Source organism: Oryza glaberrima, chromosome 10 (genome assembly GCF_000147395.1).
Source record: "Oryza glaberrima chromosome 10, OglaRS2, whole genome shotgun sequence".
Lineage (NCBI taxonomy): Eukaryota > Viridiplantae > Streptophyta > Magnoliopsida > Poales > Poaceae > Oryza > Oryza glaberrima.
Window position 1 is genome coordinate 8,555,058 of NC_068335.1, and position 72,089 is coordinate 8,627,146.

Genomic DNA, 72,089 nt, shown 5'->3' on the forward strand with positions numbered 1-72,089 from the left:
AACTACTATTTATAAATGCTCGCTTTATGCAAATGAACCGCTCTAGCTATCCTTTGGTTATATCCTGCATCATACCCCCTATTCCGGTATGACTTGCTGAGTACGATGGTTGTACTCAGTCTTGCTCTACTTTTCCCCAACCCCAGAGTTTGATTATGCGTCAGATGGTGGCTATTCCGAGGAGTAGGCTTCGTCCGTGCCGTCGAGGATGCCTGTGGAGTGGTGTTCCCGCTGCAATCCAAGTCAAGGCTTAGCTCCAGTTATCTTTTATTTTTCCGCTGCATTTATGTAAGCCTTTTACAATGTTTGTAAGACATGGATCTATATGTCAACTTTGTCGTTTGTGTACCCTGGCCGGTCCTGGACAGGGGTTTTAATGCACATTCTGCTTGAAATTCTATTCGGGAATTTCTAGGCGTGACAAGTTGGTATCGGAGCCGACCTTGACCGTAGGACAAGCCAAACGGAAACCCTAAGAGCCCCCTGAATCCTTTTCATTTGCATATGTTCTTTGTAATTGGATTTGTTTCGGGAAAATTTGGATTTGTTCCTTTGGTTCATGGGAAAAATCTTGATCGCTCGTTCAATTGAGATTTGTTCAAATGAGGTCAGTCAGTTCGGATTTAATGGGAGGTATGCATTAGGTCCTAACTAAGGAATATGGGTTGCAAAGTTTACTTATGCTACTATTATTATTATGTATCTAATTTATGCATTACCTTATTGCTTAACTATGTCGGTCGTATTTATTCGCTCATGCAAAATATCCTATGCACAAAATTCTGCTCTTATTTGTTTATCTCGCTTGAGTCCTTTATCGTTTACTTACATTTGGGTTTGAGCATGCATTGATTCCCCCTCCTTTTATCTTCTATAGATGGCCAACCGCCCCAACACGCACAGTGGTCAGGAGATGGGAGGTTTTGTCGCCGAGCTCGCCTGCATGGCATTCGTGATTGGTTTTACCCGGGAGCCGGAGTACACCTGGATTCACCCCCTAAGTGGCGAGTTTCCGCATCAGGTTCGCTTGGAGGTCCATGGCATCCCTTCCTACCTGCCCAACATGACGGTCACAGCTAGTGGGGGCACGTTTGATCATGCCTGTGAAGAAGCTACTCTCATGATGATGGCAAGACTGCGAGACCTGCATGACAACGACCTTCGTAGCACCGCCTACCGCTACCATCCCCGCCGTGGCGTCAATGATGACACCAGCACCTTCAGGTCTTGCAGGGGAGAGGTCGACACCACCTTTGGTCACATGCGAGGGGTGATGTGCAGCTACGACAGGGTCTATGCTGTGCTTCACAAGGCGTCCAAGGCCCTCAACAATCAGAAGCTAGTTAGGATTGCCAGCCTGCAGGATGAGGTCACTCGCCTCAAGAGGGAGAATGCTAGGCTGCAGGGACGTCCAGCAGTGGTAGGAACCCGCATCCGCACCATGCCGAGGAAGTCTACTATAGCACCTGTGCGCATCCAGTTGGTGCCCAGGAACCCACCATCCGGGAACCTGCCTCCTCCACCTTCAGCATCTCCTGTAGCGCCCGCAGCTCCCACTCCAGCCCTAGCTCCAGCACCAGCATCATCTTCAGCTCCCGCGCCTGAGTTCGTCTTCACCTTTGCTCCAGCTTCAGCCTACAGGGGCCCAACCAGTGGCAGTGGAGGTTGGTTGCCTGCTACTCCCAGTGGCAGCCGCGACCACAGCAGCAGTTCCAGCAGCTCAGAGCCGGGCAGTGGCGAGACGTACGTGCAGGACTCCAGGAGCCGCTCAGAGGGACTAGGAGATGAGCAGGAGGACGCCTTCGACTCCATCGACCGCAGGAGCCGTTCCGAGCACTAGGCTCGTTTTCCCTTAGCATATCGTTCTGTTTAGTAATTGTCTATTAGTTTGCGTGTTTAGGTTTGTTCGCTTGTGGAGTCAGTTACCAAGTGGACCCCACCAAAGACAGTATCTCAGAATCCGAAGTTTTCTTGGACTTGCGGGCTATAACCATCGGTTCATTGAAAACTTCTCCAAGATTGCCAAACCAATGACTTAGTTACTGAATAAAGATGACAAATTTAAATGGTCAGCTGAGTGTGACAGCAGCTTCGAGGAGCTCAAGAAGAAGCTAGTATCAGCACCGGTCTTAATTTTGCCCGACCAAACGAAAGATTTTCAAGTTTATTGCGACGCGTCCCGCCACGGGCTTGGATGTGTTCTGATGCAACAGGGCAGAGTGGTCGCTTATGCCTCGTGGCAGTTGCGTCCAAATGAAGGAAACTATCCAACTCATGACCTAGAATTGGCAGCGGTGGTTCACGCTTTGAAAATCTGGAGGCATTAGCTGATTGGCAACCACTGTGAAGTCTATATTGATCACAAGAGTTTGAAATATATCATCACCCAGCCTGACCTGAATCTCTGACAGCGAAGATGGTTGGAGTTAATCAAAGATTATGACATGGGCATTCACTACCATCCAGGCAAAGCCAATGTGGTGGCAGATGCCTTGAGCAGGAAAAGCTACTGCAATGCTTTATGCACCGAAGGCATGTGTAATGAATTGCAGCAGGAGCTTGAACATCTCAACTTGGGGATTGTAGAACACGGGTACGTGGCTGCCCTAGAGGCACGACCTACGCTCGTGGACCAAGTCCGAGCAGCTCAGGTAAATGATCCTGAAATAGCTGAGCTGAAAAAGAATATGAGGGTCGGAAAAGCCCGGGATTTCCACGAGGATGAACATGGCACAATCTGGTTGGGAGAAAGATTGTGCGTACCTGATGACAAAGAGTTGAAAGACCTAATACTCACTGAAGCTCATCAGACCCAGTACTCTATTCATCCCGGCAGTACCAAGATGTATCAGGATCTCAAAGAAAAATTCTGGTGGGCCAGCATGAGAAGGGAAATAGCGGAGTTTGTCGCGCTCTGCGATGTTTGTCAGCGAGTTAAGGCAGAACATTAGAGGCCTACGGGATTGCTTCAACCCCTCTAGATCCCGGAGTAGAAATGGGAAGAAATCGGAATGGACTTCATCACAGGTTTGCCCCGGACATCGTCAGGGCATGATTCCATATGGGTGGTGGTTGATCGTCTCACCAAGGTTGCTCACTTCATCTCGGTTAACACCACGTATACGGGAAAAAATTGGCAGAGCTGTACTTAGCAAGGATCATGTGTCTGCATGGGGTACCTAAGAAGATTGTATCTGATCGAGGGAGTCAGTTTACCTCAAAATTTTGGCAGAAGCTGCAAGAAGAATTGGGGACCTGTTTGAATTTCAGCACAGCCTACCATCCGCAGACAGATAGCCAGACTGAGAGGGTCAATCAGATGTTGGAGGATATGCTGCGAGCCTGTGCACTTGATTTTGGCGGAGCTTGGGATAAAAGCCTGCCTTATGCTGAATTCTCTTACAACAACAGCTACCAGGCCAGTTTACAAATGGCACCCTTTGAAGCATTGTATGGCCGGAAGTGCCGCACACATATCTTCTGGGATCAAACAGGCGAACGTCAACTGTTCGGGACAGAAGTGCTAACTGAGGCAGAGGAGAAAGTCATAACTATTAGAGAAAGGCTAAGAATTGCACAATCTCGACAGAAAAGCTATGCAGACAACCGCCGAAGAGAGCTCACTTTTGAAGCAGGGGATTATGTATACCTTCGTGTCACTCCGCTCCGGGGAGTACACTGTTTCCAGACGAAAGGCAAGTTGGCACCACGCTTCATGGGACCATACAAGATCTTGGAACAAAGAGGAGAAGTTGCATATCAGCTAGAACTCCCATCCAACATGGCGGGTATCCATGATGTGTTCCATGTGCCTCAGTTAAAGAGGTGCTTGAGGGTACCAGAAGAACAAGCCGATTCAGAGCACATCGATATTCAAGAAGATCTGACTTATGTGGAGAAGCCAGTTTGCATCCTTGAGACCAGTGAAAGAAGAACCAGAAACAAGGTTACCAGGTTCTGCAGGTTCAGTGGAGCCACCACTCAAAGGAAGAAGCAACATGGGAAAGGGAAGATGAGTTGAAGGCTACCCATCCACATCTCTTCGCCAGCTCTTCCGAATCTCGGGGTCGAGATTCCGTTTAAGGGGGGTAGGTTTGTCACACCCTGAAGTTCTTCTCCCAGGCCTAAATTGAATTAATAAGTGGTCGCAAGAAATTACCTGTGTTAATGCAAGAGAGAAACCCTAATTGAATTAATGCAAGTAATAATCGGAATCGGCATGTGGGATTTTTCTTGAGTTCTACATGTCAAAATATGCTAACAGGATTTTTAGTGGAATTTTCAGAGCTCTAGAAATAATTTTAACCAATTAAAAATGAGCACGAGCAATTATTTAATCCCTGGAAATTCCTTTTCCCTTCTTCTTTTTCTTTTTCCCCTCCTTTTTCCTAATGGGCCGCCGGCCCATTCCCTTTCCCTTTCCCTCTCGTGCCCTTGCTGGGCCGGCCGAAGGCCACGGCCCAGCAAGCGCCCGCGCCTCCTCCCTCACCCGGGGTCACTGACAGGTGGGGCCCACCTGTCGGGTCCTCTCCCAACCTCCGGCCGGCGCCGCCGCACCCCGTAACCGCCGCTCCCGCTCTCTCCCGGGCCACGTCGCCCACATCGCCCGCGTCGTCGCCTTTCCTGCGCCTCCCCGCGCCCACTCCCTCTCTCTCCCGCCCGTGCCCGCGTTCGAGATGGCTGGGATTCAATTTTTGAATCCCGCCTCTCTCTACACCTCCACCTCCCCATGTCGGCCGGCGAAATCTGGCCGCTCCCGGCCACGTCCGAACCCCTCTTCCCCTATTTAAGCACCACCGCCACTCCCTCTCTCTTTTTCCCCATTTCACCGAGCTCCCCCCGAGCCCTCTTTTGCTCTAGCACCGTGCACCCACTGCCGCCACCACTTTTCCGCTCTCCAGCCGCCGCTAGCCATCGCTAGCCGCCACGCCAAACCTCGCCGCCTACACCACCGCATTCGCCATCGCGTGAAGCACCCCGGCCATCGCCCGATCGTCGCCGTCCGTCGCCGGAACCCCGTCCGCCCCATGCGCCGGTGAGTTCGGCCATGGCCACCGCCTTCGGCCGGCGTTCCTACCCTCGATGATCTCTCTCTCCCTCTCTAACTTCCCCCATTTTGTTCCTTAGGTCCTCTCGAAGCCCGTCCGCCTCTCGCCGTCTGCAACCGTCGTTCATCGCGCCGTTCGCCGTCGGTGAGGAACTCCCCTCCCATCCTTCTCTCTCTCCCATACTGCCACCACTGTTATTGCCGCACCGCCTCGCTTTGGGGCCGTGCCGCCGTGTGCCGCCGCGCTACCGCCGTTCACCGCGCTACCCCAGAGTTTGAGTATGCGTCAGATGGTCGCTATTCCGAGGAGTAGGCTTCGTCCGTGCCGTCGAGGATGCCTGTGGAGTGGTGTTCCCGCTGCAATCCAAGTCAAGGCTTAGCTCCAGTTATCTTTTATTTTTCCGCTGCATTTATGTAAGACTTTTATAATGTTTGTAAGACGTGGATCTGTATGTCAACTTTGTCTTTTGTGTACCCTGGCCAGTCCTGGGCAGGGGTTTTAATGCACATTCTGCTTGAAATTCTATTCAGGAATTTCTAGGCGTGACAGATCTCTAGAAAGAAATTTCTGGGTTCGAGAGAAATAGGTTTTGGGAAGACATTTCTGGTGCTCCAATTTGCAAGAAATCTAGGATGAATGATATCCATAATCCTATACTTAGGTTAATGCACAAATGGATTGCTATGACTTTGTTTCCTAGAGGTGATCTGAGACCCATTAGGGGAGATGAATTAATTATCATGTTTGCTATGGTTAGAAAGATCAAAATTGCTCCTGTGAAATGTATGATAAGACAATGGTTAGAAAGTATAAAGTTCTCTGCTCCTGTTGAGTGCACTTCTCTGATTACTCGGATAGCAAAAGGGCTAGGGGTCGTTAGCAACCAAATTGCTTTTATCTCAGCCACTCGTCCGCGTATTGATGAGGCTTATCTAGTGCAATGGCATATTCTGAAACATGGAGTAGATGGATCTTTGATATACTTTTTTCCCGGTTGTACAAATGAAATCCCGTTGGCAAATGTGGGGTATCATTTGTACAACTGCCATGAACTAACCATTGCCCTGTAGACCATAGAAGAGTCTCATGCAGGTAGAGCATACAGGGAGACGAGCAACACGACAAGGAACGAACGAGAAAGTTCATCATCCTCAACACCCATACGGATGTATGAGGCAGGATGGGCACCAACTGGGGATGCACCCGGATGGACCCAAGCTCCACGCCATAGCATCAGAGTCTCAACCTGGACAAGTGCCAGTGAGGACCGGTGGCATGTGCCTCATGACATCCAATGGGGGGATAATCAACCTCCCAGATCAAGTGGTGTGCCTCTATCTCCAAGTGAATGGCGCTCGAGTTCCTCTCGTTGGGACTTGGGTGAAATCACTAGGAGAATGGACACCTTTGATATGCAGACGGGGGAGATCCAGTACAACCTCACAGAACACATAGCTCAAACGCAAGAATGGCAACAATCTGCTAATGCTCAGTTCGCCAACATCAACAACATGATGCAGCAACAGCACGATGACCTTCAGGCGTACTTTCATTTTCAGGGATTCAATCCTTATCAAGGACCCTGAGCGAAAGCCAAGCTTGGGAGGGGGGGGAGACATCGCTCCCCCTACTGAGGTAACTTGTATCACATTGCATATTTCCCTTTCCAATTGCATATTTGCTTTTCAATTGCATCTTATAAAACTTGAAAACAACATAAAAATTTGCAAAATAGAAAATACCAAAAAAATAGGATAGGTTTGAGTCATGCTAGGTAAGACAAGCTAGTCCTCTTTGTTGAAATGATGAATAGTTGCTCTGTTTTATATCTCTTATATATGGATTCTTGGTAAATGCTCTCTCAAAAGTTAAATATAAGTAGCCAACAATTATCCGGGAACCTGAGGTAAATGAGCTACACTTGCTGATCTAAGTCTAGGTTGTTGCGAGATATCAGATAGTAAATATGAGTTGCTGTGATCCGGATACTAGTTTGACTTGAATTCCGGATGTTTTGTCTTTCAAAATGATAAAATTGAGAGTTCCTCATTTGATATAAATTCCTACCAGAGCCAAAAATCTGCTATCATGATTAAACCATATACATTTTGGTTACTTGTCATTCCATTGAACTTTGTCAAACTCTTGTGACTTGTGTAGATACTTCTCATGCTCTATGATCAAGATCATACACCCACATTTATGCACATGCTAAACTCCTACACTGGGAGCTAAGCAATATTCCATTCCATTTCCATATTACCACCAAAATAAATTCTCCATGCTTTCAGGTGCTTTCTTCTCCTGAAAAGAAAAGAAAAAAAAAGGGAGGGAAAGGCGTGGTTATGAGAAATAAAGTTATGCTCCATCAAACATGAGCATGATGATGAAAAAAAAATTGTAACCATGCCCTCTCCTAATCAATAAAAGAAGGATTTTTGGGAGAAGAAAGTAAGCACAAAGGAGAAGCATTTTTTCTTTTATTTTTCCTCATATACCATTTCCACCATATACCACACACACATTTTGCACGATCTTGATCTTGAATATGTTTAGTTATCTGCTCTAGTCTAAGTTTTTGACTTAGTGATAAGTGTGAATGCAAGTATGCCATGTCTGATTCCTACCGAGCTCTACATATCAAACCTTAGAGTAGGAATCAAAAAGGCAACATTTGGTGAGAAATTCAAATTGATACACTTGGAGAGACTGAGTGAATCATTTGAGCAACTTGGCTTTCTTTTGCAAAATCATTTGAAACCTTCCGAAATAAAAGTTGAATAAAAATTGGGTGATTGGTGTTCTAATTGTTGTTCTGTCTTTCAACCACCCAAGGCAAGGAGAAGCAGTGTCTCGTGGGAATCAGGGGTAAGAGTAAGCCACCGTGCCAAAGATTATTTAATCTGAGATAGAGTACATATACCTTACACATGTATCTTTGAGATATGCAGCATAGTAGCAACTCCTGATCAACAACCAAGTTTTTGTTTCCTTTCGTCCTTCACTAGGGACGAGCAAAGGTTCAAGCTTGGGGGGTTTTGTTGACGGTCGTTATCGATCAGTTTCGACCGTCAATATTACCAAAATAGAGGAGAACTAGTGATGCTTGCAATGCATATATATATGTTAGAATAATAATATTCCACTAGTATTAGGTATACTAACCTCTTGCAGGGAATGACACTAAAGTGGAGGAGAATCGACATCAACTCAGACGATAAATCAATCGGACGATGTCGAGAACTAGACTTGTGTATGAATGGGCCAAGAACTCAGAATTGACACGATGAATTGGGCAAAAATTCACAAGTCTGCGGAGAAGAACAACGGAGAAGGCCGCCAGCCGAAATTGGGCTGGATTGAACCGGCCCCAGGTTCGGCCGAACCTCCCTCGCCACTGTTGAGATGAAGCCCCAATGACGGTTGGAGGCTATTACTGACCATTCCAACCGTCACAACCGTCATAGTTCAGCTATAAAAGGACTTCACCTTCTCACTTCACTCACACACCTCAAGCAATAGCTCTCTCATTTGTCTTAAGTTTAGTTTAGTAGTATCTAGCTAGTGGAATAGGAATAGAGTAGAAATCAGGAGTCCGGAAGCCTTCGGAAGAGTTCGGGTATGGCTCAGCTTTCCTTTCCTCTTTTGTAAGCTTTGTACTTTTATTAAAATACTCTTCTAAATACATTTATGGTATTGAAATACTAATACTTTCCGAGTATATGAGTACCTACTTTACATTATGTTCATGTTATACTGAATATACGGCTAGCTTATCTGGGAGATGCTTTGGTGCGGGTATAATGTTTGCTTATGCAATTGCTCTATGTCATGATGATGATATTAGAGTAGTATCTGGTAGTTTAGACGGGGTGTCTAGATTATGGGATATCATTATTTGAGGTTATATATTGTGGATGAGAGGTGGGCCGCTGATGGTGACAGCTCAGTACGGGTATTCCTCCCCACCGGTATATAATCCTAAGTTAATTCCCTGGGGAGGGTGTTCCTCCGTATTTAGCCCTGGTTGTAAGGTCATGACGAGCTGTCGTAAGGAACTCGGCAGTCAGGGGTGGCTTCTCGAAGTACCAGGAGGGCATCGGATAGAGGGTATTAGCTAGTATATCAGTTAACTAGAATGTACGTATACTATGTATATTAGAAGTATAGGAATAGATTCTCTTTCTCTTTTCTTTCCACTTAGCTTAGATAATTTATTATGAGAATGAGTAGTAATGCTTGTGTGTCACTCTACCCTTGGATTATCTTAACCCCTGCTTAGAATATGATTATCACAAGTAATATACAAATTATTAGTTGAGTTCTCTCTACATGATCTTCCCACGGGATAAAATAAATACGATACCCTTGGAATACTCTCGGGTGAAATGCTATAATGGTATATCCGTGCGCTTGCGGATGAACTCTGTAACCATAATATACCAGAAGTATTTCTGCGCCATTGCTGGGAATTATATTTCTTGTAATGTCGTTAAGAAATACCAACAAGAGGCGTCCTCCTTAGCATGGCTTCATCACCGGTGGACTTCTCGCCGGTTCATTGACATGGAGCTGCAGGTGTGTTGTCCTCTCGGACGCAGCTTCACCGCTTTCATCGTCTTCATCGTCGTTCGCGCTTCGACACCCTCATCATCCCCACTGGTCATCGTCAGCCACTCGGGTCTTCTTTATCTACTTCGAGCATCACCGCCGCATCTCCAAGTTGCCACTGTCGCAGATCTAGGCTGGTGGTCCAGCTACCTTTACATGGCTACCGATGACGCCGTCTAGACCGTTGGTCCTGCTACTTCGCCTTCAACTTCATCCAGCATGATTCATCGCTAGCATCGCCGTATCTTCCTCGATTACACTTCGCTCTTCTTCGGCAACTGCGTGCTGCTCCGGCAATTCTCCCTCTACGCCGTTCTCGTGCCGCGACCGTCTCGGAGGCCTTCTCTGCTAGTCTCTTCCGACATTGGCGTATGATTCATGGTGGTCCCCTGCCTCGCCCGCATGGTATTGGCAACACCGGCGCGCTCGTTTGTCTCGAGTTGTCCCCAAGTCTGGCAAACCTAGCGTGACATCTCATCCTTGACGGTTCGACTACATCAGCTCTTCGGCACCATCTTCCTCAACGACTGCCGCAATTGTGTCACTATCTTCATCTCCAGCGCGTCCTCACGCACATTGGTCCACAACGCACTCCCGTGCGTCCACGACCACTCTACGACGCCCCATGCGTGCTCTGCGGCTCTGCTACCTCGACATCAACTTCCCGACTTTGGCTATATCGACCACAGCTACTCTACGCACGACTTCATCGACCACGGCTCTCTCGCACCCTTCGCTTTGGCTACATCGACTATGGCACAAAGGGCTATCCCGTGTTGAGCACTCTTGCCAGTTTCTTCTCTAGTCCAAGTGTCCGTGTTGCTCACGGTTGGACTACGGGGGGATGCTAGAGTATATGGTAGTTAGAGTCATATTAGGATAGGATTGATTTGTGTGGACTCCTTCCATATCTGTAATCCTTCCTTATCTTCTCCCCATGTACTCCTATATATACCGGCCCCCTGAGGCTCAATACAAGTACTGATCCATGTTACGCAGTATTTCTCTCCTCCCTATACTATCCAACAGACAAGCGTTCGACTTCGCAACTCTCTTTTTTCACTTTGGTCACATGTTTGCAAGAACTTGCATGCTAACATGCCTTTTAGTGAGTGATCATATTTCTTGTCACGCCCAGAAATTCACTAGTAATTTCCGAACTAATTTGTGCATTAAATCCTCGTCCAGGAATCAGCCGAGGTACACAAACTGACAATTTAATATACAGATTCATCATAATAATAACGTAAATACTTACAAAAGAAAAGAAAAACAGCAGCGGAATTACGGTCTAGCGAAACTCTGGCTCCACTCCCACAGGCAGCTCAATTGGGGTATAAGCCAAACGTCTTCTCCTTCTGGATCCTTTTTCTTCTACTGAGGTTTGATTGATTATTGCAAGGTAAGTCACACAGATCCCAAACACAATTCCTTTGAGCATGCTGATCCTATATTTAAATTCTCTATTTATTTCAACTGTGCATTTATTTTCGAATGTCATTGGGTGGTGAGCCTTTCCCATTTAATTATGGCCGAAGATGACTTTATTTTCCTATGGGTTATAATTTGATTAGCTAGAACCTTATATATTGTTTTGGTTCAGCTAGATGCTTATAATAGATGCTTAGCCATGCTTAGAAACAATAGCTCACTAATGGGATAAATCATGCTTCACTATCACTTATGGATATTTAATGGAAGCTCACGATGGTCAATCGTGATTGGTTAATTAATTACTTGCCATTTAAAACTTGATAATGGTGGGTTGTGAGCACATGGTTTTGATGGTCGTGCTCATGACAATTAAGGACCGGTTCACGAGTTTCGGTTGTGAACCATTAACCGTGCCAACCACAAGCCAGCATGGGCAACGGCTTTATCTTTTGTATAGCATGGTTCATTGCGGGGCACCAGACTGAGAAGTGGCGGAGACAAGCCCACGGGGGTCGCTGGGGAGTCCATGCCTTGTTTGTAAGGGGGTGATTATGATCCAGGAATGGTGCACTGTGGTGGATTGTGTTGTGCGAGGGGTACTGTCACAGCTCCTTTCCGAGGTACCGTGGTGGTATTGAGGCGCATGGTGACATGTTCTGGGGTTGTGTCTTGTGGGTATAGTGGTACACCTCTAGCCAGAGTAAAACTATTCGAATAGCCGTGCCCGCGGTTATGGGCGGGTCGAATAATGTCTTTCGTGATTAGTCTCACACTTCTCACCATAATAAATGATGCTATAACTGGTAATAATTTGATTAGCTCCTGGTTTGGAATGGTGCATTCCTGGTTTGGAGATAGATCTGTACAGCTGGGTATGGTTGTTCAGGATGGTTGGGCCTGTGCAACATGGGTGTGCTGTTCAGTGTTGATTAATATTGATGATTAATTACTCTACTGTTTTACAATTCTCAAATGTTTGCTAAATGCTGCTTTTGCAAATGAACCCTATATTATGCCATTCTTTGGTATCCTTGTGCACTTGCATATTTGCTGTGTGGCTTGCTGAGTATGTCATATGCTCACCTTGCAATAATCAATCAAATCTCAGTTGAAGAAAAGGATCCAGATGGAGAAGACGTTTGGCTTATACCTCAGTTGAGCTGCCTATGTGAGTGGAGCCGGAGCTTCGATAGACCGTAATTCCGCTGCTGTTTTTCTTTTCTTTTGTAAGTATGTAACGTTATTATTATAATGAATCTGTATATTAAATTGTCAGTTTGTTTACCTCGGCTGATTCCTGGACGAGGATTTCATGCACAAATTAGTTCGGAAATTACTAGTGAATTTTTGGGCGTGTCATTTCTTAACTACACTACTAGAAATATAATTCCTAGTAATGGCGCTCGAAATATTACTCAGTATTCTTACGGTTACAGATATAATCCGCAAGTGAATGGATATACCGTTGTAGCATTTCACCTGGAAGTATTTCCATGGTATCGTATTTGTTTAATCCCAATGAAAGATATGATAAGAGAGTATTATGCTAATAATTTTTAGGGGCAATTGCATATTTGATCCTATTTAAAAGGTTAACTACCAACTTGACCCTGTTCTAATAAGTTTGCTCATTTGACCCTCTTTTTCAAAACTGAAGCTACGGTTTGACCCTCTTCTGTCAAGAGCACTTATCCATGTAAACAAAAATCGCAATGCCATTTTTGCCCTTTCTCATTGTCACCTATTTTTGGTTATTTTGTTAGATTGGTCCGGTTTTTTCATGGCAAAGATATTGCGAAAAATTTATGTACTTATTGTAGGTTTGATAGATTTATGATAAATTTGACTTAGTTTTTGTCATCTTTTTGACAAATTCGACTTTGATTTGACAAAGTTGACTACAGTTTGTATTATTTTACTATAATTTGATAACTTTCACTTCAAGTTGGTAGATGTTTGAAAATTTTTTTTATTTGACAAAAATATATGAATTAAGTTTAATAAAAATTTAACAAATCCATCCCAAATTGCATATACTGAAGAAATAAACACACACATGTAGTATATTAGTGTCTAACAATGTTCCTGAGCAGCAATCCAACAAAGAGGAGATGAAGATGGGCAAGCAATAGCCATGGAGGTCTCATAGCCATGCCCCTTGCCTGCCTTATGCTGAGGTCCCCGTGTGCACCGCACTAGGTGAGATGCAGCCTCCCCCATGACCATGCAGCACACCAGCGAGCCGTGCTCCTCAATCGCAAAGAGCACCGGCGAGCAGCTAGCCTATACTTTCTCAGCACCGTGCATGGGCGAGCCGCTGCCTCTCCTCCCAATCATGAAGAACGCCGGCGAGCCGCTGGCCTCTCACTTCTCAGCACTGCATCGACTGCGCGGCACAGCGGCGAACCACACCTCCCTTCTCAGCGCCAAGCGACGAGCAAGCCGCTGCCACCCTGCTCCCACCCTCAGCGCGTGCTGCCGCGATGACCGCCGTTGCTCTCTCTCCGCGCGCTGCAAACGCCACTCCCGCCCTCCGAGCGCGCCGCCGCTCCCGTCCTTCGTGCGCGCCACCACCGCCGCTCCCACCTTCCGCTCGTGCCGCCGTGGCCGCTCCCTCCCACGCACGCCACAGCCGCCGCCACCCCCTTCGCGCATGCAGCAGGCATCGCCCCCTCCGCGTGTGTGGCAGCCGCCTAGATAAGGTTGGGGATAATGTTGTAGAATCAGGGGGCATTTTAGTCATTTTCGGCTAGTAAATTTATTTTTTCTTTTAATTAAATGAAAATTTGACGGGGGAGTGAAAGTAGGGTCAGACAGCAAGTACGGTTTTGAAAAACAAGGTCAAATGAGCAAACCTGAAAAAGTAGGGTCAGATTAAAAATTAAACTTCAAAATAGGCAGTAATACAAGTACCATGAAAGAATGCAAGGCAGAATCTGTCTCGCAATTCATTCCAGCTACTGCTCACACTCCCAACGGTGTAAATGTACCATTGTTTTGCTCTCTCTAGAAGAGAGAACGAAAACAATTTCCATTTAACAGTCTCATGTGTTATGCCTTGAATCAGGAGGCACGAACACAGCTGCTAAAACTCTCAGAGGTGATGGTAGAGGTTTTCCTGGTCTAGACTAGAGAAAGATTTATCCCAAACCATACTTATGAATTCGGGACAAATTTCATAGCCAGGTGTTAAAATAGGCTCCGATGAATAATAATCTAAGCTAAGTGGACTAAGAATAAGAAAAGCATCAGTTCTATACTTCTAGTATATAGTCATTTTAGTCTACACTTGCTATTGTCCAATTATGCAGGCAACACCCCCTAACTATTTGATGATATTTCTTAACGACATTACTAGAAATATAATTCCCAGTAATGGCGCAGAAATACTCCTGGTATATTATGGTTACAGAGTTCATCTGCAAGCGCATGGATATACCATTTTAGCATTTCACCCGAGAGTATTCCAAGGGTATCGTATTTGTTTAATCCCGTGGGAAGATTATAATAGAGAGAACCGTAGTAATAATTTATATATTATTTGTAATAACCAAAGTCTAAGCAGGGGTTAATATAATTCATAAGGTAGAGTGACACTAAGCAGAAGCATTCATCCTCTTACTCATGATTATCTAAGCTAAGTAGAAAGAACATAGAAACATCATATTCCTATACTTCTAGTATACATACATATTATACGTACATCCTAATTATTTTACTACTTAGCTAATACCCTCTATCTGATGCCCTCCTGGTGTTTCGAGAAGCCACCCCTGATTGCCGAGTTCCTTACGACAATCCGTCTTGAGCATACAACCGAGGCTAAATACGGAGGAGTACCCTCCCCAGGAAATTAACTTAGGACTATATACACGTGCGGAGGAATACCCGTACTAAGCTGTCACCTTCAGCGGCCCACCTCGCTTCCACAGCATATAACCCCAAATAATGATATCCAGTAATCTAAACACCACGCTTAAATTACCAAATACTACTCTAATATCATCGTCATGACATAGAGCCATCGTAAATACGATCATTATACCCACACCATTGCATCTCCCAGATAAGCTAGCATCATAATAAATATATTTGAATATATAGTAAAGCTGGTATTCATATACTCGGAAAGTAATACAATACCAGAGTAGTATAAAGAAGAGTATTCGAAATAAAGTACAAGTCTTACAAAAGAAGGAAAAGCTACTAGAGCCATACCCGAATTCTTCCGAAGACTCTGAGGACTAAAGATTCTATTCTATTTCTATTCCACTATACTCTAGAAACTATACTAAACTTGAGAGATGAAATGAACTTCTTGCTTGAGGTGTGTGGAGGAATGGAGAGAGTGAGCTCCTTAAATAGGCAGGTAATTAATGACGGTTATGGCGGTTGGAAAGGTCGGTAATACCCTCCAACCGCCATAGGGAGTGAATCTCCACCGTCCAGAAGAAGCCCTGCATCCAACGGCGATGAGAAGGGTTCGGCCGAACCCCCTGGTTCGGCCCAACCAGCCCGGGCTTTGGCTGGTGGCCTCCTCTTTTGCTCCCATGTGTAGACTTGTGAATTTTGGACCAATTGGTCGTGTCCTTTCTACATTCTTGGCCCATTCATTGATAAGTCTGATTCTCGACATCGTCTAATTGATAGATCGCCTGTTTTGATGTCGATTCTCCTCCATTTTATGTTCATTCTCTGCAAGAGGTTAGTAATCCTAGTGCTAGTGGAATATTTATTATTCTAACACAAATATGCATTGTAAGCATAACTAGTTCTCCTTTATTTTGGTAGTATTGACGGGCGAAGCTGATCGATAACGACCGTCAACACTATTCCCTCCACCTAGCCCAAGCTACACCTATTGATTCTTTATTATTCCGTCGAAAGCTGAGGACTTCGACCCAGAGGGGAAGTAATACGAGTAACAGGAAAGAAGGCAAGGCAGAATCTGGCTCGCAACTCATTCTAGCTACTGCTCACACTCCCAACGGTGTAAATGTACCATTGGTTTGCTCTCTCTTGGAGAGAGAACGGAAACAATTTATATTTAACAGTCTCCTATGTCATGCCTTCAATCAAGAGGCACGAACTTAACTGCTGAAACTCTCACAGGTGATGGTAGGGGTTTTCCTAGTCTAGACCATAGAAATATTTCTCCCTAACCATACTGATGAATTTGGGACATATTTCATAGCCAGGTATTAAAATAGGCTCCGATGAAGGAGGTGGCTCATAAAATTCGCCCCGAGGAGCAAATAATTGGAAGATAGATAGTGGCTCCATAGGCGAGAAAAGTTTTACGAGGATGAAGGTAGCAGGGGTGAAGGTATAAGAAAGAAAAGTAAAAAGGATACGAGGATGAACAAGGTTCGGAGATAAACAGTAACCGTTCCCCGGCAACGGCGCTAGAAATGCTTGTTGGTATTTCTTGACGTCACAGATAAAATCCGCAAGCGCACGGAAGATACCGATATAGCCCTTCACATGGGAGTACTCCAAGGTATCAATTTCCTCAGGGAACATGTGTGTTCAGCTCCTCTTCAGGCTCATCCAAGGACACGAAGCAAATGTAGGCGAAGCTCTTCAGGCTCATCCAAGGACACGAAGCAAATGCAGGCGAAGGGTGGAGAGGATTTCCGAGTGAGAAATAGTGTTTAGGGAAAGTTCAATTTAATACTAACGCAATACTTCAGTCACTGGCCAGCCCGCTGCTCCCAGATGTCGCTCTACTGTGTACTCGGACAGGGAGGACTTTAGTATATTTGAGGGTTGTCACCACCTCTACACCAACCTTAAACCTACTATGAGATATGAAGCAATCACCGGAAATTAATTACCCAGACACCGCGTCTACGCAATTAATAACTACTATAGTGTTTATAACTCACTAAAACAATCACTATAAATTAATGAACTATAGTGAACAATGATCCCGCACGCTAATTAGGAACTAACCAAAAATAATTCTCACGAAGTAAACCTTCATTACTTAGAATGATATTTCTATTAAAGCGGAATAATTAACAAGGTACAAAAAGGTAAGAGGAGAATTACCGACAACTCCAGAATTCCTCCGATTTCTTCTACCTTATTCTCTCCCTAAATCTAGTATACAATAAAGTACAATAGAGCCTCTTGTAATTCAGCTCATACTTTGGTGTGTGTTGGAATGAATGACATAAGGGGTATTTATAGGCTTGGATGTGCCTTGGAAATGTGGAGATGCTAAGCATGCAAGGAGCATCTTCACTCTTGAGCTTCCATATGTCCTCTATGACGGTTTCTACCAGTAGAAACGGTCTTGGATAGTCGGTAACTACCGACTTGTGAACATTGGGGCTGATTGGGCTGTTTTTGGGTTCGGCAGAACCCTTGCTGGCTCTATCTGCCCTGAATTTTCTCGTGGGCTCTGGTAAAGATCCCTCAACCCATATGTATGGTGGATTTGCCCATTTGAATGTGTTTCGATTGGTTTGTGGGTCCAAAACTCCATAGGCTTGAATATGGATGTTTAATTCACCTCCTTCTTTATGTATATTTTGTCTCAACTTTGATAGTTTGTCACCTGCATCCAAATATACACCAACACTCGTGGAAATTATTAGAAATAAACCCTACCACTATGTTGTATGTTTTATTTTTTCAGATTTATGCAGGTATTGACGGTGTAAATTTGGCATTTAACAGCCGTCAACAAACCCCCACACTTAGCTCTTTACTCGTCCCGAGTAAAGGTTAAGGATTAATGTGGAATAAAATTTCCCAAGATACAATACAAGTATACAGATTATTCTAAGCCATACCTGTACCTGTGAACTTTTGCAGTGTCTAACTTACTATCTTAGGTAATTGATGAACGGAATAGTCGTGACTCAAGTCCTTGTTCTACCTACCAATCTCTTGGGATTTTCATATATTTTCGCAAAGTAGCTTTACTCCTCAGATGACCTTCTCTCGGATCACTCGTGCGGTTTTATTTATGGATCCTCACTAAGGCATATCTTGCCGATTTGTCCCTATTCTAAAAAAAGGGTGAAGGTAGAGTAGTTAGCCTACCAGAGAGGTGCAGTGGTGTGGGTTTTGTGTCCGATTATTCGGTTGCTCTATGTTATCTCGGGGGATGTAGAGTAGTATTTAATAATGTAAACGTGGTGTCTAGATTATTAAGTATCATTATCTGGGCATATATGCTATGAGTCAGTCGAGGTGGGCCGCACATGGTGACAGCTCAGTATGGGTATTCCTCCATGATAGCATATATTCTTAAGAAACTTTCCTGGGGAGGATACTCTATGATAGGTCGTTGTAAGGAACTCGGCAACCCGGGGTGGTCTCTCGAAACACCAGGAGGGCACTGTTATGGGGTATTGGCTATATGGTTGTATACTAGCAGATGTACACTAAGATTAAGGTGTATACTAGAATTATAGGAATTGATTGATTTTCTATTTCTTCTTCCACATAGTTTAGGATTGATTAATGAGAGATATGAGTTCTTTGCTTCGTGTCACTCTACCCTTATAAATATATTAACCCCTGTTTAAACACTCTAATCATACAAGTGGCATGTTTACATTATTAGCATAGTTCTCTCTTACAACCTTCCCTTGGGATTAAATAAATACGATACCTTGGAATACTCCCGGGTGAAATGCTACAATGGTATATCCGTGCGCTTGCGAATTTCTTCTGTAACCATATATATATACCAGGACCATTTCTAGCTCCATTGCTTGGAATTTATATTTCTAGTAATGTAAGAAATACCAACAATACTCTACTTTGTTGTGTTGTGTTGAGCTCCTCCTTTTATAGCCTTCATATGATGGTTGGAATGGCAGTTGTGGATGTCAGTACGCCCACAATCGTCACTGGGGAGCAACCAGGGACTGCGACGTGTAGGGTGGAGATGGGGGGCACAATGTTGGTTCGACCGACCTGAGGGTCCCACCAATCTCCATTGCCTTTCTCCAGAGGTTCACAGGTGTGCCCCTATGGCGGTTAAGGATGGTTTGGCCCCACTTTAGGTCGATTTTAACAGTCATGTGGGCCCTCCAATCCTTGTACTCACGTGGATTGGCCGGAGGTTCATTTTGTCGCTTAACAAGTGCATTTTCATCCATGAATGACTTGCATAAATATTTACCAAAGCTAGTGGAAAATGATTAGTAGTTTATCTATACAATCACAATGCTACTTTAGATAGATTTGTTATATCCATCACATTAGACAGATTTATTGACTTATTGAGTATTAGATTATCATATACAGTCTCATGTGGCATCGGTAAGGTTCGACCTACTAGATTGTTATAGATAATCTAAATCTTATTAAGCCGATAGGTTCATGCTAATGTTTCGTCGGAGGGTTAGCCAATCTTATCTTATGTGTTAAGTTTCTCTCAGCTAGTTTTACTGTCTTAGTTAAATTTAATGCATGAACACTTTGATCGATGTCATATCAGCTTGCTTAAATCTATCGAGCAATTATCAACCTTATATTGCATCGGTTTGGTTTGACCTATGGGGTTGTGGTTGTAAGTTAAATTTATTTATGTTAGTAGGCATCAATCATTGTTTCATCGGAATTTCAGCCGATGAGTTATCTGGATATTGTTTAAGTGTTGCATCGACTTATAAGGATTATATACAAGTTGGTTTTAGTCGATTGTAGCAAAGGCTTTATTGATTACTTAATCATTTGTATTTAATGACATCGGATTTTTAGCCGATGCATATTTTAACCATCGAATCAACATCGATCGATTGGTTCATTGGGTATTTATTTAATTACTTTATCATCAGTCAATTGCCTTTATATCATTATTTATACAAGTGCCATAATCATCAATTTATTGTTCTTTATTTTATGAATATTCCAACTATTTTGCAAGATGAAAAGCAGTTTGAGGCTTTGAATCCAAGCAAGTTTGTTTTTACTGTTCTGATGGTACACCTTATTTCATTTGTCGTTACAGACTACAGTCCGAAATTTCTGATTATTTAGGCAGTTAGATGTCCCAGGCAGCGGAAACCGGGTCTTCCCCAGCCTCAGCTCGCAACGCTTTGAGATTTGAGAATCCTGGGCATAAGCAGTGGAGGCTGAGGGTGCCGCCGTTCGCAACTGATGTCGTCATCCTTCCCACAACCGTTGTGCGATAGCCACCACCACCAGATCGAGCGGTCAAGCACCCTGATAGTGCAAGGGAAGTGCATATATACTCTCTGATGGTCTCTTGTAAATTTCTTTCTTGCATTGTCTACTGTACATTCGTCTTGAATCTGAGTTGTTTTTAGGTTCCTTGTTTTATCCTGCACTTTCTTTAGAAATTTCGATCTAATACTCTAATTTATTTTGAATCCTATTGTTACTTGGGGCACTGTTGAGGAGTGACGGTGTTGGAACTGCCACTGAGGCTGAGCTCCAAGTGATCTACCGTGTATTCATTCATTGGCGAGATTGGCCTCAAGCTGCAACTGTGAAAATTTAACTAACATCCTACGGGCCTGTTGACTTGGTGTTGTCATATTCTGTTAGCAATAGTTTTTTACTAGCCCAAAAATCATATCGAATGATTATGTAAAACCAAATCATTTCTAGCTTTGTTTTGTAATGCTAAATATGGTAATTGATGTGATCCGTAACTTTGGTCACATTGCCACGTAAGATAACATTTGATATATGAAGACAGTTAATAATGCATATTTTGTATCGAATCATAAGGTAGCTCCTATATATTTCAGCTCTTTGGTCCTTTGACATCTGATGCTTTAGTTTGTCAAGATTAACTATAACTGACTAATCAATATGTCAATGTTGCTAAAAAAACAAAATAAAAGGAAATAACTTAATTTTTTTAATGAAATGGATAAGTTTTTTAATAACATGGATTTACTTAAATATTACCGTAGCGTTAGCGCGGACAAATTACTAGTATACATAAAAAGAATAACATCATGATTTATTCAGAAAGGGTAAAAACGGATGGAGTATTAAATTTGTTGATATCCGGGACAATCTCGTGTCAATGATGAAATTTTCTTTGATAAAAAAGGTGAAAGTTGCACCACTACATGCTGTGACATATTTTCTTTACTCATTTGAAACAAGATTTCTATGATATGTGCCAAGTAGTCGAGAGCCAAATAAAATAAAATTATTAGTGATTGCAACAGGTGGGCTGGTTTTGCGTCATTTGACCAGTACACAGCCACACATGCAATGAGGAGAAAAGGAATCAAGCAAACAACCTTTGGTACCTGTTCGGTGGTAGGTACGAAGGGTAGTTTGTTAGCTGCACAGCACGCGGGGGTACCGTGTATATATCAACTACCCAGTCCGCGTTTTCCTCTCTAAACCCGCATTTCCCATCGTACAACGAGCGAGCGGATCATACGGTCATGGACGTTGTGCCTCTCCCGCTGCTGCTCGGCTCCCTGGCCGTGTCCGCCGCCGTGTGGTACCTTGTGTACTTCCTCCGCGGCGGCAGCGGCGGCGACGCGGCGAGGAAGCGGCGGCCTTTGCCACCCGGGCCACGCGGGTGGCCCGTGCTGGGCAACCTGCCGCAGCTCGGCGACAAGCCGCACCACACCATGTGCGCCCTGGCGCGGCAGTACGGCCCGCTGTTCCGGCTCCGGTTCGGCTGCGCCGAGGTGGTGGTGGCCGCGTCGGCGCCCGTGGCTGCGCAGTTCCTGCGCGGGCACGATGCCAACTTCAGCAACCGCCCGCCCAACTCGGGCGCCGAGCACGTCGCGTACAACTACCAGGACCTCGTCTTCGCGCCCTACGGTGCGCGCTGGCGCGCCCTGCGGAAGCTGTGCGCTCTCCACCTCTTCTCGGCCAAGGCGCTCGACGACCTCCGAGCCGTCCGGGAGGGCGAGGTCGCGCTCATGGTGAGGAACCTCGCTCGGCAGCAGGCGGCGTCAGTGGCGCTGGGGCAGGAAGCGAACGTCTGCGCCACGAACACGCTGGCCCGCGCCACCATCGGTCACCGGGTGTTCGCCGTCGACGGCGGGGAAGGCGCAAGGGAGTTCAAGGAGATGGTTGTGGAGCTGATGCAGCTCGCCGGCGTTTTCAACGTCGGGGACTTCGTGCCGGCGCTCCGGTGGCTCGACCCGCAGGGCGTCGTGGCAAAGATGAAGAGGCTGCACCGTCGGTACGACAACATGATGAACGGATTCATCAACGAAAGGAAGGCCGGGGCGCAGCCCGACGGGGTCGCCGCTGGCGAGCACGGCAACGACCTTCTAAGCGTGCTGCTGGCGAGGATGCAGGAGGAGCAGAAGCTGGACGGCGACGGCGAAAAGATCACCGAGACTGACATCAAAGCTCTGCTCCTGGTAAGTTCCTGATGACCGTGCCTTTTCAGATTATCGCAACACCACTTCCATGTTGACATGATCTTTCTTCTTTCTTTTTGTGGATCGTGATAGAACCTATTCACTGCGGGGACGGATACGACATCGAGCACGGTGGAGTGGGCACTGGCGGAGCTGATCCGGCACCCGGACGTCCTCAAGGAGGCCCAGCATGAGCTTGACACCGTCGTCGGTAGGGGTCGTCTCGTGTCCGAGTCTGACCTTCCACGCCTCCCCTACCTCACCGCGGTGATCAAGGAGACGTTTCGGCTTCACCCGTCAACGCCGCTCTCACTGCCTCGGGAGGCTGCAGAGGAGTGTGAGGTGGACGGCTACCGTATCCCCAAGGGCGCTACCCTCCTAGTCAACGTCTGGGCTATAGCCCGTGACCCGACCCAATGGCCCGACCCGCTACAGTACCAGCCTTCTCGGTTTCTCCCCGGCAGGATGCATGCAGACGTGGATGTCAAGGGTGCTGATTTCGGCCTGATACCATTCGGAGCAGGACGGAGAATATGCGCTGGCCTTAGTTGGGGCTTGCGGATGGTCACACTGATGACTGCCACGCTAGTGCACGGGTTCGACTGGACCTTGGCTAACGGCGCGACTCCGGACAAGCTCAACATGGAGGAGGCCTATGGGCTCACCTTGCAGAGGGCCGTGCCGTTGATGGTCCAGCCCGTGCCAAGGCTGCTTCCATCGGCTTATGGAGTATAAAACCGGTCTACTTACTAGTACCACTTTAAATTAAGGTCAGAAATCGGTGGAGACTACTTGCAGTGTTGACCGCATTATATGACGTATTATTTTGTTTTGTTTGTTGGTGGAAAAATAAAGTAGTCTATCTCGGTGTTATCTGGCACTAAAGGAACTCTAGAAATGGTGGCAAAATAGAGTACTATCGTGGAATCATAAAAAAGGATTATTTGGTATATAATACAGAAAAATTTATGAACACGCTGGTATATATGAGTTACTTGCTCCGTATTACGTTATAAGTCGTTTGACTTTTTTCCTAGTTAAATTTCTTTAAGTTTAACCAAGTATATAGAAAAATATAATAGTATTTTCAACCCAAAACAAACATATTATTTCCTCCGTTACATTATGTAAGACTTTCTAGCATTCCCCAAATTCATAGAGATGTTAATAAATTAGACACATATATAAAACATATACATTGATCAATGGATGAATCTAGATAAGACCAAAAAATCTTACAATATAAAACGGAGGGAGTATTAAAATATGTTCAATGATAAATTTAATAAAACTAGTTTGATATTTTAGATGTTGCTAAATTTTTCTGTAAATTTAATCAAACTTAATAAAGTTTGACTAGGAAAAAAAATCAAACGACTTATAATATGAAACGGAAGAAGTACTAGCAAAAATGTCGGTGCGTTGCAACAGGTGAAGACACTTTTCGATTGATAAAAACACTGCCATTTTAAATGACAAACCAAAACAAGTCAAACAAAATAATATGGCAAAACAAAGTTAGAAATCATATATAGCATTGAATCCGGTTGCGCTCGCTTCATGCGTCATCACACGAAGAATTAAATTGAGACATCGACTTAAATTAACTAAGATATATGATAGGTGTTTACATCGACAAGATTAGAGTGTCGAAGCCCTAGCCCCGTAGATAAAACCAACCATAACAAGCCTTACTCCTCATCGGAAATCGAAGCCGATGCAGCCCAACTCGAAACAATAACTCGTCGAGAAAGATGAAAATAAAAAGGGTGGTGATACACCGAAGTTGTATTGATCGAGAGATATTTTACAAGGGCCCTGAGTGTACATATTTATACTCATGGGTAGGTACTAGTCCTTATTGGGTAAGATACAAACTTTCCTAAAGATAAAATAAAATATACAAGTCATAATCGGACTCTAAACAATCTTTCCTAAAAATAAAAGGAAACTAACTGACTCTGCATAATTAATATAATTAATGGACAGAATTAAACTGCCATGTCGTGGTCTTCACGATTCCTCCTTGAACTTGGTTTGCTCGGGATAGGTTTCCATCGGCTAATTGACTTCTTTTCTTAACCGAATCCACTATAGAATCTTACCAAATTTTGACGTTAACACCAATACCTCGTGTATTGACCTACCTCTTGTTGTTGTTTTTAGTCTTATTTGCAGGAAGCAGGTGTTTGAGCCGGTTACCGGAGTTTCTATGGATAGTTCTTTTTAGGATGATTCCTAGTCGGTTGCCTATGTGGTTTTGGTAGGTGGGCATACCGAAGAACTTGTATATTTGTTCCATTGCATTTGAAATACTCTTTTGTTTGGCTACTTGGGCCAACTATCTTGTATGATTCTTGTACCGCTAAGTTATATATAAGAGCCACCTTTTCTACTGATGTGCCATATATATTGTATGGATGTGATAACAATGTTGTGGATGTGTGTACTAGCCACGGATCATGAGACTAGTATAGTGTATGCTCCAAGTATTCAGGAATTCCAACCTCGGGTGCTGACAATCTTAGTCCTCCGACGATTGAGATTGGTACGATGTAGTGGCGACAATGGCCGGAACCACACCAACATCCTAGTCATAGTGTCGGGCTGCACCTTGAACATGTTCTTCCGTACGCGCTCCTGCTTCGGCACAACATGCCTCCACCCGCCGGCAAGGTGTCGCTCCAGCCTGCACGCATCCATGTCGTCGCTGCCGCTGCTCCGCACCATCATGCACTCCCTCAGCTTGTCAATGTCCCGTACCAAGCTTCTCTATTTCCATGTGGATGTGCAGCGGGTGGTTGTCATCAGGGAGGCTGATCGCATCCCACACCATCGACGTTCTCTCCCTCAGCGACTCCATCATGGGATCCATGTACGACCGCGTGTTTAGGTATATGTGTGTCGGCTCGTCGATGCCTCTCTTGGTGTACTGGTACATGGCGATCTGCCGCGTCACCATCACCTCCCTTTCGTCGGCATGGGGTAGTAATGCGCAATCAGTGTCGCTGGTAGCGGGCCGTGTGCTGCATGGCTGATATTCGTTGCCAAGTACACGGAGAGGATATGGGCGCTCTACAATGGAAACATGAGCAGCATCCAGAGCACTCTCGAGAATCAGAATGACAACGATGACGACAACGAGAAGGAAGAAGAGCATCCTGAAGTGTCTGCCTTTAGTGGAGAGCAAACTTGCAAAGATCTCCTGCTTTATGCTCACTCCCAGAACAGTTTGATGTATGCAAGACCACCTTGGTTGAATCCTCTCTTGCGCTGTTCTCGATCCCGACAGGTACTGGGATGGATGAGATCGGCGTTGCAGCATAGACCGGAAAGACGATGGATCTGACTTGGGTCCATACCAACGGTGTCCGAGTTGGATCTCCTGAGCCAAAGTTGGTGCAAATGTAGTTGTCGGAGTAGCTTGAAGTCATCTTGGCGAAACCTTGAGCACCAAGTTCCCCTCCCTGGCGCGTCACTGTCGACGGGGGATACCCGTAGACCGTATTCTGAGAGTACTGGGGTACGTTGGTATGATGATCTACATGATATGACATCAAGCATACAAAATACAAGAATTATATTGGTTCAAACCCCTCGTAAGGTAATACCCTAATCCAGTTTATAAGGGATTATAGAAGAAACCACAAAGTACAAAAGAGAACAATTGAACTCCGAGATTACTGATGCGATCCTTGTCGAGAGGAGCTCGACGAGATCTATTGGCGAATAGGCTTCAAGTCCTGCGGATTGCTTCTGTGGTGGCGGGTGTTTTGCACTCAGGATCCGATGCCCTGTACCCCTCAAGGGGTATGTATTTGTACCGAGGATCATCTTGGTCACCAAGTAGAACTTGGAGATATCGAACCCCACATGATACAATACAGTCCTTCCCTTCTCCGAGTAGGATATTGATACGGTCCTACTCGTGAAGGATATTTCCCACACGAATTCACTGGTTTCCTTATTTTACATGTATCCTACCGTATTCGTATATCTCATGATGTCATGCCCAGAAATTGACGAACCAGGATTTCTAAGCTGAATGTGCATTAAAACCCCTATCCAGGACCAGTCAGGGTATACAAACAACAATTGTTGATATACAGATCCACGTCTTACAAACATATAAAATATTACAAATGCAACGGAAAGATAAAAACGAGCTAAACTTGAAAGCTTGACTCCTGTAGCAAGGCGACCCCACTCCACAGGCATCCTTGACGGCAGCGACGAAACCGACTCCTCTGAGAGACCTCCAACTGAGCAGCACTCCAACTCTGGTGTGGGGAAGAGAGAGCAAGACTGAGTACTACCTACTATACTCAGCAAATCATACCGGAAGAGAAGGTATGATGCAATATATATCCAAAGGAGGCTAAAGGTTCATTCGCATAAAGCAAGCATTCAAAAATAGTAGTTGAAAGCAGTAAACTATAGTAGTGAATTAAGCAATATTAATCATCACTGTCCAACGCTACACCACATTGCAACAAGCCCAACCAACCACCTGAACTACACCAGTTCATTAAGCTAATTATTAAGGATTTGACTAATCACGGTGAATCTGGTTGATCGCCCATAACCGTGGGCACGGTTATTCGAATAGTTTTACTCTAGCCAGAGGTGTACAACTGTACCCACAAGACACGATTCCACACATGTTGCCATGCCCCGAAATACCACCATGGTACTATAAAGGGGGAAATCGTGACAAGACCCATCGCATAACTCTCCCCTAACCATCCACACCACGCTGAGGTTTCACCCCTACCCCTAACCCAGAGTGGGCAGTCCCCCCGTGTGCCGTGGTGAATCCGGAAGATGGACAATTGGACACCCCGCCCGACCCAACTCCATCACGCCCACCCTTGCCATCGGTGCCTAGGAAAAGGTCGAGCTATACTACAAGTCAAACAGTTACCCATTCCCACTTGTGGTAGGCACGGTAAGTCTTCCAGGGTTTCCCGTGAACCGGTCCTTAATTGCCATGGGCGCGACCAGCAAAACCATGCACCCACAGCCTACCATTCAGTCGCATTTTAATTTGATAATTATGACCAACGAAACATGGCTGGATGTCTCGAGCACGCTGCTCATCATGATACTAAGTGTCTAATAATGTAATTATCCCATTATGTGAACTAGTGGATCTAAGCATGGCTAACCATTTCCTAAACCAACATCTAGTCAAATTGATACCCGAGTTCTTAATGGCATAAGGGAAATAATATATGGCTGAGTAATAGGACCCATCCCCACATGATATTGTAAAATAATGCAACATTTAATAGCAAGCGGGACATTTGTAAATTGAGTACAATATGATCAATTGTAATGCATGACTTGCCTTGTTCTCGTACTGATGAGATCTCTGCAACGACCTCGAGGTATTGCGGAGCGACGAAATGGCCAAAATCAACGCGACAAACCAAGCAAAACATGCTATAAGTCTACTGAAATAGAAAAAAACCATTTTTAATGGATTCTAGGGATTTTTATGAATTTACTAAGACTTGAATAGACTTAAACTAGGGGTGAAACCGGAGTGGATTCGGACGGATAATAGCTATACCATATCCTAAACCATTTTTTTTAAGCGGATACGGAGCGGGTGTGGATGACGTGCGGATGCGGATGCGGAGCGGATTATTTCGAACGTCGGATTCGGTGCGGAGTCGGTGCGGACTTGGTTCGGAAACGGACAAAAAGTTATCGGATGTCAAGTTTGTATTCAATCCATACAACAAGAGGGCGGCAATACAATTAGCCCCAATACGATGGCAAAACATCATTAGTTCACTGTGTTCAGTTCAATAGTAATAGTATAACTATAAGTGATGGCAAAACATCATTAGTTCACTGCGTTCAGTTCAATAGTAATAGTATAACTATAAGTAATAAGTGTTCAGTTCAATAGTTCACTAGTCAAAATAATCCAAGATACATCTATGATCCATCAAAAACATAATATAAGTGTTCAGTTCAATAATTCACCGGTCACTACGTTGCTTAAAATGTAGAATAAAAGTCATCGGCATGAGGCAAGCCATACAGGCATACAGCAACAGCAAGCATAGAGCAGTAGAGTACCCCTATGCAGTGCTACACGCAGCATACTACATACAGGCATACAGCAGTAGTAGTACAGGTGTACAACACAAAACACACAGCAGTGAGCGGCGGCGCTAGCAGCCTCCTGCAGCTGGCAGCGGCGCTAGCAGCCGGCAGCCGGCGGCGGCGGCGCTAACCGAGGAGGATCGGCTGGCGTGTGTTGGGGAGGAGCGGCCACCGCGCAGGGTCACCGTCGCACCGTGCCGCCGCGCTACTCTCTCCGACTCCTCGACTGACGGCTGAGGGACGGCACAGAGAGAGAGCCAGAGACGGATCTGGGGGATGAGGAGAGGATTAGGTTAGGCCGGGTTGGGCTATTAGGCTAGCTAGGTGGGCTTGAAAGTTGTTGTGTGGCCTGAAATTTGCGGATTATCCGCCAAACAGTACATCGGATAATCCGCATCCATCGGATATCGTTCATACCACATCCACATCCGCATCCGCATGACAAAATCCGCATCCGCATCCGCATCCGGTCGGATATCTAAAAACCCTTACCATATCCTCACATTGGACGGATTCGGAGCAGATCGGATCGGATAATATCCACTCCGTTTTCACCCCTAACTTAAACAGATTTACTAAGACTTGAATAGACTTAAATGGAGCACAGATGAATTAGTTATGATTTTTAGAAGATTATTAGTGTTTTTACTATAAACAGGAAAGTCCTTAATATTTTATTGCGCAATAAAGCCCAGGGCTGACGTCAGCCCAATATATAAAGCTCAACTAGTCAAGTTATAATAACCCGAGGTATCAAGGAATAAAGTGATCAAGAACAAAAGGGCTATAACAAACAATAGGTTAATTCCACCCAATGACATTCGAAAATAAATGCAATAGTTGAATAGAAATAATAGCTTTAAACGGGATCAACATGCTCAAAGGGTTGTTTGGGATCTGTGTGACTTGCCTTGCTGGCCTTGGAACTCTTCAAATTCTTCTCCTGCAAACTCAGACTCTCCGGGAACGTCGGAATCTAAAGAGAAAAGAGCAAAATCACCCAAACAGCACATAAACAAGAATGAACAGTACATGTGGCTATTTTTAACATGTAGATCTCAATTTTAGAAAAATTTAGAGACTTGAACCAACTAAATCCAAGCTAAGATGAATTAGTTATGAATTTTTAAAGATTAAATCGGATTAAAATACTTATATGGATTTTAATTGAATTATGACGCAATAATTAATTATTTTTGAAAAGAAAAAGGGGATTATTGCGTCATCGACTAGGGTTCGCGGTAGACTGGGTGCACGGCGGCGGCTCACGGAAACGAATGGCCGAGATCGATCCATCCAAAACGAACGGCCGGGATCTATCGGCCCACGACCGGTCCACGGGACATGGCGACGATGACGTCGGCGATGACGTCATCACCGGCGGCGGCTCGGGCGCGCAAGCTCGCCGGCGAACGACGACACGACGGTGCTAACGAAGAGCACCAAAATGATGCGAGCGACGCGGCGAACTCACCGGTGACCAAAACAGCGGCGGAAGCTCAACGGACGGCGACGGCGACGAGGAAGAAGCGGCGACGACCTTCGGCTTGACGACGACGGCGGTGCTCCGGCGGTCTTCGGTAAAAACGGAGGACGGGACGAGGACGGCGACGGCTTGGCGAACCCGACGATGGCCTTCCCGAGTGACGACGACAACCGGAGCGGCGGTGGCGCACGGCTGGACAAGCGGCGGCGACGGCGGCGCTAGCCTACACGATGCTAGGGCTCTACCGGCGACGAGAGGCGTAGGCGAGGGTGGCGACGGATAGCGGAGACACCGGGGGTCCTTTTATAGGGGCTAGGAGGCGGCGACGAAGGCCCATGGCGATCGGCGACGCGATGGAAAGATTAGGGTTCGGGGAGAGAGACGAATCCAATTCGAGATCGAATCCACGGATTTCCAAACGATTTTAGCCGACGATTCCAAAAGAGAAAAGGTAGAGTGGATCGCGGGGATCAATTTCCCTCTATCAATTTCACCGGATCGGGAAAGAGATGAACGAATTTGGAAGGGCGGCGGCGACGCAGCTCGGCTAGGGTTCGGCCGGGCGACGGCTGGAGGTAGACGAAGACTGACAGGTGGGCCCCACCTGTCAGCGGGCGGACGCGCGCGCGCGAGCGGCGGCTCGGCTGCGGGCCGACTTGGGCCGAGGAGGAGAGAGAGAAGGTTTCGGGCCGACTTTCGGCCCAAAGCCAAAAGAGAACTTTTTAAAACTTTTTCCAATTTAATTTATTCATGAAATACAATTCCATTTATTAAAAATACTTCCTTGGCTCAAATAAATCCCAGAAAAATCTAGGAACTATAGAATCAAGTAAAGTATTTAATAAAATTTTATCTGGCCCACTTTTATATTGGAATTTATTATTTAAAATTAGATCTTTTCTTCTAGACTTTTAAAATCATTTCTAATAATTCCAATTAAACAACAATTTATATATTTAGGATTTTTAGGGTGTGATAGGCGGTGACACATAGAGGAATAGAGGAGAGGGATTAGGGGTGGAGAGGACAACCACGACGGCTATCGTGGCCGGCTGGAGATGGAGAAAAATGGAGATGCTCACCGGAGGACCAAGGGAATGGTGTTTTGGTGGGATTCCGGCGACGCGAGGTGGTGGCCAAGGTAGCTCTTGCGGCGGCGAAGCTAACAGAGGTGGTTGCACAGTGTGGCGGTGGCGGTAGAGGGCACTGGAGGAGGCGGTGAGGTAGGAAAAAGAGACAGGAGGCTCGGGGGAGTGTTTTTATAGGCGAGGGGGAGGCGGCCCTATCTCGGCGGCGACGACGTGGGGGAGGTGGAGAGAGAGAGTGAGAGGGATTCAAATTAAATCCCGCCCCATGCGGGCATGTGCGCGCGGGCAGGAAGGCGGGGTAGTGGGCGGTGACGTGGGGCCGGGTGCGGGGCGCGAAGTGGGCGCGGGAGGAGCGGGGAAAGTGGGCGGCGTGGACGCGGCGGTTGGGATGGCGGTTGCCGCTATCGGCTAGAGGAAGGGGACAGGTCCGATAGGTAGGACCCACCTGTCAGTGTCCAGGAGAGAGGAGGGAGGGGGCGCGGGCTGTTGACGGTCCTTAAATCATAATATCTAACCGTCAATAACTGCATGTAATGAAATAAAATATGGTATCCAACATAGTGGTAGGGCTTATTTCTAACAATTTCCACGAGTACTGGTGTATATTCACATGCAGGTGACAAACTACCAAATTTGAGAGGAAATATACATGAAGGAGGAGGAGAATCAAACTCGTGTCTGAACTTATGGAGTACTTATGGAGTTTTGGACCCAAAAACCCAATTGAACACCTCCAAATGGCCCAATCCACCATGCCAATGGGCTGAGGGCCTCAAAATTAGTGTTCACGAGGCAAAACGGGCCGATCGGAGCCGTCCTGGGTTCAGCCGAACCACCAGTTCGACCGAACCGGTTTGGTCTCCGTTCATCGCCATCTTCCATGTGTATGCTCCTGATCACTTCCCAATGGCGGTTGTGGGGCATTTCCGACAATTCCCATCAATGTAACCATCATTTGGAGCCTATATAAAGAGGAGCTCGCTCTCATTCGCAGCACACAACTTTGAGCTGAATTACAAGAGGCTCTATTGTATATTTTGTACATTAGAGAGTGAGGGGAAGCTCTGGAGGAGTGCTCGGAAGTTTGGCGCTCATCCGACTTCTACCTCGACGAGTGTAGTTTCGTAGGAGGAATTCTGGAGGAGTACCGGAGCTGTCGATAAACTCTGCTCCGGGTTTGGAGAACTTCTTCAAATAAGTAAGCATTCGTGTTCCTTTATTATGTTATTTAATTACTTTATCTAAGTAAGATAGATTTCCATATTTGCGGGTTCATTGTTTAGTATTCGTACTAAGCGCTCTAGTACTAGGATTCCGGATAGAGAAGGAAATTCATGCGCAAGTATTAGAGTAGTAATTAATAACTTAGACGTGGTGTCTAGGTTAGAGATTACTTTTGTTTGTTGTGTATCCTACGGATTTGTCAAAGGTAGCCCTGAATCTCATCCTAGTAATCCTCTACATTCGGATATATCATAGAGCTATAGCCGGAACCACGCTGGCAGACCAGCTGGGGTCGGTGCCCGAAGCAATAGATATGAAATTACATTTGCTTAGCTTAGATAATTAAAACCCATAGAAAGTCCTCTCTAGCCTAGACTGCCTACCATGTGTTGTTGTTCTTGGATAGTCTTAGCCTTATGTAGATTACACACGTTCTTTGAGTTTGATATACTTTTGGAGTTACCCGAAGGTGAAGTGCTACAGCGGTATTCCGTGCGCTTGCGGATTTATCAGTGGTCGTAAGAAATACTAACACGGGCCGGCCAAATAAGGGAACGGCATGGGAAAGGAGTTGGGCCGACGGCCCAAGAAAGAAAAAGAAGAAAAGGAAAAAGAGGAAAAAGAAAAAGGGATTCATGTGATTTATATATTGCATAGAATTGATTTTAATCGGTTAAAATTATTTCCGAGGTGCTGAAAATTCCGCTAAAAATCCTGTTAATGTATTGTGACATGTGGAACTTAAGAAAAATTCCACGATACCAATTGCATTTATTAGTTAAGGTTCATCTCTAGGTTAAATTAAACAATTTCTTCAGACGATTTATTAAATAAATTTTAAAGCTAGAAAGGGGAACTTTAGGGCGTGATACATGACCATAGGATAAAGGGTATGCATCCGTAACCCTGACAGAAAACTCTATTCATCCCTTAAGGGAATATACCCTTATTTTTGCATTTCACTTAAAAGTTATCAAAAAGAATTTGAAACAAATTAGTAAGATAGATCATTATGTGATATGTCACTCCACAAACATGCACGTTCAAATTCAACTTATACAAGTAGAAACAAAAATAAAAAATTTTGACTATTCAATATGAATAAAATGTGTAATTGGCGATCAAAATTGTTATTTTTGTTTCGAATTGTATAAATCGAAATTCAACTTGCATGTTCTGGAAAAATATATCATATGTTGATCTATCTTGATAGATATTTTTATTTTTTTATGACTTTTTTATGATTACTGCAATTGTTTTAAAATTGAGAAAGTACCAAAATAACAAATCATGATACAGAAGGTGGTAATCAGGGAAATAAACTAGTAAAACATTGATAAGTGTGAAATAAAATAATACAAAAGTTGATATGAAGAATAAACTAGTAGTACATATTGTGGTAGTTGGGAAATAAATTAATAATGTGTCTAAATCACAAAATTTATATATTGTGACAAATTTGAAAGATAAAATCATCTATCCTGAGACAGACTGACGGAGGGATCGGAGTACCCCGTAACAAATAAAGAAGAAGAAGAAAATAATAACAATAATAGTAATAGTAAAAGAAGAAAAAGGCCTATTTCACTTCTTGGAGGCCCATTAGCAACAAGCGGCCCATTCCCAAGCTGGCACGAGGCATCTTAGGGCTTGTGCCGGTGTGCCCTCACTGCTGCCCTCCCACCCCTCCACTCTCCTTCCTCTCTCTTTCCTCCCAACCTCTTGCGGCCACACGAGCCCCAGGAAGGAAAGCAGCGAGACCCCCGGATCGAAACGCACACCGGCGGCGATGGCGATGGCGGCGCTGCGACGGGAGGGGAGGCGCGTCCTCCTCTCCTCCACCCCATCCCCGGCGGCCGCCATGGCCGCGCGCTCCCCCGCCGCCGCCCACCAGTAAGATCCCCTTTCCCTTTTCCCGCTCCGCCTCTCCCCCCTCTCTCTCCGCCAGATCCGCCTCCGGTTCGATTCGTCCGTCTCCGCTGGATCTGGCTGCGGATCTGGTGTTCCCGTGGGCGAGTTTATTGGGCGACCAGTGGATTCATTACCCTCGGATTTGAGGCGCATCTAGGGCGAATTGGAGTTGGTGCTTGCGGCTGCGAAATGTATGTGTGGGTGTGTTATGGGTTGTGGTGGTGATTGCGTAGACGAAGGATTTGTAGTCTCCTTTTTCTTTTCCCACCTTTAGTGGACGAGATTGGAATCCGTATGAACTTTGGCTGCATCCCCTTATGGATTATGAAATGGATGTGAATGCTGGAAAAGGGTTCTGATGCACTGCTACAAGGGAGAAAAAAAATCCATATGTAGTTGTAACTTTAATCTCACATGCTGTTGACTGGTTCGGCATGTTGTTTGGTTTGTGATTGTCCACACGGATTGCAACCACTCATAAAGTATGACTTGTATAGAAACCACTCATGTTTCTGGTGGGTTTTACTCTCATTGTCTTGCATTGAATGATTAGTAAGAAATGTGCAGTGTCATAGATGTCATTTCTTGTTTGTTAAAATTGTAGCCTCGTATAGCTGGTTACTTTTGTTGCAAACAATATGACATTATATTGTTAATTGCACATTTTTATCGTGCATGTAAGTATTTACACCAAATTCCTTGGAATTATCTCTCTGCATGATCCATGCTTTTGTTATACATGACTGCTCGATTTCTCTTTAAATTATTCGCTTCTTGCTTCCACTATGTATTACTTTCTAACTGAATATACTGCGTATTTAAAAACCAGGGAGATTGCCCCACTAGGCGCACGTTCTGTTTCAACACAAGTTGGTTAGGATCTTCCTTCTCTATTCTATTTCTTTCCGAACATATATATTGACCCTGGCAATTGAAGCAAATTATTGGCCCCTCAACTAATAATACTTTTTTACAGTGAGAACCCGCATGAAGAGTGTTAGGAACATCCAGAAGATTACAAAAGCAATGAAGATGGTTGCAGCATCAAAGCTTCGAGCTGTTCAAATAAGAACAGAAAATTCACGTGGTCTATGGCAGCCATTCACCGCTCTTCTTGGGGATGTCCCTAGTATGTTATGTTTCGTTGTAGTACATATTTACAGTACCTTTCTGCCGTAGTTATTATAGCTAAAGTTGATGCCTATCTTATTGAATGTCATGATATGCTAGAAGCCTATGGCTACATTAGCATGCCGGGCTGCCACAAATCAAATGTACAAACTTATTCATGATCTAGGAAGTTCATTTGATGTTGGTTCTTAAAAGTCAATGGCATTCAAGGTAAGAGATATTTGATGGTGGGTAATTATCCCTGGTAAAGAAATATGTAGATATATATACTATGGGTGAATCTTCTGAGCTATTGGTTCAGTGGTGTAACCATGGACTCTACATCTATTTACTAGACACGCTTCTCACTAATTTATAAATGCACCACAGGTCTCATGCCACTTCTAATGATGCTGTGATCCTCAATTCATGAGGAAACATTGATAGGCTTGCCTGTTGAGTTTACTCCATGCTTGGATCTGTCTAAATTATTTAATTCTTACGGAACAACAGTTTTAATTTAACTGAATTAGATTGACCTCATGTCTTTTTGGCAATAAGATTATTGAGTTTTTGGTTTAGTTATTAATGTCTTTGATGCAACCACCAGGTGTCGATGTCAAGAAGAATGTTATTGTAGCCATTACCTCTGACAAGGGTCTTTGTGGTGGTATCAACTCAACGTCAGTTAAAGTCAGCAAAGCACTCCACAAGTTGACTTCTGGTAATACTTTGCATGGTTATTTTTGTTATCATTTAAACATTAGAAGATACTAAAACAAAGTTTTTGCACCTCAAATCAGGACCAGAGAAAGAAAGCAAGTATGTCATATTAGGAGAAAAGGGTAAAGTTCAACTCATTCGTGACTCCAAGGATAACATCGAGATGACAGTATCTGAGTTGCAGAAGAACCCTATCAACTACACACAGGTATGTTGTTTTCCTGAGCTTTTACTATGCTATGGATGCACCTTTTATTATGAAATGCTATTCATTATTTGTGAATTTGTTTCTGAATTAAGTCTAAAGTTTGGCAATTGAAAACTGTTTTGTAGTTTCTTATATTGTCAGTGAATTTTGCTCTCGAATTTTGAATTTTGCAAGAGAAGCATTCCTAATGTAAAAGGAATTCTGTCATGTCACATTGGACTTCTGATTTGGAACACATTTCAATTTGTCAATGACTAATCTCTGTTATTATAGCCAAAATATATATACTGATTTATCAATCTAAAATTTTACCAAATCAGACTCACTTCAGCCCACTCCGACTGTACCTTCCATTCCTTTTTCTCCATACTTTCTCCTGTTGCTGGCAAGCTGGGGCTAAGACTTGTTACAGAAAATCACTCTGAGATACTCGAATGAGACATAGACATGATTGATCATCAAATGATGTGTTCCTCTTGTGTTTTAATAGTAACACTAGTTAGGGACTAGGAATAAGGCAATGATGTTGGAGCTATTGCAAGCAATGAGGCAGGGGAAGGGAGCCTGGTGCCATCTTGGGAGGCTCCCTGTTTCAATATTTCCTTAAGCCAGCCACCACTACCTGGGTTCTCTAAGGCTGTCACCTGTCCTGTCCTGCTGATGTGTCCACCTGTGCCACTGAATCACAGCTGCTATGTTGGGGGCTGACACAGCTGCCATATTGGATCTGACTTGGTTTTGCTGGCCCTAGTTGGTGGGGAAAAAGGTCCGATAAGGGGATGGAGCATCAACCTGTGCTGAAAAAGTGGGAGGAGGGTACTGTAGTCAAGTTGCATGGCTAGTCATGGACCAATTGACAAGTCAGCCACAGAGCACGACTTGAGGGCTACAATTTGATTTGGGAAACTTGGAATACGAGATAAGAGGAGAGCTGTTCAGTTTTCTCCTTCATATATGATTAGAGGTAGCCACCGGAGTCTGAGTAAGATTAGAGGGAGCACCAATAGTTGCACACCTGCTTTCCTCATCTGCTCCCTGTTTTTTCTGACCTCACTTCTAATGTACCAACTCAAAGGCTTGTCTTTGACTAAGTCATGATTAGTCCTCAAGTTGGTTTAGGTCTTGAGGGATGACTTGACTGTGCGACTAACAACCATGGCTGAAGAATAGCACATCGGCATGGAGAAATGTGAAATATAGTGATGGATCTCATTGCTGTAGGATAAGGAATGGCACTGGTGGGGGCGCAAAGTTGTGCAGTTAGCAGAATTAGTTTCAGCTGTGTTAATTACGTTGCAGCAGAAGTTCACGGATGTGGTATATTTCAATGAAACAAGAGAGGATTATGGTACTAGATGATGTGTCAGAAGAAAGTGTTTTTTAGATTTAAGCTTCTAGTTATGCTGTAGGTTGAAATATCTCATTTTCCTTTGCAAAGAAAGATGATCTGGATCATATTCATCTTTTGTTATGTGTGCACGCATTGCAATATATCATAGCAGCTGGTATGATTTGAACAAAATTTGCTAACAAACCCTGAACTGTAAAAAGTCTTATGTTGTCTGACTTCCTTGAAATGTCTTCAGGGAAGTTTTTGTTCAGTCGATTATTATTTGGTGGCTAAAGCAGATTTCAAAAACCTAATGTGCCTATTGGATTGAATAGATCTCCACTGTTTTCTTTGATGATGTTTCAGATTGCTGTGCTGGCAGATGATATCTTGAAAAATGTTGAGTATGATGCTCTAAGGGTTGTTTTTAACAAGTTCCACTCGGTCATATCATTTAAGCCCACAATGACAACCATACTTTCCCCAGAGGTAAATATCGGTGCTGAGGACATGAATTTGTGCTCCTATAAAGTAATATGAATGATGTGACGTTAATACTAGTGGTTTGAATTGTTTTATAGGTTATGGAGAAAGAATCGGAATCTGGTAAGGTTGGTGACCTGGATTCATATGAAATTGAAGGAGGTGAAACTAAATCAGAAATTCTTCAGAATCTTACCGAGTTCCAGTTTTCTTGTGTAAGTTTGTCTTCATTAATCATATATACCTCTCAATAGATGAATTAGCTACAACTATTACAGCCACAAAATCAAGTCGCATCCATAAGGGTAAACGTTCCCTTTGTAGAGAGCGCAATCATTCTTTTTTCAAGGTATCCTAGTGGTATCTTATGTTTTTGCTTTGTGGCAGGTTATGTATAATGCTGCTCTAGAGAATGCATGCAGTGAGCTTGGAGCACGTATGTCTGCCATGGACAGCTCCAGCAGAAACGCTGGTGAAATGCTTGATCGACTCACCCTCACATACAACAGGTATGGTCGTCTTACCTTCTCCATCTGTTTATGTGTGTCGACTGCATAACGGTCGGAAATGGTCGGAAACGGTATCATTATTTTATTATTTTCTTGAAACGAACGGAAACGGTCGGGAAATTTCCATATTTATGAATTTATCTATTTAGTGTCAACTTCAATGCCACGCCGACAGAAATTAAAAAAACTAAATTTTGAATACGGTAACCATCGGTTAAAATATTATTATTATATTAGTTTTGCGGAAATGGTATCGGTACGGTCGGGAAATTTCCATACCGTTTTCACCCCTATTAACATGAAAGGAGAACTGATACATTCGATTTCATCCCCGCAGGACACGTCAAGCATCTATCACTACAGAGCTCATTGAGATTATCTCTGGCGCTTCTGCCCTTGAGGGATAATGATGAAACTTTTGCCCATCTTTTTTTGTTTTGCTGTTCGAAAAAAGTTCACTTGTCATATGGAGCAGCCTTTCCCTCGAGTGGATCCTCATGCTTAAGTTGCAATAATTAGCCCAGTTACGTGACGGTGCTATGCATATATCAGAAATGCTTGTTCCAGTCATCCTTGTTTATCTGAATGGCGACGTATTTTAAACAATCTTTTACAGCTGTGTTCATTTTGCATAAATGATTGATCACTGTTCTGCGTTGAATTTATCTAGAGCTTTCTCTTTTCTTTTTTTTTGTTGTGTCCGCAACCATTCATCGGTATATCCCGCTCATTACACAAATTCACTTATCTATCTGTTTGGTCAGACTGAATCGATTTGTTTAGTTGGTCAGACTGAATCGATCTGCTTGGTTGGTCAGACTGAATCGATCTTTTTGGTTGGGATTCGTCATGTTTGAGATGGTGGGATTCATCTTTGAATCCCTCCCCATTGGGAGGGATAATGTTAACGGCGCTGCTTCCTCTCTATTCTCCAGCAGTTCGCCCTTCGGCTGCTTGTGTTGGCTGAGAGCCTCGACTGCAGTTGGCAGGCTTTGGGCTCTCAATCCTCCGTAATTGCTAGTTCGTGACCAGTCGTGCGCCAGCCCGCGCCCGTGATCACCACTTTTATCATTTTGCGTAGATGAGTTTTTGTCGATCCATCTATTTCATTCTAGGTATAGGTATCTTAATGTGTGGCTGAATCCATAATTTATGCTTGAACCACAATACTAGGTATGACTCGTCCCTTTAACTCTTAAAGCCAGTGCAAGTAAGATCGCAAGGTGGTTTAGACGGTGGTTTTTTACTGACGTGGTGCCTACATGACGTTGACGTGCCACCAACATGATGACGTTCACATGGCACGTTAAAAGTAAAAAAAAAAACATGGGATCCACATGTGAGTGAGTGTTTGATTAAAAATAAAAAAATTATAGTAGAACCCTCATCATCACCCCTCTCCCCTTCTCTCTCCCTTCGCTTCTCTCTTATCTTTGCTCTCTTTTGTTGCAACATTTTGTGACAAGTCGACAAGCACGATCGCAGCACCTAAACGCCTTGCGGTGATCCTAGAGTCGCCAACCACTTCGATCTAGCCAAAGGGCCAAATTAAGATGGGTTTTGGAGAAAAACAGCTAAACCGGTTAGCGGAGCCGATTTAGAGATCAAAATCAGCCTCTAGGCCGATTTAGATCGATATGAGGATAACTACCCGTCTCGTGGGCAAAACGGAAGGTTTCCAGGACAAACCTACAAAGAGGTATCGCACTCTCGCAGCGGTGGCGGACGGTTTACGGTGCAAACCGATAAAGATGGACTAAACTAGGGTAAATAGAAAACATAGTAAAAGAACGATTCAAGTAGATTGTATTCGGGGGTTTTACAATGAACTGGCCTTGTCCCTTAAATAGGGGTTGGTCTTGCCCTCTACATGCCCTTCTCCACGTTCAACTCGGGATAGAAACTAAAGGAAATACGAAACATGCCTTCCCGAGCAAGGAAACCCGAGACCCGACGAAAACAGACTCGGACTCGGACCCTGCCGGTCTGACCGCCCACATACCTGCGGTCAGACCGGCTCTACTAGCCGGTCAGACCGCCCATATACGTGCGGTCTGACCGGCCCTGTGAAGGAAACCCGGTACTTTCCAAACTTTAGTAATTTTCCCCTATTTCGTCCATAGGTGCCAAATTTAGGTGTAAACATCTTTCTCCTCTCTTCTCTCTGCTCTCTTTCTCTTCTCTCAGAGCGTCTCTTCTCTCTCAGAGCGTAAGCACGGTGGAGCTCGGGGGCGGCCATGGATAGTGTTGATGGAAAAAAACACACTGGCCTGAGAGAGTTGCTTCACTCTAGTGCATGTCCAAATCTTGCTTTCGAATTCAATGCATGCAGTTGGTTTTTGTCCTGCAACCAACAAGAACAGAATAAAACAGTTAAATCTGTAAATGATAGTCGATAAGCTAGAAAGCCGATGACCTATCGTCTTTAACCTAGCCGATGCTATCAGGTATAGTCACAAAAGAATATGAACAAACCCTAAGTATGTCGTATCGGCTGTAAAGGCAAACAATCATATAATCTCTAAATCAATCTTATCTAAATTATAGACAAACTGTATAAATCGGACCTAACCGAGACAGTATTGACTCAGAGATTAGATATGTTTATATCTGTTGTCGAATAAACAACTGCGTTACGCCGAAAGGCGTGGTTCTCTCAACAGCGGTTGGAAGTAAGAACAATTGTATTACTTAGTGAAAATTTTTTTGGATCCCCCCCATTACATGGCCTTAGGGGGCTATTTATAATCCTATTACAGGCTCCCCCTTTAGGGTTTAGGTTTTACAGGGGAATTTCCATGGTTACCCTTATGATAAGGACATTATTAGGGGCACACAATGTCTTTTACATGTATAGGCCCTTATTGGGCCATAAATGGCTTGGCCCATCTATTTGCTGAAGTCTCCCGAGGGCTCGGCGGCCCGCTGGGCCTCCTGGCGATGAGGTTCGGTACCTTGGCGAAACCCGTGCCTCTGTGCCGAGGCTTTCGCCTCTTCATCTTTGCCCGTGCGGCCCTCCGACATGGTCTCCGCTTGGCGAAGTTGACGTATTCCCAGCTACGGCTTTCGCCATGCGCCCTTCGCCCGTTGTGGTTGTCTTCCTGACCTTCGCCATTTGTCTCCGGTCCGGACTTGTCGCCTAAGCTCTTGGTTTCGGTTGTTCCGGCCGAAGGGCCCCGTGGTGTACCTCCAACAAGCCCCTCACGGGCAAGGGTGAGTAGGGAGTTTCGGCCGAGATCGTGCACACCATGTTGGTATACCGTGGGGCGCCTCCTTTCGGCCGATGTTCCTGCCGAAACCTGTCTTCTATTCTGCATAAAATAATATTTCGATTTGGTTGTCTTGGTTTTCATGCTTGTGAACAGTGTTGGGCTTATTGGGCCGACCGTTTGCAATCTTCGGCCATTCACTGTTTCGGCCCGCACTGATGGGAAATTACCGTTCCGTACACCCCTGGCTTACGTGGCGGGTTTTGATTGGGTGGTAGGCGAATCGCCTTGCGGGTGGGCTATATATACCCCCTCCCATCGCTTTCACTTTTACTTTCACCCTTAGTTATTTTTGCCGTTTTCCCTGCCGCCCAGACCGTCTCTCTGCGCTTAAGAGCATTCGACTTTTCCCCCAGCTTGCCAACCCTTAGGTTACTCTAGGCTCCTGCGCTATCCTTTCATGGCTCTTCTTCAACCAACGGCCCTGACCCGGGAAAGGTCAGTGAAGACCACTCCGGATACCTAGGTGCCTCGCTCATTGATGAGGCGGATTTGACGAAGCTTGCCTCGGCCGGGGTTGTGGCGAGCGGTCAGGTCTTCGCATCTGCCAAGGCTGTTGTGCCGAAGCCCGGCAAGAATCAGACTGTGGTCTTTGTTGCCCTTTTCGACGCAGGGCTTCGTTTTCCGTGCAGCTCCCTGTTGCCAGAAATACTTCGTCTTTTCGACGTCGAGTTTCCCCAACTCAGCCCTTCCGCCCTGGTTCGGATCAATATCTTCGATTGGGCATGCCGAACTGCCGGTTTCGAGCCGACCGCCGAGTTGTTTGGGGCGATTTTCTACGCCATTGTCAACTCGAAGACGGTGGCTACCCCAGCTGGCACTCAGAAAACCGTCTTCGGAAGTGCGAACTTCAACATTCGCCCGGAGCGCTCTGACGTATGGCCAGTGAACGCGTCCATGCCCAAGTGGGATCAGCACTGGATGTCGAAATGGTTCTACCTGTTGATGCAAAAACATGAGGCCTAGAAGATCTGCTTAACTTTAGTGCAGGTCCAAAAATCTTGCCTTTTAAGTTCGTGAGCATGCCAGTTGATTTGATCCTGCAATCAATAAGAAATAAAGACAAATAAACCGCGGTTAAATCCATAAATGATAGCTGATCGGCTAATTGCCGATGACATATCATTTATCTCTGAGCCAATGTCATATTTGAATCGATCGGCAGATGTAAATAAGTAAGAAAGGACTAAATCTATTCGATCGGCTGTAGATATTAACAATATATAATCCTTATGTCGATACATACTTAAATCAAGTGATTGGGATAGATCGGACGTCATGCCGAGACAGTATAAATCACTTAGATCGAAATATATATTAACAATGAGATTATAGATGCTCATAGCATAGCCGATCAGATAGATCAGCATGTATCGGCTAATACTCCGATACCACTCTATATTAAGATATTAATGCAAGTAAAATATATCAAGAAAGAAGTGTAATATACCTAGATGCAACAAGATCTTAATATAAAAGGCGGATCTAGCATGTCAATTAAGCACATAAAATATAAGGCTAAATCAGGTAAGATCGGCTGAAACCCCGATACTACTCTAATCGGCAATCTAATCGGCAACCAAGAAGCAGGCTAGAGATTAAGATTTTAATCACAACTTATAAGGTCAAACTCATCTGATGCAGCTATAAGTATGAAAAGAAGAACAATATCTAGACAATCAAGCCATTGGATGTTTCATAGAGTAGTGGATATCCTATATAATCTAAGCCAACGTTGCTACTTAACCTAATCGGCTGCCTTGCAATGATAGATGTTAGCCGATTGAAGGTTAAATAACGATATTGTCGAAGATTATACAGAATATATGATAACTCGATGAATTACATAAACAAGATTAGAGTATCATGAAGATGGAAGCACTAATCCCGAGAACGCAAGCCGCCATAACAAGTTTTACCTCTAGTTGAAGATCGAAACCGATGCAGCTCAACCCGAAAGCAAGAACTCGTCGAAACAAAACGAAAGTAAAAGGGTGGCGATGCGCCGAGATTGTATTGAACGTCTGTTGTTTATTACATGGGGCTCGGGGTTTATTTATACCCGAGATTACAAAATATGTCCGTGTCGGACACGACTCTTATCTCTAACAAACTCTAAGATACCATAAGTCTTTGCGACAGACTTTTGCCCAAACATATCTCTAAGGAAATTACATGAAATATCCTAATTAATAGATACAATTGCCTTCTCAGGACTCAATCCGTGCATGGCAATCCTCATGAAGCACATTAACTCAACCCGACAACGTGTACCGCGTCACATTTTCGGACTTGGGTCAATCGGCTAACCCTATCCAACTCGGATTCTGCCAATCCCGGTCGCAGCCGATTCAGACTTTAGCCGATCCTTGCTCTGTTTTCGGAACGATTTCCATCTTGGATTCCGCCTCAGTTTTATCTCCATCTCCGATATTGAAATTACTAAGTTTGGTTGTTAACACATGCCCTCAAGTCCGGAATATTTGGTAATGTTTCAGATTTGCCATATCCGTTCCTCCAAGAATATCGCTCATTGCCGTTTTTCCGACCGTTATCGCCTCGCTTTAAATATTAACCGTTGTCCCCGAGAAATTTCACACCGTTAGCTCCGTTTTCACTGCTTAAGCCAACTTTGTCTTCTCTCTCTCCGGCGATCCCCTCGGTGCACCAGGCGATCCCAAGGCAATTTCCTCTCCGGCCAATCTTCCGCCCGCAGAGATGTCGTCCTCCGCCAGTCCGTCCGTCATGCCATCCGCCGAATATGCAGATGTAAGTATCCATCGGCTAGATCCTCTCCTTTGATTGGTTCTTCCTTGCCTCATCTTGTTTCCTTCTTCTCTATTCTTGTTTACATCTGTAGCACTTGTCCAATCTAGTCGCGACCCCAAGTTTGTCACATGAGCATCACTATTTTCTTGGTTCGATCAGCAATCTTGATCCCACTGAGTTCATCATCACCGAAACCAATAGGATCCCTTTTAGATTGGCCAACCCAAATCTAGGTCACTGGAAGAATACCTTCAAATCTTGGCCTTCTCTTGACAAAACTTCTCCTGAGAAAAGTTGGGCTATGTGGTATAAGCGCGTATCGGCTAGCAAGCAAGTTCACTGGGATGAATTAGGAATCGGCCGAGTGCTTGCTCTTACTCTAGCAAATTCGGCCAAGGATGAACCCCTGATGGCCTCCGCAGCATACTTTTGGTCCAACACCCTTAAAGCTTTCTTGTTCAACCAAGGGCCGATGACCCCAACTCTGCTCGACATCACTATGATTACTGGATTAGATGTGACTTCATCGGCTAATCCTATGAGCCTGAACACCAAAAACCAATTTGACTTCAGGACCAAGAGCATAGGTGGCTGGTCTGGCTATGTAGCAGCATACATGGGCAAAGGATCTGTCACCCCCCAAGAGCACACTGCCTTTCTCTTGATGTGGGTCGAGAAGTTTTTGTTCTGTGGATCAAGCTGCGGCCTTACCACCAACTGGCAGTTCTTAGCTGAAGCCCTTGAAACCAAGAGACAATTCCCATTGGGCAAAATCTTTCTCGGCTATCTATATCAGATGTTGAGCAACGCATCGGCTAAGATAGCTATAGGCTCAGTATTAAGTGCAGGTGGACCATGGAGGCTGCTGCAAACATGGCTCAAACTTGTCATCATGAAGGTTGTGAATCGGCCACCTCTGATAGACGCAGAATTCCCAAGGCTGGAGCTGATCACAGGTGATGATGGAGAGGAACTCACTCACCGCCGATGCATGTCATATGGAGAAGCTGCATCGACACCAGCCGATTCTGGAGCAAAACTATTGGCCGAACTGCTCAAAGACTGGTTCTGCAGTTTCTATGAGGGCTTCCAAAGTGATGCTCGAGTCTGGTTTCCATATGAGGACTCAGTAAACTTTGATCTCCCAGCAGACTTTAGATTTGAAGACATCAACTCTGAAAAATTTCAAAAATCTAGAGAAGTCTTCTTGGCTGCTATTAGTCCATGCATCCTTCCTGTTGGCATCCACCAAGGAAGAAATATACAAGTGTCCTATGAGTTCTATCATCCAATGAGCTCAGCTAGGAAATTTGGAATGGGACAGTTACCAATCGGCTTGTTCTTTGCCGATAAGATTCAGTGCAGTGGAGAAATCTCATCAACATTGATGATGGATCTACTGCTCAACATCCCAGGACCTCCCTTGGCCAGTATCGAGAACATAGAACTGGCAAGGTTCAGGAGCAAGAACTTTGACAGATGGTGGGGTGAATGGAAGCAACACATATTCCATCAGTCGGCCTCTATTTACATGACAAATTTGTTTCCAGATGTTGTCCCCCAGGTACATTTTACTTTGTCAATTCTGTTTGAACCATTGTTAGCCAATTCATATTTTGACTAATCTCCTTCTTTACTTTGCAGACAACAAAATCTTCCCCTTCTCACACAAGCAACATTGGCAAGGACATAGAATATGCTCCAGGCCTTCTACCAAATGGAGGTGAATTAGCTCCCCCTGTCATCAGCTACCATGCCCCCAGGACCTCAAGTCTGCTTCAAGGGCAGATGAGATAACCGGCCGATGTAGGCAGGAAGAGGAAAACCAAAGCATCGGCTATGGATCCATCGGCTCTGGCTCCCAAGAAGAAGACCAAGAAGAATAAACCCAAGCCAGCCGATGACTTGCCTACCTTAGATCCATCTATCGAGCAAGCTTTGGATGAAGAAGAAATCGGGGAAGATTTCGATCAGGCAGCAGCCGAACTGAGTGATGTAGGAGAAAAAACACCATCGGCTTCGCCCAAACAAACTCCTCCAAATCCAGCTGCTCCAGCTCACTTTTCAAGGGTAAACCACTTGCCTTGATTACTTTTTGTAATCATTTCATTTATAGCAGATCACTCATAAATCTTGCATTTGTAGAAAAAGAAGACTGCTGTGAAGAAGAAATCGGCAACAACAACACTTAAACCAGCTCCACCAGTAAAATTTTCCTATACAAATCCTTTAACTCATCTAATCATAGCTGATATTTACTTAACACTTGTCTTTTTGCAGCCTCCTCCTCCTTCACCACCTGTGCAGCAAATGTCAAGTGACCGTACCCCATCGGTTACAGCAAGTCACAATATCGAGGAAGAAGAACAACCAACCGCTCCTGCTATCCCAATAAGTCTCTCTTTATCATAAGATCTTAGATCGGCTGAATTTGTTTAATATTTAACAATCTTCAAATTTCTCTTTTGCAGGTTTTAGCCGATCTATTCTCCTTTGACATCAAGGATTACTTTGATGAAGAAGCAGAAGAAGAAACCACAAGCAAGGCTCTAGCCCCTCTAGATGAAACTTTCAAGAAAACACTTGAAAATATATCCCTTCGGTTAGAGTCATCATTAGATAATCTGGTGGCCGACTATGGTTCAATTCGGGCTCGATTTGCAAAAATCCAAGCCCTAATCCCAGATGATCTGGCAAACACCATCACTCCAGTAGTGTACCTTGAGCAACATCAATTCAAGCTGGAGAAGGCTAAGCAACGGATAGCCGATCGGCGGGAGCGGAAGGACATTAAAGCCACTATCCAAGCCAATCGGCAGCTTGTGCATGAAGAAAAAGCCAAACTTGATTAGCTCTCTGTTGGGCCGATTCAGTCTAACATAGATCGGCTTGAAGCCCGCAAGATTGATCTAATAGCTCAACTTGAAGAATGCAATGCCGAGCTGGATTTGGAGAAGCAAAAGTTAGCCAATCTTCCAAATGCTGTCGAAGAACAAAAATCCAGACTTAAATCAGCTATCAAGAATGTGGCTAATATGACCAAGTCCCTTAAGGTCATCTTTGGAACCGATGCCCAAGACATCCAAGCTATTGAAGAAGTAGATCAAATTAGACAACGGGCTGTATCAGCTATCCAGCGTTACCTATCTGCATGATTGGTCTTGTAATAGGTCTTAGAACAATTTTTGTAATCGGCTACTGAAACTTTGATATCCCTCAATATAATTTCTCTGTGCCGATCAACATAACTTCTAAATTTGCTCAAAAATTTGCAAATTTGTATATATGTGCCCCCTAATTTTGCAATGACAAGGCGTTGATAAAATTATAATTTGGACTAAGGTCGATATAACCATATCGGCCATTGTACATCGGCAAAACACAACCGATTACAACAAGAAAATAACTAAAGGCGATATAACCATATCGGCCATTGTACATCGGCAAAACACAACTGATTACAACAAGAAAATAACTAAGGGCGATATAACCATATCGGCCATCTCAAGGCGATGTAAATACATCGGCTATCATGTATCGGCAACATCCAACCGATCATGTATGAACCCAAACACTTGGGTAACATTTCTTCAAGTATTTGCCGTTTAGCGCTCGTCCATAAACTTCTCTATAAGCTCCCTTGGACACAACCTTATGGATTTGGAACGGTCCTTCCTAATTCGGTGACCACTTGCCGAATTTGTTATCTCGAGTCCCTATTGGCAAAATCAATTTCCAAACAAGTTCACCTTCCGAAAAAGACTTGGGCACTACTTTTTTGTTGTAATGTCGAGCAATCCTCTCCTTATCTTTGGTAACTTTTGCAAGAGCTCTTAATCTCGATTGAACCAAATCTTCTTTTTCATCGGCCATAAGGTTATAATACTCATCGGCTGTCAACTGGTCATACAAATCCATTCTTCTTGAGCCGATTCTAACTTCCCAAGGTAACACTGCCTCATGCCCATAAACAAGCTTATAAGGAGGAACCTGAATCGGTCCATGACAAGCCATCCGATAGGACTACAATGCTTCGGCCAACCTATTGTGCCATTGCCGAGGATAATCAGAAATCTTTTTCTTAATCAACTTAATCAAACTCTTGTTAGATGCCTCGGCTTGCCCATTAGCTTGTGCATAATATGGCGAATAATTCAACAATTTGATACCCATGCTATCGGCAAACTGAACAAACTCATCGGACACGAAGATCAAGACTTGATCGGTTGTAATGGTCTGAGGAATCCAAATCAATAAATAATATGCTCTTGAACAAATTGTATGCATCCCCGAATCAACTTTCTTCGAAGGAATCGCCTCTATCCACTTGGTAAAGTAATCGGTTGCCACCAATATAAACTTGTGTCCTTTGCTCGATGGTGGATTAATCATACCGATCATATCAATTCCCCAAGCTCTGAATGGCCACGGTTGATAGGGTTCATAGCCGATGCTGGTGCTCTCTGAATTGCTCCAAACTTCTGACAATCTTGACATCCTTTGTAATATTTGAAACAATCTTCTAACATTTTTGGCCAAAAATATCCTGCCCGCCTAAGAGACCACTTCATATTATGAGCCGATTGATTTGTGCCACAAATTCCTTCATGTACCTCTCCTATCGCAACCTTGGCTTGATCGGCACTCAAACATTTAAGCAACACCCCATCAATCGTCCGATAATACAATTCATCATCCAACAAGGTGTATTTCAAAGCTTTATAGCGCAATTTTCGTGAAGCCGATTGAGATGGATTCTTCAAATATTGAAAAACATCATATCTCCAATCATCGGCTGTTATCGTAGCAACTTCTACTTTGACATCCTTCATCATTGGCTTGTACCCCAATGCTCCTTGAGCCAAGTCCATTAGCTTCAACGTTTTGCTCTCGAGACACATGCTGCAAAGTCACCAGCCGAAATCCATTCATCAATTCTTGGCACTTCTCATTGTAAACCATTAATGTATCATTCTTGCACTCATATTCCCCGGCCAATTGACAGATCACCAACAAGGAATCACCCATAATCTCGATAGCATCAGCTTCAACTTCCTTGAGCAATTGCAACCCTTTGAGAACTGCTTCATACTCAGCTTGATTGTTAGTTGCATAAGGCTTAATAGTATAGGCAAACTCGAAACTTGCCCCCAGAGGAGAAATTATAACCAAGCCGATACCACAACCATGAGTACACACTGATCCATCAAAAAACAAAGACCAAGGTACAATTTCAACCGAGCCGATTGAGTCATCACGATGATCAACAATAAAATCGGCTATAGCCTGCCCTTTAATCGCCTTCGGTGATTCATACCGAAGATCAAATTTTGTCAAAGCAAATATCCACTTTCCAACCCTTCATTTCAGAATCGGAGCCGATAGCATATACTTAACTACATCGGCTTTACATATCACAGTGCATTCATTGGACAATAGATAATACCTTAACCTTGTGCAGGAGAAATATAAGCACAAACACAAATTTTCAACAGGAGAATACCTTGTCTCTGCATCCAAAAGCCAACGGCTCAAATAAAACACAACTCTCTCTTTCTCTTCAAGCTCTTGAATCAAGACTGAGCCGATTGACTTCTCACCAGCCGATAGATATAATCTAAAAGCCATCCCCTTTTGTGGAGGAATCAAAACTGGAGGAGAGCTAAGATATTCCTTAATACTATCCAAAGCCTTCTGCTGCTCTGCCCCCCAAGTAAATTCTTGATCGGCCTTCAATCTCAACAATGTGTAAAAGGTTCTAATCTTCCAGACAAATTAGATATAAACCTTCTAACAAAATTTATCTTGCCGATCAACTCCTGCAACTCTGTTTTGTCCTCCGGTGGTTGAATCTTCTTAATTGCATTAACACTCATCTGAGTTATCTCAATCCCCCTTTCATGAACAAGAAATCCCAAAAACTGACCAGCCGATACGCCAAAAGCACACTTTGTCGGGTTCATCTTCAGGCCATACTTTCTAGTTCTCTCAAAAACTTTTCTCAAATCGGCTATGTGATTCTCAATTTCTTTTGACTTAACCACCACGTCATCTATATAAACTTCAGCCAACCAACCGATCAGATCATGGAATATATAATTCATGGCCCTTTGATATGTAGCCCCAGCACTCTTCAAGCCAAAAGTCATTACAACCCACTCAAACAAGCCGATTGCACCAGGACATCTAAAAGCTGTCATATGAATATCTTCCTCTGCCATAAAGATTTGATTGTAATCAGCATTACCATCCATAAAACTCAATATCTCATGTCCTGAGGCAGCATTAACCAATTGATCGGCAACCGGCATTGGGTACTCATCCTTTCGAGTAGCCTTGTTTAAGTCTCGGAAATCAATGCACACTCTGACTTTGCCATTTTTCTTGATAACCGGAACTATGTTGGAAACCCACTCAGCATATCGGTATGGACGAATAAACCTAGTATCATACAAACATTTAACCTCTGCCTTGACAGGTTCGAGCATATAGGCTTTGCATCTCCTCAGCGGCTGCTAATATGGTCTAACCCCCGGTTTGACAGGGAGCCGACGTTCAACAATCGATCGGCTGAGTCCTGGCATCTCGTAATACTCCTAAGCGAAGCAATCTCCAAATTCCTTTAACAACTCTAACATGGTTCTAAATTCCGGAGATAAATTCTTACCGATGAATGTCGGCCTTGTTCTATCGCCTGGACCTATATCAATTTCTTCCAAATCATCAGCCGACATAAAACCTTGTCCTCGTTTGTCATCGAGATCATCTACCGTGTCCTTGGTGTAGACATTTGAACCCTCCATGATGCCCTAAAAACAATAATTTGGGCTCTCCATCTTCAATTGGTTGTATATCACAACCGGACACTTTTAGAAAATCTCCATCCCAAACCTTTCCAGACAAGCAATCAATACCGTCCATCTCCCAAAGAGCTAAATCGGCACTGGCAACGTTAACTGACCTGTCGGCTAGCACGATCTCAATCTTGTCGCCTTGCCATTGAATCAAGCATTGATGCATGGTCGAAGGAATACAACAATTAGCATGAATCCAATCTCTTCCAAGCAACAAGCTATAGGAACCCTTCCCATCGATGACAAAAAATGTTGTAGGGACGGTTTTGTTGCCGACTGTCAGCTCCACATTCAATACCCCTTTTGTTTCCGATGGATTGCCACCAAAATCTTTGAGCACCATGTTTGTCTTGATGAGATCATCCGAATTTCTGCCTAGCTTCCTGAATGTAGCATATGGCATCAAGTTCACAGCAGCCCCACATCAACCATCATCTTAGACATCGGCTTCCCAATGACATAGCCGTTAATGTACAATGGTTTGAGATGCCGATTGTCTATCCCTTTTGGCTTCTCAAAAACTGCTTGCTCTAGTGACAAAACCAACCTAGCCGAAGCTTCCTCGACTTCATCGACATCGGCTTGTTCAGCTCCAAATTCCGCAGGCAATGTAAAAACCATGTTTACCGATGCAGTCACGACACTCTTCCCTTTAGCAAACCTTTTTGCTTCATCGGCTTTGACCTCATCGGCTGTGGCAGCTTGGTTCTTAACACGCCACTCTTACCTCGGCTTTGTTTTCTTCAGCCGATTGTTAGTCTCCTGCTCTACCTCATGAAAGCGCACTCTGTTCCTTAACCTTTGAACCCTTCTCTTCTGATTCTTCGTGAAAATACTAGAAGGGCACCATTGAGCTTTTCTGTCCTCATCATCTTCTTGATCACAGTCTTGGTTTACCGGCCCAATCTCTGATGAATAGGAACTCTTGTTTGCCTCAGCCGATTGCTTCTATTATAAGATCGACTTGAGCTCCCTGCAGCCTCGCTGCATCCAGGGCAATCTTCAATAGACGGCAGCCTCATACCTTTGTTCCAGCAGAATCTGAAAAACTCGCAGTCCCAATGAGGATCAAAATCACCATCATTTTTTTCATAATACCTTTCCTGCTGCTGCTTGTCATATTTCCTCTGATACTTGTTGATATTCTAGCCGAATTCATCTGAAAGTTTCTATTTTTGCCTCCATTGGCTGTCCTCCCAGATGTATGCACCATGTTCACCGGGAAAGGATTACCATCAACCTTCATCGGCTTCTTTGAGTCATCAAATTTAATCTTTCCCCCTTCAATGGCCACCTGGATTTGCTGCCTGAAAACTTTGCAGTCATTAGTAGAATGGGAACCAGAGTTATGCCATTTGCAATACCTCCTCTTGCCTAGTTCCAAAGCCGATGATATCAAAGTCAAATCTCTCCTCTTTTCCAGAACTCTTCCCCATGGGCAAGGTACAACCTATTTACTCCTGACCCATTCGGCTGCCGCTACTTCGGAATCATCCTCTTCATCAGAACTATACATGTAAGGATACACATGATTGATTTTCTTGAAATTCTTCTTGGCCTCTGCAAACCTTTGCTCGTGCAGAGTTACCTTCCGTGCATGGTGAGATAAGCTTTCAAACTCCTGGGATGAGAACTTCTCTTTAATCGGAGCTATCAAACCCTGAAAAGCTAAATCGGCAAGCTGAGAATCTGTTAGAGCCCAGCTGTAGCACCTATTCCTTGTTTCCCTAAATCTCTGAATGTAATCCTGCACAGATTCAACATGCCTTTGCCGAATTGCTGTCAAGTCAGAAAGTTTCATCTCATGAATTCCACTGTAAAAATAGCTGTGAAATTATTTCTCCAAATCGGCCCAACCATTGACAGAATTGTATGGCAAAGAAGAAAACCAAGTAAAAGCTGATCCGGATGAGGACAAAGGAAACAACCTAACTCTCAGGGCGTCAACAGCCGATGCTTCACCACATTGAGCTAAGAATCGGGTCGCATGCTCATAAGTCGAAACATTATCTTGCCCTGAAAATTTTGAGAAGTTTGGAACCTTGTATCGAGCAGGCAATGGAACCCTCTCAAACCACTCAGGATATGGATGCCGATATAAGTTTCCAGTATCCTTCGGCTTAAGCCCAAATTGCTCCCTCATTACATCTGCGATCATATCGGCCCACTATCTCTGCTGAGGTGCCCCTTGCGTCTGCTGCTGTATCGGCTCAAACTGATTAAACTGGGGAGCAAACTGAGGCTGGGGTGACCCCCCTTGGTGGACATGAGGTGAAGGAGGCTGATAATGATAATTCAAGTGACCCCCGTTGTAATTCTGAGTATTTTGCTGGATGTTACGCACCAAATGTTCAGGGATAATTTGAGGTATAACTGATTGATCTGGTTGCACATTATGAACCAAGTGCTCAAGGACGACTTGAGTTGCAACATGCTGCCTTAGCTGATTATCAGGTGTCCTCAACCTAGCCGATGCATTTAGCAAACTTTGTTGTTGAATCGGCTGAGTAATCTGCTGCCTTGGTGGCGTATGCTGGCTCGGTAGTGCTGGATCAGCAGCTGGTGGATTTGGCAAGAACATAGCAGCCACCTGCTCCTGAGTTAGCCGATTGATGTTTTGTCCACCATGCTGTGGCTGTTCTCTTGTATACAATCGAGGATTGGTCATTTGCCTTTGTGCCGATGATGGTGCAGCTGGAGCAGAAGTTGTAACCGGTGCCATCAGCAGAGTTGATGGTGTGTTAGAAGAACCCTGTTGATTGCCTGTAACCAAAGGCTTGTAGTTTGGAAAAACACCACCTGGCAAATACACTGGTCCTGTAACTTGATGATCAGCTATTGTGCCATCAACCACTGTTTTCACCATGTTGGTTAAAGTATTGACTAAGACTCCTGATTGATTGATCAAAGCATGTTGCATAGCGTAGTCAATCCGATCTTGGAAGTTGTCAAACTGTGGTTGTAATCCACTGCCATCTGGACCAAGATCTTCAACCATGCCCTCCTGAAAACCACTACCTTTGTCGCCTGGTTCACCAGCAGTACCTTTATCGCCTTGAGCTGAGCTTGAACCAACTTCATCGGCAGCAACCACTTTCAGCTTGTATTTCTGGACAATTGTCCCTTGGCGGGTTTCTTTGAATGAATTCATGAACTTGTCCTTCACGCTGCTCATCATCTGTTCAAGCTCCTACCTGTGTTCAGCTGACAATTTGTCTAGTGTGACTAGAATAATATTTCCTTCGTGAATTTCAGACCCAGCTGGATTTGGCGGCTTGTTTTGAGGATCTGTTGACTTCGAAGCTTGCTTGTCCCCTGACAAGTTTATCGGATCCCACTAGGCGTGCCAAAAGCGTGTTGATGCAAAAACACGAGGCCTGGAAGATCTGCTTAACTTCAGTGCAGGTCCAAAAATCTTGCCTTTTAGGTTCGTGAGCGTGCCAGTTGATTTGGTCCAGCAATAAACAAGAAATAAAGACAAATAAACCGCGGTTAAATCCATAAATGATAACCGATCGGCTAATTGCCGATGACATATCATTTTTCTCTGAGCCGATGTCATATTTGAATCGATCGGCAGATGTAAATAAGTAAGAAAGGACTAAATCTATTCGATCGGCTATAGATATTAACAATAGATAATCCTTATGTCGATACATACTTAAATCAAGTGATTGGGATAGATCGGACGTCATGCCGAGACAATATAAATCACTTAGATCGAAATATATATTAACAATGAAATATATATATTTATGTCTTGTGGGTTGGGACTAGTGGTAGTGAGGTTAGTCACCTCATATCTAATAGGTTAAGGTGGTTTGGGCTATATTATGTATGGGTATGGACTATTACTCTATATTGTGTGTTCTTTATCGTTTTGTTGATCTATATGTCATTTGGACCCTTCCTGGTCTTCTAATAGCCTATGCTTATTTGTGAGCCCTTTTAGGATGATTTGTAACTTATGTGATTTGAATGGTTAAGTGATGTGAACTTGTGCGATGATGGATGGTGTATGTGATATTGATATATATGTGACCATCTTATGCTCATGGATAAATATTTCTTGAAGTTCACATTGAGATATTGCTCTTGTGTTTGTGCTATGTTGAAATGTGAAATTGAAATGTGCATTGGCTCCATATTTGCTATTTGTGATAGTTATGCATATGTTTAGGGGGAGCTTTTTGCTTGTCATTGCAATATATGTCCGTGTGATTTAAATTTGATTATATATATTTGTGGTGTTTGTCATCAATTACAAAAAAGGGGGAGATTGAAGCATTTAGGCCCCCGGTGTTAATTTTGGTAATTAATGACAAGCACTAATTGTGGACTAACCGTTGTCTTTGAGCTATATATTTTAAGTTAGGTCCACGTCACATGTGCGCATGGATGATTATCGATGGATTAAAATTGACGGCGCAAAGCAAAGGGAAAGAAAACGGTAAAACTAGCGCTTTAATTTAGAATTGATCGAGGTATAGGGCGATCAAATTTACTAGTTTATTTTTAGTTTCGCCGTACTATTAAGAGGGGTAATGACCTAGCAAAGAGATGATTTTAATTGCCACATTAGGTCATTATGCATTTAGACTTGTGCTCACATTTCACACACACACTTCTCATATCACCCTTCACTGGGTTCGGCCTGACCAGGGGCGGTCCGACCGGCCACAGAGTGGCGGTCTGACCGGAGTGCCCTGGCCGGTCTGATCGGCCACAAAACGGCGGTCTGACCGGCGCATAAGGCCGGTCTGACCGGCGGCACATGTGTGGTCAGACCGGCCCCTTGGAGGCCGGCATGGTGTTGCTCGGGGTGGCCGATACAGAGCCGACGGAGCCGTATTCGGTCAGACCGAGCTGATGGCGGTCTGACCGAGCCAATGCCGGTCTAACCGGCCACTCAACATCGGTCTGACCGGCCAGGCCGATGGGGCCCTCTGACAGAGCTACAACGGCTAGTTTTCTAGCCGTTGCAGAGTAGCACGGTCTGACCGGCTACATTCCTCCGGTCAGACTGGCAGAGCACAGAGTTGGGGGATTTCACCCCCAACGGCTAGTTTTGGTGGGTGGGAGTATAAATACTCCCCCACCAGCAGCAAGGGGACTCTCTTGGCACCCAATTCAATTGCATACACCCCTTGCACCTCTCTCACACACCATTGAGCTTAGTGTTCATCCATTGTAGTGACTGAGGTTGATTTAGCCAAGAGTCAAGTGCATTTACTTCCATTGTAGAGCTAGTGTGGCACTTGATCATCTCCACGCTGGGTCATTACTTGTTACTCTTGGAGATTGCCGCCTCCTAGACTGCTTGTGGAGGAGTTGCCCGGTGACCTCTCCGAGAAGATTGTGGAGGAGGCCCGGCGCCGGTTTGTGAGTGGTTTGGAGTTCACCACCTTCGGAGTGAAGGAAGAACTACCCTAGTGATCGAGGCTTGGGTAATCCTCTCCGTGGGCCGGCTCCCGCCTTGCCCACCCCTTGACGAAGGGGGCGTGCGGTGGCTTCGTGGTTGAGCGATGGAGTTGGGCTCGCCTCAACGGGGAGTAGGAAACCGGTGAGTTTCCGAACCTCGGTGAAAAATCTCTTGTCTCATTGTCTCATTTGATTGTCGCATTTACATTTGTGCAATTTACATTTCTAGAGACATACTTGAGATCATATCACTAGAGACATTGACATAGGAGTGTGATTTACTTTCCTAGAGATATAATTGAGCCACTATCACCCTAGGTTTGCAAAACATAACTTAGTTGCTTAGTTAGAGTTGTTCCTCACTGAGCCTAGCAACTTAGGTTAGTTTTGATTAGTTGCCATTTAGTTTTAAATCGCCTATTCACCCCCCCTCTAGTCGACATCTCGATACTACACTTATGCCCTGTACTCTTGTTTTCGACAGTTCTTACGCTGCCACAGGCCGAAAGCGAGGCCCGGAAGATGATTGGCAAACTCACCATAAATTAGTTCAGTCAATTGCTCTCCCGCTAGGCAGGCGGCCGGGCGATTCGTGTCTTCTCCGGCGAACTGCCGGCCCGGGCGAACCCTACAAAGACCGTCTTAATTGACGCTGACAATGCTGAGCCTTCGCGGAAGCGTAAGCGTGCGAAGGGTAAGGCTGCCTCGTGAAAGCGTAAGGCGGCTGCCTCGGTTGAGTCCGACGCCGATGACGAGGAGGAGGGCGAAGACGAAGAGGAGGGGAAGGAGGAGACCGTCGATGAGACTAGGGAAAAACTGATGTCTCCCCGTTACACTCTGAGCCCTTCCCATGCCAAAGCAGGGGTTGCATCTAGCTCATCTCCCCTTCACTTGAAAGAGGTGGAAGGGCGGAAACTCTTACCGCGATCGCGGGGGTTCCCCCACTTCGGACCGAGGTTGGAACCGAGGCCCGCGCGCGAGGGGTCGTGCAAATCGGGAATGCTTTCAGTGACGATGACCCCTCGCATGGCACCCCCACTTTGCTGGCTGAGCGGACCTCGAGATCCCCGGTCCCCGCTGCTGTCGCTGGATCTGCTGGTGAGGAGGCACAAAGCTTCACGGCGGGCGCTACTGCATCTGCCGAAGGTGCTGTGGCGGCGGCTTGCGCCACCTTCAATCGTCCCCTCCCTGGGCCTCACCTTTCGCTCCTGGCACCCGCGCGGGGGAAGCAGGCGGCGGTCGAGACTTCGGGTTTGGAAAATTTGCTGTCTGCTCCCCGCTTCGTCTCTTCCAATTTCGAGACTCGTGCGGAACTCATCCCTTTTGTGCAGGGGGTGGGGCACCTTGTTTCACCGGTGGGAGGCCTTGTGCCCTTCACCGAACTGAATGAGTTCGTCGAAGGATGCACCGCGGCGAAGAGCCTCCTTGTTCGGGTATGCACTTGGGCCTACTTTGCGCTTATCTCAACAACACCTTTGATTTCTTCTCATAACTTGTTTCGTTTATTTGTGAAGGCTCTTTCGGCTCAATGCTCCGTCGAGCAGGCGTCCATTCGGCCACAAAGTCGATGATGACTTGGGACTTGATTACGGTGGGAGCGATAAAGTGCAGGTTGAAGGGTGATAGCCCAGTGGCCCATTTGCTTAGACGCCCCGCGATTTCTTTTCCTCGAAGCACTTCGCCCAAAGGGTACTGCGATGGTACCACGATTCTATGGGCTTGGAAATACTGTTTAAGCTTTCTTGAAGCCATCACCAGGGCGTAAGCGAGTTTCTCTATTTCAATGTATCCGACCTTCGCCCCTTGGAGAGCTTCGGAAACAAAGTAAACTGGTTTCTGACCTGCTTCGGTCTCTTGTACCAAAGCTGCACTGACGACCACAGGCGAAGCTGCCAGATAGAGCCATAGTTCGCTCCCTGCTACCGGGTGTTGGTATTTGATACGGTTAGAGATAAAATCCACAAGCGCACAGATATACCGATGTAGCACTTCCCCTAGGAGTATTCCAAGGGTATCGAATCCAAGGGAACGTGTGTGATCATAGCTTCCTCCAGTTCATCCAAGGATACCAAGCAAATGATAGGCCAGGATAGAGAGGATTTACTAGTGAGAAACAGTGTCTAGGGAAAGCTTAATTTTAATCCTAACGCAATACTTCAGGCACTGGCAACCCGCTGTTCCCAGATGTCGCTCTACTACGTACCCGGACAGGGAGGACTTCAGTGATCTCGAGGGCTGTCACCACCTCTACACCCACCTCAACATACTATGGGATACGCAGCAATTATTGGATAATAATTACCTAAACACCACGTCTAAGCAATTAATATCTACTTTAGTGTTTATAACTCACCAAAGCAATCACTATATTTTAGTTGATTATAGTGAACAACAATCCCATATGCTGATTAGGAACTAACCAAGAGATAATTCTCACAAGATAAATCTAAATTACTCAAAAAGATATTATATTGAATTCAGAGTAATAAATAGAATAAAAGAAATAGGAGAAGATTACCGACAACTCCGGAATTCTTCCGACTCCTTCTACTCTACTCTCTTCCTATTCTAGTATACAATATAGTACTGGTCTCGGAAGGTTTTGTCAATAAAATGAGAACCTCCGTCACTTATGACCATTCTGGGGGTACCAAATCTTGGGAAGATGATTTCGGTGAACATCTTCTTGGCATGCCTCGCATCCGCGGCACTGCACGGCATAGCCTCAACCCACTTGGAGACATAGTCGACTGCCACCAGAATGTACTCGCAGCTGCGAGACTTAGGGAAAGGTCCCATGAAGTTTATACCCCAAACATCGAATATCTCGACTTGCAAATTTTATGTGAGGGGCATTGCATCGCGAGTAGTGATTCCTCCTTGCCTCTGGCAGCTGGTGCATCTTCTAATGAATTCTCTTGAGTCTTCGTACATTGTTGGCCAAAAGAAACCACTTTGCCAAATCATGGCCTGGGTGCGGAATGCACCGTAATGGCCACCATAGGGTGAGGCATGGCATCGTTCTATGATCTTTCGTTGTAACACCCTAAAAATTCGACCGATAAAATCAAAACACTAAAAATACGGATTTTCAAAAAACTTTTTAAATAAGTTGCATCATGCCGATTTTGTTCGACTATTTTATCGGATTCGGATTTCGAAGTTCATAGATCGCAAATAAAGAACAATTGATTAGGAATAAAACCCAAAATTAAGTAAGCAAAATAAATGACTAGAATATAACTTAAAATAAGGATGAGGTGAGATTGGAAGTAAACGAAATGTTGTCGCGGAATAAAGATTAACCCTAATTAAAAATTCAAATAACCTAAGTAAAAATTCAAATAAATTATATAAAAATAAAAATGGGTAATATTAATTTTAAGTGAATCCATTTGTTGGAATAACACAAATGTTGAGTAAAATTCATGAATGCAAAGATTAGAAATTATAGAATCAAATTTATAGGGGAAATAAACTAAAAGTGGAATAAATAAGAAAATGCACTGTTCATTATGGCGAAGGTGTTCGATCGCGTCCCTAGCCCTAACCCCTCCCCTGCCGCTCGCGCTGCTCGCCCGCGCGCTGCCCGCCCGCCGCGCCGCCGTCGCCATCGTCGCCGTTGCGTCGCCGTCGGCCTCGCGCCCCGCGCCCGCGCGTCCCATCGCCGTCGCGTCGCCGCTGCCGCGCCGCGCCGGTGTCGCGTCGCCGCCTCGCGCCGCGCGCCGCCTCGAGCCCCGTGCCGCCCCTGCCGCGCCGCGCCCCCGAGCCCCGTGCCGCCCCTGCCGCGCCGCGCCAACGTCGCCGCACCATCGCCATCGCCGTCGCTCGTCGCGTCGCCGCGCCACGCGCCCGTCTCGTCGCCGCACGCCGTCGCAGCTTCGGCCGTCGCGTCGCCGCTGTCGCGCCGTCGCCATCGCGCGTCGCATCATCGTCTCGCGCCGCGCGCCGTCCCATCGCTGTCGCCCATCGCCTCCGCCGCTGCCGCGCCTCGCGCCGCGCGCCCCCCCTCTCCCCTCTTCCCTTCTCTCTTCCCCTCCCCGCGCCCTATAAAGCCGGCCGCCCCCTTCCTTCTCCTCTTCTCCACCCCGGCCACCCCATCTCTCCTCCCCTTCCCTCTCCCCACGCGCCGCCGTTGTCGTGACCGCCGCGCCGCCACCTTAGAGCCGCCGTGCCACCGCCACAAAACCGTCGCGCCGCGCCGCGCTTTGCGCCGCCGTCGCCATCGTCGCCGTCGCCGCCGTCGCCAGCGCCGCCGTCGGTAAGCCGCTCCCCCCCCCCCTCGCGTCCTATACCGTCGCCGCCGGTGGAGCAAGAGCCGAGAGAGGAGGAAGGGAGGAGCCGGGAGAGAGAAGAAGAAAAGAAAAGAAAAGAGAGAGAGAAGAAAAGAAAAGAAGAGAGAGAGAGAAGAAAAGAAAAGAAAAGAGAGGGAGAAGAGAAAAGAAAAGAGAAGAGAAAGAGAGAAAAGAAAGGAAAAGTTAGGGGAAATTTAGGACACTTAAAAATATTAGAATTTAAGTATAGGATTAACGAAAATATAGTATTTGCAAAATAATGCTATAATCATAAATGTATTTAAAAACTAAACAATTAGGTGAATTATATAGATTATTGTAGATTGTTTTTAATGATCTCTACAAATGATCAATTCGCGGTAGTAATTTAGATATAATTAATTAGATGAATTCTTATAGGCTATTATAAATTATATTTGGGTAATCTCTATAAGAAATCGATTCACGATAGAAATTCGGATTTAATCACTAGGAATTTTAGACGTATATTATATTTAATCATTTAGTCATAGACTAAATTAAATCGTATAATATTATAAGATAATTTTAGGATTCCGTCCGATGTTTAGCTCGCAATAGAAATTTCTAACCTAAGATATGAATATAATACTCGGGTAGATTCAATCAAAAACTTATGCTAACCAAACATTTACACCCACAAAATAGTTTAGAATATTTAAAATCGAAATTAGGTTTGCCTTAGTTCGCAAATAGTAAAGTTAATATAAAAGAATTGACCTTCGCATTCGACTCCCACTTGGATTTATTTGGATTGTACTTGAATTCTAACCGAATTCAAAATCGATTCTTCGCACGTACTTGTAGAGCCCGAGGGAGTTGCGGATCCAAGCGAGGACCAAGACCCGCAAGACCTTGAGCAAGGCAAGTCATCACTATTCTTTGAACATGTTGATCCCAATTGCGAAATTGTTTTGTTTACAAATAAAATTGCATGCAATGATAAACATCCTACTTGTGATTATGCCATGCCTTGATTATTGTTTACCCTTAAAATCCTTGTAACCATGATTACGTATGAGTCCCTAGTCAATTATGACAATTGCTTAGAAATGCTATTCTAGAATCATGCATACTCATATTTATAAAATGCTATATGCTTGGGCAATTACCTTTGGGAAGGTAATTGAGATGCGGCATGTGGAGACATGAGCGCCACATTGCCATGATATTGATGACATGATTTGTGAAAGGAAAATAAAGTTAAACAACTGTTTTCGACTGGGGCGGCTGGAGGATTTGGGTGGTGTCCGGAAAAGGCTAGTGCCGTCCCTGGTCAGTTAAGGACCGAGCCATGAAGTTAAGCATGAAACGACCCCCGTACAACCGCACTTCTCATATGGGTATAGACCTAGCGGAGTAGATAGCTGAGCGGAGGCAGTATCCCTGCATAGTGGTCTTCTTTTAGGTGTGTGATGCGGCAAGCAGTCTGCTGGCGGATGCCCGGTTCGGATGGCCAGGTGGATGGCGGATGCCCGTTCCGGATGGTCAGAGGCTGGCTTGGCAATACTACATGAGGATACCCATAAGAGAACAATCATGATGGACTGGGTTCAACAACAAGAAGCAACGTAGGAATGTGCGTGTTTTTCCCTTCCCGGGAGCGCCAGAACTCCTCTCACTGCTAGAAACGTATGACGCCTAGAGTGCATGAGGGATAAAGTTCATGGAGCGGGTACTGCCAATGCGAGGTTATCGAAAGGCTTTGCCGTGACGCGTCTTATGTGTTGGGACGAGGCTCATGTGTTGGGCAGACGCGGAGTGCGGGTAAAGTGTACATCCACTGCAGTGTGAGTAAACCAAATCTATTCGAATAGCCGTGCTCGCGGTTATTGAGCACCGGGACATGTATTACACTTGGCTAGACTCTAAATTCTTTAACTTGTGTGGGATGGGATATTACATGATGATTTTTATGCTGATGGAGCCACTTCCTGAGAGGCGGGAATGTGGACGTCCTCAGAAAACCATGACGACTCAATGGCGGGAAGCTATCCTTGGGATCACAATGGATGGTGGACAGAACCGTCATTGTTTAATGTGAACATTGGTATTAAAACTTGATCAGTCTATGCTAGGTCTTAGGCTTGTGAAAAGAATTACAAAACTTGCTTTGCGCAAAAGAACCATAGCCATCCTTTGAATACTCCTATCATGTGCATTGTTACTGTGATGGCTTGCTGAGTACGGTTGGTACTCACCCTTGCAAATATAAAATTAATCAGAAGTGGGAGATGAAGCTTCGGAGGATCCCTATGCCTACTACCAGGAGGGAGATGAAGACGATGACGCTCAGTAGGTCTTAGTACGGTCGTTGCCTGTGGCAATGGCATGCCGCCGCCTGAATTCCGCTACCTCATCTATTTCTGCTTTTGGATGTATTTCGGACCGCTCGGTCTGATGATTTAAGACAATGCCTGCGGGCTCATGATGTAATAATTAGCACTAGACTCTCGTGTATGTGCTTTTGGTATTTCAGCTATGAACTCGTGTGTACCAGACTACTTGATCCAGGGAAATGGTACTGTTTACACGAATGATTCCTGTTATAAAAACGGGGGTCTACATTAGTCCTTCTTTAGTTGGCACACATCTTTGTAGTAGGCCATCGGAGCAGACCCGATACAGGTATGGCTCATCCCATATGTGACGGCGACTTTCATACTTCAATTTTCGTTGATTTTCCCCTGGTGGTATGTACATGGATACCATGTAGTTCACTATGTTGACATACCATGGGTTAGAGTCGCTAACCGTCATCAGCATGTCATCTCTTAAGAAATCATTGATCGGCTATTCTTGCATGTTAGTGATCTGCAGCCTGGACAAATGATCTGCTACAGAATTTTCTACTCCCTTTCTATCTTTAATTTCTAAGTCAAATTCTTGGAGTAGCAAAATCCATCTTAAGAGACGAGGTTTAGCATCTTTCTTAGTGAGCAGGTATTTCAAAGCAGCATGATCAGTATAAATTATCACCTTGGCTCCTACTAAGTAAGATCTAAACTTGTCGATAGGAAAAACAACCGCGAGCAGCTCTTTTTCAGTAGTTGCATAATTCAACTGGGCTCCGGTTAGAGTTTTGCTAGCGTAACAGATTGCATGATGCTTTTTATCTTTGGTTTGGCCCAAGACCGCACCAACAGCGAAGTCACTTGCATCACACATAATCTCGAAGGGTAGAGTCCAATCAGGAGGTTGAATGACTGGAGCGGAGACGAGTGCCTTTTTGAGAAACTTTTAAAGATTTTAGGCACGCGTCATCTAACTCAAAGGGCACATCCTTGGCTAGCAGATTGGTCAGGGGTCTGGCGATTGTAAAGAAGTCCTTGATGAACCTTCTATAAAAGCTGACATGACCCAAGAAGCTGAGGATACCTTTGATGTTCACGGAAGGAGGAAGCTAATCTATCACATCAATTTTAGCATGATCAACTTCGATTCCTCGTTCGGACACTCGATGCCCAAGAACTATCCCTTCACGGACCATGAAATGTCACTTTTCCCAGTTAAGCACCAGGTCCTTTTCTTGGCATCGTTGTAAGACTTTGTCTAGATTTTGCAGACAATGACCGAAAGTCTTTCCATAGACCGAGAAGTCATCCATGAAGACTTCCATGATATCCTCGATCATGTCCGAGAAAATAGACATCATACACCTTTGGAAAGATGCAGGAGCGTTGCACAGTCCAAAGGACATCCTACGATACGCATAGGTGCCATATGGACATGTGAACGTAGTCTTACTCTAGTCCTCTGGATGGATGGGAATTTGATGATATCCGAAATATCCATCAAGGAAACAAAAGAAGGAATGATTTGCCAGCCGTTCCAACATTTCATCAATGAAGGGTAGCGGGAAATGATCCTTCTTTGTAGCCTTGTTGAGTTTCCTGTAATCGATACACATCCTCCATCCGGTTACGGTTTGTTGTGGAATTAGTTCATTCTGAGCATTTGCAACGACCGTCATTCCTCCCTTCTTTGGCACAACCTGGACTGGGCTAACCCACTCACTGTATGGTACGGGATAGATAATCCCGGCATGCAGCAGTTTCAAGACCTCTTTCTTTACAACCTCTCGCATTGCATTATTGAGCCGTCGTTGAGGTTCCCTAGAGGGAGCACTCTCGGGGTCAATAGGAATACGATGGGTGCAAAGTGCGGGATTAATCCCCCTAAGGTCCTGAAGCGAGTAGCTAAGAACAGAACGATGCTTTTCCAACACGGTAAGAAGACGTTGAGTCTCATCTTCAGAGAGCTTGTCACTGATTATGACCGGAGCCTCTCTGTCTTTGTGTAGGAAGGCATATCGTAGGCCTGGAGGTAGAGGTTTAAGCTCAAGCAGAGGTCGAGGTAGCGATTCCACGATTGGCAGGTCGAGAGTCTCACCGGGATCTCCTTCTTCCTTGATGAAGTCGGGGACCTCATCTTCCAGAAGGGCCTCGGGAGAGGGTCGGTCAAGGTGATCCTTGCTCGCAAGAATGGAATAGAGAATTCATTCTCTCCCAGTGTTATTTTGAGGCTACCTAATCGGGGTGTGTTGATGAGAAGTTGCTCAATGGGCAGCCCGATTAGGATATCAAAGTCTTGGATTTCAAAGACGTGGAAATCCAAGATCGCCTCCCTGTCTTCAAAGCAGACAGTCACGCCTTGTACAATCCCAAATCCTTCGATGATATTTCCGTTCGGATGCTTGAAGAATTTGTTTATCAGGGTCACTGCCTTATCACTCAAATAAGCGAATGCAAAAGACTCAGAGACGAGGTTGGCCTTGACAGTTGGACTGTAGAGAATACCGACATCGTTCCCTTCCAGATGGCAAGGAATGATTCGGGGAGCGGTATTTATCCGAATTACTTCGGATGAACGCTCTGCCTCCCTTAGTCATTCGTCGCTCATTATGGATGTCAGCTCCCGGACAGTTTCTCGTAGGAACCCAAGTTCCATAGGATCGGGAAGTGACAAAGGAACGGGTGGTTTCCTCTTGCTAAAGTAGTTCAGGGTAATGTCGTAGTCTTCGTCAAAACCTTCCCTAAACATAATTGCGGCACAATCCGGAGTCTGAATTTCTTCATTCTCGACGGACGGCTGCTCAGGAACCTTCTCATCAATCGAGCTAGCAGAAGTAGATGGTTCAGCAAGTGGCTCGATCGTTAGAGGTTCCTCTATCTTGGACATGGATGCCTCCGGCTGGGGTTCATTGGACTGCGTCATGAAGGAAGTGTTTTCTAGGATGCGATCCAAAATCGTTTTTCCTTCTGACGGTGTCTTGTGCATGAATGATCCTCCAGCGGTTATGTCCATATAGAATGCAGATTCCTTATCCAAACCCGTATGGAAATGTTGGAGAAGCACATACTCGGGTAAAGACAGGGTTGGTCTGGACTGCACTAAATTAATGAATCTGGACCAAGCTGCACCGATTGATTCGTTTTCGATATGCTTGAAACTGAGAATTTCTACTCGAAGAGTAGTAATACGGGTAACTGGGAAGAAGGCAAGACAGAATCTGTCTCGCAGCTTTTCCCAGCTACCGTTTACACATCCAACGGTAGAGGTGTACCATTGCTTTGCTCTCTCTTGAAGAGAGAACGGGAACAATTTCCACCGCACAGTTTCTTGTCTCATGCCACGAATCTTAAGGCATGAGCAGACTTGTTCAAAGTCTCGCAGATGATGGTAGGGATTTTCTAGATCAAAGCTAGAAAAAGGATTTTCCCTAACCATACTAATTAGCTTGGGACGAATTTCATAGCCAGTTGTATAAATGGGCTCCGATGAAGGAGGTGGCTCATAGAATTCGCCTCGAGGAGCAGATAGCTCAAACAGAGGTTGCTCCATAGTCGAGAAGAGTTGACAGGAATACTTCTCTAGGATAGCAGGGGTGAAGGAAGAATAAAAAATGAAAAAGGATACGAGGATGAACTGGGTTCGGAAATGATCAGCAACCGTTCCCCGGCAATGGCGCTAGAAATGCTTGTTGGTATTTGATACGGTTACAGATAAAATCCGCAAGCGCACGGATATACCGATGTAGCACTTCCCCTACGGAGTATTCCAACGGTATCGAATCCAAGGGAACGTGTGTGATCAGAGCTTCCTCCAGTTCATCCAAGGACACCAAGAAAATGATAGGCTAGGATAGAGAGGATTTACTAGTGAGAAACAGTGTCCAGGGAAAGCTTAATTTTAGTGTCCAGGGAAAGCTTAATTTTAATCCTAACGCAATACTTCAGGCACTGGCAACCCGCTGTTCCCAGATGTCGCTCTACTACGTACCTGGACAGGGAGGACTTCAGTGATCTCGAGGGCTGTCACCACCTCTACACCCACCTCAACGTATTGTGGGATACGCAGCAATTACTGGATAATAATTACCTAAACACCACGTCTAATAAATTAATATCTACTTTAGTGTTTATAACTCACCAAAGCAATCACTATACTTTAGTTGATTATAGCGAACAATAATCCCGTATGCTGATTAGGAACTAACAAAGAGATAATTATCACAAGATAAATCTAAATTACTCAAGAAGAATATTATATTGAATTCAGAGTAATAAACAGAATAAAAGAAATAGGAGAAGATTACCGACAACTCCGGAATTCTTCCGACTCCTTCTACTCTACTCTCTTCCTATTCTAGTATACAATATAGTACAATAGAACCTCTTATAATTCAGCTCAAGCTTGGAAGTGTGTGTTGAAGTGAGTGAGATGATGTCCTTATATAATATAGTACAATATAGTACAATAGGTATGACGGTTGGCGAAGGGGAAATGTCCGAAGTGCCCTCCAACCGCCATCAGGGATGCATCTGGGACGTCCATGCCAAACCCCAGCCTGGATGGCTGAGATTGTGGTTCGACCGAACCAAGGGGTTCGGCCGAACCTGAGCTGGGCCCATCTGGCGTGGCCTTTGGCCCAAGTCCTCCCCTGGTCCTCTGTCCATTTCTTGGTATTTTGGGCTGATTTACGTATGTTTCGATGAAGTTCACAACCCATCCTTGCATGGATACAGAATTCTCCTCACTTTAGTCTGATTTTCCTCCCACCTTCAGTGTTTATCATCTGCATACAAATATACACCAACACCTGTGGAATATGTGAGATTAAGTGCCTATCTCTATGTTGGATGTTTTATTATCTGATCTTTATGCAGATGTTGGCGGTATAGAATCGACATTTAACACCCGCCAACACCGGGCTAACCAGAGCCGGAGGGCTTTGGAGGTACTGCTTGAGCTCATCAAAGGTTGTTTGGCATTCGGGCGTCCAACTGAATTTTCCTGCCCCTCGAAGGGTCTTGAAAAATGACAAGCCCCTTTCGGCTGCTTTTGACAAGAATCGACTTAGTGCCGCAATTCGCCCCGTGAGCTTTTGTACTTGTCGTACGCTCGATGGTGGCTTCATTTGCTGAATGGCATCGATTTTCTCGGGATTTGCTTCGATCCCCCGTTCGGACACAAGGAAACCCAACAACTTACCGGCATGAACACCGAAAACGCATTTCTCTGGGTTTAGTTTCATGCCAGCAGTGCGAAGGTTGTTGAAAGTCTCTTGCAGATCTGATGCGTGGTCAAAAGCTTTGCGGCTTTTTACAACAATGTCATCAACATAGGCTTCGACATTTCGCCCCAGCTACAACCCCAAGACTTTGTACACCAACCTGGTGAACGTAACCCCTGCATTTCTTAAGCCGAAAGACATTCTGAGATGGCAGAAAGTGCCGAAGGGCATGATGAAGGCTGTCATGGGGATATCTGTCGGGTTCATGTGAATCTGATGATATCCAGAGTATGCATCCAAGAAGCTTATGAGCTCGCAACCGGCGGTCGAATCAACGAGCTGGTCGATCCGTGGTAATGGGAAATCGTCCTTTGGGCACATCTTGTTGAGGTCTGTGAAGTCGACACACATTCGCCACTTGCCGTTCGACTTTTTCACCGGTACTGGATTTGCTAACCACTCTGGGTGGTCAATCTCTTGTATAACTCCTGCTCTCAGTAGCTTGTTCACCTCTACTTTCGCCGCCTCTTGGCGATCTGCCGACATTTTCCTTAGCTTCTGCTTCTTCGTCTTTGCTTCAGGTTTGACTGCGAGGTGGTGCATGATGAGATATGGCGAAACGCCCCCCACATCGTCTGGTCCCCAAGCGAAGATGTCAATGTTCTTTTTTAGCACGGCTAGTATGCCATCGACTTCTTGCTCACTTAGGTCTCCACCGAGTGATATGACCTTGGCGGGGTCAAAATCATCTATCTGTCGCAGGATGACTTTGCCATGTGGGGTGGGCTTCGGTATTGGCTTTGCTTTTTCCTGCCCTTCGACCTCTAAGGTGTGGACCTCCCTGTCGAAAGGGGTTGCTGCGACAGCCGAAGGCTGAGAACCCTTTACAACTATCACACCGGCTGGGCCAGGCATCTTGAGCTTGAGGTAATTGTGATGAGAGACTGCTTCGAACTTGGTCAAAGTGCCCCTACCGAAGATGGCATTGTAGTTGTAGGGGATGTCGACGATATCGAAGAGTATCTCTTCTTCTCTTCTGTTCTCTTGCGAGCCGAAAGCAACTTTGATGAGGGCTTGTCCCAGAACCTGCACCGCTTCGCCTCCAAAACCTCTGAGTGAAGTCGGTGCTTGAGATAATGCCAAAGTTGGCAAACCCATCTTGGCATATGTCCCGGCGAACATGACATCAGCCGAACTCCCTCCATCAATCAAGATGCGCCGTAGTTCAAAGCCAGCCATCTCTGCCGAAACGAACAACATGTCCTGGTGTGGGAAAAGAACTCCTTCGGTGTCCTCTGGCCCGAAGGATATTGGCTGCGACAAGTATCTTGGAACCCCATCACCTGCTGAGACAATACTGTGCACGGCTCGAAGTTGCATCTTCTTTTGCCGTTTCGACACTTGTGAGGGGGGATCAAATCTTGTTATGTCATGAATCACTCTTCGCTGCACGTCTTGGCGTTGCTCCGCCTGGGGTGCCTGGTTTGTGGCCGCTTCACGTGGTACCTCTTCGACCCTCGGCTGCTACGACCTTGCCACTTAAGCATTGTGTTGCTGCCGAATGTTTCGACACTGCTCGGTCGTGTGCGAAGAGCATCCATGAAAGGCGCAGTACAGGTCCTTCTTAATCTTCTTGCGAAAGGGTTGTTGTTGCCCGCCCGCTTGGTGAGTGTCGAACTCTTTGCGGAGGGCCTGCACCTCTTCGACTGCCATCACCGCTTTGCCAGCTCGCTCGGTCCTGAACTTCTTCCATGTCATGGGTGCTTGGTTAGGCCTTGGATGCGGTACTTGGTTCGCAAAAGGTACTGGATGAGCCTGGGCGGGTGCTGGACTTACAACTTGAGCTTGGACCTGAGCTTGGGTGCTGGCATGCATGGTGGCTGTTGTAGCCGCGGCTGCCTTGTCGTATTCGGCTTGTATCTCTTGTCTTCGCTTGGTATCTTCTTCACCTCGAGCATATCCGTCAATTATGCGAAAGAGGTGTTCAAGCGTTCTGGGCTCCTTTCGCGCGAGCTTCCTTGTGAGTTCGCCCTCGAGCAAACAGGCCGAAGCAGCATGGATGATGGATGCTTTGGTTATATCTTGCACTTGGCACCGTGCCTGCGAAAACCGGCGAATGTACTCCCTTGTCGATTCCCCTGGCCTTTGGCGAATGCCCATAAAGTCTTGTTGAGTTTTCGGCTCCTCATAGGTACCTCAGAAGTTAAGGACAAAAACATCGCGCAATTGCTCCCATGAGTAAATGCTATTAACAGGTAAATTGAAATACAAAGATCTAGCTATGCCATTGAGCGCGAGGTGGATTACCATCGCCTTGGTATTCTCATCGCCATGAGCCGCTTCGATAGCAGATTTGTAGATGGACAGGAACTCTTTCGGATCTGTCTCTCCCGAATACTGTGGCACTGGGGGGTACTTGAATTGGGGTGGGATGGGGTGATTCTTGATCCCCCAGCTGAGAGGCAAACCCTTTTCGGTTCGCGGCTTGATCATAGCCCCTTGCTGAGCAGGCCAACTCAATTGTGGGTATGGAAGTGCGAACAGCGAAGCCACAGCTTGCATAGGTGGTTGAGCTGTGGGCAACGGTTGATGCGTTAAGCCGAACATCATTTCCTGATTTTGCTGGTCTGTCGAAGTGACTTGTACCGTCGTGGCTGGGTCGATCATGGTTTGATTCTAGGCCTGATTCGGCAGTTGGGCTGTTCCGTATCCTGGGGATTCCGTATCCTAGGGATACGGCTTGTGCGAAAGTCGTTGGTGCTTGGGCCATTGTACTTGGGTCGAACTGTGAAGGTGGACCTTGAGGCGAAGGCCCTTGGACTTGACTTGGCAAGGCGAACTGTCCCATCAGCTGCCCCGCCGATGTACCCTGAGTTGTGCTTCCCTCGGCCTGAGCCGGAGGCGAAGCTCTTGGTATGTTGTTGTGGGGCTGGTTGAGTTGTTGCAGAAAAGCTTGGAATTGAGCCTGCAAGGTCGAAGCTGCTTCCATCATCGCTTGCGGTGTGTGAGTGGGCTTCGGGTACTGGACTTGAGGCACCGCCGGGCGAACCGGTGCTTGGATCACTTGAGGTGTCGGGCGCACAACAATGGCTGGGGCGGGCCTGGCGAAGTACACCGGTTCATACGCAGCGTATGGAGGAGTGACTTGGGGCTGAGTGTAGAACTATTGTGTGTGGGCCTTGGCTTGTCTTGCTGCTTCATACGCTTGCTGCTGCTCTTGCATCTACCGAAGCGTGTCTTGAAGTTTGTCCATGTTTTGGCACATGGCCCCCATGTCAGCTTCAGCTTGAGCTTCGAGGTTGGCATTGGCTTGTGAGGTAGTG

General features: G+C 45.2%; 2 protein-coding genes and 1 pseudogene across 2 annotated transcripts; 2 read left to right on the plus strand and 1 right to left on the minus strand.

Annotated features, from left to right (window-relative positions):
• The first annotated feature begins 21,463 nt into the window (after positions 1 to 21,463).
• On the plus strand, positions 21,464 to 23,413 carry LOC127786089 (flavonoid 3'-monooxygenase CYP75B3). The gene is made up of 2 exons (XM_052313413.1): positions 21,464 to 22,432; positions 22,526 to 23,413. The coding sequence occupies exons 1-2, from the start codon at positions 21,494 to 21,496 to the stop codon at positions 23,165 to 23,167; spliced, it is 1,581 nt and encodes a 526-aa protein (XP_052169373.1). The 5' UTR covers positions 21,464 to 21,493; the 3' UTR covers positions 23,168 to 23,413.
• Positions 23,414 to 24,925: 1,512 nt separating this feature from the next.
• On the minus strand, positions 24,926 to 25,394 carry LOC127785800 (multicopper oxidase LPR1 homolog 2-like; annotated as a pseudogene).
• An 8,626-nt stretch (positions 25,395 to 34,020) lies between these two features.
• On the plus strand, positions 34,021 to 39,313 carry LOC127752739 (ATP synthase subunit gamma, mitochondrial). The gene is made up of 9 exons (XM_052278143.1): positions 34,021 to 34,243; positions 35,091 to 35,134; positions 35,238 to 35,390; positions 35,982 to 36,095; positions 36,175 to 36,302; positions 37,999 to 38,121; positions 38,214 to 38,330; positions 38,503 to 38,624; positions 38,962 to 39,313. Exons 1-9 carry the CDS (start codon positions 34,140 to 34,142, stop codon positions 39,029 to 39,031), a joined length of 975 nt encoding a protein of 324 aa, XP_052134103.1. The 5' UTR covers positions 34,021 to 34,139; the 3' UTR covers positions 39,032 to 39,313.
• Positions 39,314 to 72,089: the final 32,776 nt, after the last annotated feature.

Coding starts and splice junctions, on each gene's coding strand:
- LOC127786089 (XM_052313413.1), top strand. CDS start 21,494: ATGGACGTTGTGCCTCTCCCGCTGCTGCTCGGCTCCCTGGCCGTGTCC. Junction 22,433..22,525: donor ACATCAAAGCTCTGCTCCTG/GTAAGTTCCTGA, acceptor GGATCGTGATAG/AACCTATTCACTGCGGGGAC.
- LOC127752739 (XM_052278143.1), top strand. CDS start 34,140: ATGGCGATGGCGGCGCTGCGACGGGAGGGGAGGCGCGTCCTCCTCTCC. Junction 36,303..37,998: donor ACCCTATCAACTACACACAG/GTATGTTGTTTT, acceptor ATGATGTTTCAG/ATTGCTGTGCTGGCAGATGA. Junction 38,625..38,961: donor CTCACCCTCACATACAACAG/GTATGGTCGTCT, acceptor TCATCCCCGCAG/GACACGTCAAGCATCTATCA.